Source organism: Spinacia oleracea, chromosome 2 (assembly GCF_020520425.1).
Source record: "Spinacia oleracea cultivar Varoflay chromosome 2, BTI_SOV_V1, whole genome shotgun sequence".
In the NCBI taxonomy this organism is placed as follows: Eukaryota; Viridiplantae; Streptophyta; class Magnoliopsida; order Caryophyllales; family Amaranthaceae; genus Spinacia; species Spinacia oleracea.
Window position 1 is genome coordinate 70,292,687 of NC_079488.1, and position 72,089 is coordinate 70,364,775.

Below are 72,089 nucleotides of genomic sequence, written 5' to 3' on the forward strand. Positions count from 1 at the left end.
AATAGTAAATGTTCATTCCAAATAAATAAATAAATGTTCATTTCCGAAATAGTAAATGTTCATTTTTGTAGTTTATTTCCAAATAAATAAATAAATGTTCATTTCCAAAATAGTAAATGTTCATTCCAAATAAATAAATAAATGTTCATTTCCGAAATAGTAAATGTTCATTTTTGTACTAGTGTTTGTTCTTTCTTGTTGTATTGTTTGTTCTTTCATGTTGGCTTTAAAATTCATCATAAAATTGTTCATAATTGTTGTATTGTTTGTTCTTTTTTCTGGAATTTTATGTTCTTTTTTATATTGTTTGTTCTTTTTTGTTGAATTATTTGTTCTTTCTTGTCTATTTGTTTGTTCACAATAAATATATGGTTAATGTTCATAATGAAATTGTTCACTTCATTGGTCTTTTATGTTTTTACAAGCGCCTATATTGTTTATTTCCAAATAAATAAATAAATGTTCATTTCCAAAATAGAAAATATTCATTCCAAATAAATAAATAAATGTTCATTTCCGAAATAGTAAATGTTCATTTTTGTAGTTTATTTCCAAACAAATAAATAAATGTTCATTTCCAAAATAGTAAATGTTCATTCCAAATAAATAAATAAATGTTCATTTCCGAAATAGTAAATGTTCATTTTTGTACCAGTATATTAATGTTCATTTTAAACAACACAAAACGACATCGATCGTTTTGGATGGGGGTACAGCCAGCTTTGGCTGTACCCGGGTATAGCCAAAAATTTGCGCTCCGTACTATACAAGTAACTAGCTTTTGGCCCGTTCTACGCACCGGCTATATTTTAGGAAACTCAATTAATAAAAATGGTAAATTGACATACCAAAATGATAATGGTATAAATGTATAATACTTCACTAAAACTTTCACTAATAATTTTGATAGTACATAGACAAACTAAAATTTTCAAGATATATTGGGCGGAAAGCATTACGTTTATGGAATATATTATAAGCTTCCACAAGACCACAAATACATTCTTAGTTTAGGAGTATATCTTTTTATCCAAGGGGTTTTAAAAAAAATGAGAATAAGAGAAATATGCTAACACGGAGTAACTACGTTAAACATATGTATTCAGATTAAACCAAAGAAATCCACAAATCTTCAATATGCTAAGAAATTCAACATTGTTGTTTGTTGGATTATAAACCATGTTTCAGTTGCCAAGTATACATGAAGCTTCGCACTCTATCATTTGCATCACAATCAAGAAAACTACCAAATAGGAAAATGACCTAAGAATTAAGAGTTGTTGAGCAAGCTAACTTAACGTGATATGTCAAAATTCTGGAAAATATCAAAGGGTTAAACCATTTTTTTAAAGCTCGAAATTATGCTTATAGAGTCAGGGGTGTGATAGTAGTAAATGTCATACAGATTTCAAACAAAAATGCATCCGTGTTTGTCGATTTTTTAAGTTGTTTGTAAAAGAACTTGAAATATAATGACGATTGAGGCAAGTCAGGCAACGGGATGCAAAGAAGATGCACTGTTGATTTAAATGGGTTAAAAAAATGAATATAATGATAACATTAACTAATACCAACCTCATTAGAAGAAATATTTTTCTAGAAAACAATGGGGTGGGTATGAATCAGAAGTTCATAACATATATATTCACCCACCTGGCCACCTATAGGAAAATAGTAAAATTCTTCAGAATGAAGAAAGTTAGCAAAATAAGTTAGGGAGGAATGTCGGCCTATAAAAAATTGTAAACATGTAGGTTTAATAAATAGTCAAATTCATTAACCTGAGAATTATAACCATCTGAAACGTTTCTCATTCTTGATTCGCCATAACCACCAATGTATTAATCTATGTCTCAAATTAAAATTTTCTTAACGGTTTAACTAAAATTGGAAAGGGAATGTTGAAATGTTGAGGCGACTTATTATGCATTAAATAAAGAATTGATTATGTATTCTTGACCACGTGTCTTCTAAGTGGTGATGATTATGTGTTCGCCACGTGTCTTCAAATTAGTGTTGCTTACGTGTTCTTAAAAAGAAGTTGGTTTTCCTTTTTAAATACTAGGTATTGATTGATGTAACCTATCCTTACCTCCGTAACCTCAAATGAGAATCGAATCCCTCATAACGTAAGAGCCAAAAGTAGAGATGGCCAAAGGGGTTGGTTTGGATGAGTCATGGATGGGTCTGGTGGGTCGTGAGTAGGGCGTAGTTGACACATGATCCGCCTCAGTGAAGTCAGGATGGGTTAGGTCGTGTGTTGTGTCGGAAAAAATGAATACGATACATGATGAGTATTGGGTTACGTGGGTCGTGGTGGATTGTGCGGGTTGAGTGGGTCCGGTGAGTTTGATGGGTTACGATAGGTTTTGTAGCTTGATGTGACTATGATAGGTTAGGTTGGTTTGGTAAGTTTTAGGAGCTGATGTGGGTTAGGCGAATTCGGACGATGCTTCAGCGTTAAAAATTATATATTTTATATGAATTTAAATTGATTAGTTTTATGTTACTAACATACCCACATAAATGTACTTAATGTATATTTAAACAATAAAATTCAAAATTATTAGCATTTTAAACATACAAAATAGTTTAAATTAGGATGGCGGATGTGGTGGGTCACATGGTTCGTGTGTCGGGTGAGTTGTATTTTGTGAGTCGGGTGTGTCGTGCTGGGTTGCGTCGAGTCCGATAGAATGGGTTGAAATGAATTGTGTTGGAAAATTCGACCCACGACATATCAGATAAATATCATGATTGAGCGGGTTGTGTCATGGATCATAACTGGTTCTAACCCACATGATCATTAATAGCTAAGTCAGGATAGGCTGAGTCAGACCAGACCTACTGGCCATCTCTAGTCAGAAGCATCAACAACTCGAGAAATGCTTTACTCTGTGATTCTCATGTTCAGAATACCATAACATGGGTAGAAATGTCATCAATTAAAAATCCGGCAAATCTAATATATATATATATATATAAAGGATGCATATTTGCTGAATTATCCTTAACTGACAAACTGATTTTCGATATTCCTTTTTTTTTTAAAGAATGCACGAGGCCAACAGCAAGGGTGCCACCCCCTGCCTCACCTGAGAAAAGAACGAAGCAAAATAACAGTAGCATTTCAAAACAGCTTCCCTGTAGACTTCACCAAGCATCGCCGGCCAACAGCCACCAGGGCCGCCGACCAGCTTCCACGGAATTACCCAGCCACGCCGGTCGACCCAACTACCAGCAACTGCCGGCAGCAAGACCAGCATCGTGGCCAGCACATCAACAACCGAACAACAGCGATGTTGGCTGCTCTTCCGCCGCGACGATAACCGATCGCCGCCCTGATAACCGTCGGAACACGACCCTAATTCACCCTCCACCGTGGCTCCACCGTCGCAGGTGGGGCCACCCAGTCATGATGCGCAACTTTTCATTTAAATTGTGCAACATTTAGCAATTTAAATTAATCTTTATCCAACCTTTGTTTAAAGATTAATAATTTTAATTAGGGTTTAATAATCCAAAAATTATGCTAGAAATTCTGAATAAATAAACAAAATCTAAACTGAATTTTAGGTTTGTTGAGGTTTAGATTTCAATATTAAACTTTATTAAAATTAAATCTAACAAGAATTCAAAATTTAGTTCTCGGTAGCATTTATAGTGTTATGAGAACACTTGTACGTCAAGACGGATGAGCAATTCCTAAAATCAACAATTTCCTTTACAATGCACAACAACCAATTTGATTTTGTATCTTCTACCTCATTTCTCACTTAAGGAACGTAGCAATATATGCTAGTGTCTAGCTAACTGGAGCCCTAGAAATCAACTAATAGCTAACTCATGTCTCCTCCATAACTCATGTTGCTACAACATCAGAGGTAAACTTGTTGGACTAAAGAATCTCTGTAGTTTCTAAATCATCTTAACTTAAGTGGTTTCAACAAACAAACATCAGTTTACGAGTTTGATGTCCATGACTTCATAATCAGACGGATGGAGTAAGTCATAGAACCATGTTCAACGCTACAAATTAAATGGCTAAGGGTATACTACCACCATCTGTATGGATTGTTTTTATCAGACTGCAAAATCGTAAAAAATAGAGCATCCAAACCCCAGTCTACGACAGAGCATGCGGTTATCTACTTCATCCGTCTTTTAATACTCGCAACGTTTGTTAGTATCACGCATGCCAATGTACAACTTTAATCATTTATATCTTAAATTCTCTTTATGCAAAAATTATAAAAAGTTGATATTTTGAAAATACACATTGAGACGAATCCAACAAGATCCCACATGACTATATTTTATCTTATATAAAAAGCACTAAGAATAGTCAAAGTAGATTATATGAATAGTGGCAAAAGTCCAAACGTTGCGAGTATGAAAAGACGGAGGAAGTATTAATAAGACCATCAAGTTAGATTATATTGAAAATTATTAAATGCACTCGGGTGCACCTTACACCCATATGTGTTTTCTATCATATTTTCCATTTGAAAGGGAGGGAACCACTTTTCCTTCTTTCTTCCTTACATTCCTCTCCTTTCTTCCCTCAATCTTCACCATCTTCTCCCAATTTATTTCAAGGTACCAAACAAAATAAAACTATTTTGGAATTGTATCTTCCCTTGAAAAATATTTTCTATGGAAAATCATTTTACAATGAAAACATTTTACGCCCTACCAAACGGAGCCAAAATCAAGCACATAAAAAGCAAAAATCTAATTACAAAAATCTAATTACTTGTCCAGGGTTGTTCTTTAACTTTTTCGGGGTTGGGAAGAATCGAACTCTGGTCTATGATACAACACTTATGAGTCATTACCAACTGGGACAAAGATTACATAATGCTTAATAAAGCAACTTTAAATATATAATATGGATTACTGGGGTTTAACCAACAAAATTTCTTTTTGGGCCCCAAACTTTTGTGGCCCAGTGCTGTAGGTCCGGTTAGACCGCCCTTTAGCCGACCCTGTGTTTTAGCTTTGTTCCAAGTCTAGAGCAACTGTATATTATAAATGTTTCCGCAGATCGAGTTGGAAAGTTATATCACCTTGATAAGATGCACACCCTTCGTTCTTAGTTTAATGATTAATCGTTTGACCTTGGTATTAAAAGATTGAGGATAACATATAATAATAATTCAATAAAAGGCCAAGAATACACTAAATATATGCAAAAATTCTAACATAGTCACCAACTATGGTAGATTATGTTAAGAAAGTAATTTTACCGATGATATTTTGCATGATTACTCCCTCGATCGGAGTAAAACAACAATAGCAGCATAATTTTAGGGTTAGTAGACCATATTTTTAAAATTTTATGAAAAAAAACAAATTACCTTATCAAGAAATGTAATTTCTGCTACTCTTAGCAAGAAAAGCATTGCTTACAGAGTTACAGCAAAAGTTCGACAGAACCATGTTAGGAAAAGCAGTAAAGCTTAATTCATCAAAGCATTCATGAGATCCACGGAAATGTCGATTTCCCAAAATGTAAATGCCAAAAGTTTGCAACATGCTACAAAAGAAACCTGCCATATCATTACTTTCGATGGCTCTTATAGAGTTAGAGTCCTATGTTTCTTCATGTTGAAATCATAAAACCAGTGCTCCGAGCCTCCGATGACCGCCTCAACCACGGCTCACTACTAGGGAAGTAGTATACAAACATATATTTCAGCTTTTGATTTTTCGAACTAAAAAATAGCCATCGTAGAATTTAAAAAAAAGACCAAAAAAAAAAACTATCAAACATGTAAAATGTAAGAATGCAAAAACCTCAATGTTGTGGAGACAAGCAATCATCAACAAGAGCAAGTGCAAGATATACCCATACCCAGACGAATAAGAAATCAGAAAACTTAGGTTTAGCCACTACGAAATGTGTGGAGTAAGAAAATCAAAACTCCAAACTACCTCGGAATTAACACGCAAAATCAAATCTAAGTTTTCATAGTTTTGATTTTCTTACCCCCCTGCCTGCTTTCGTCAATTCTAAGTTTTGATTTTCTTAACAGGCTGTTGTTCTAAGCGAACGAAAGCAGGCAGGGGGGTAAGAAAATCAAAACTCCAAACTACCTCGGAATTAACACGCAAAATCAAATCTTCTCACCTTCTTACTTCTGTCAATATTAGTCCATCCTGTCCTGTCCCAAAACGGTGTCTCAAATTGATTTTCCAAGGGGAGGGGCGCACAGAAGGTTCGTTGGAGCTCAAAATCATTGAAAATTGCAAAACTAATATAAAAAACAGCAATGAAACAATCAATCACATGCGAAGTATTACATAACAAAGCGGCACCCTGGAATTTGTAAAGTGCCATACTTGTACAAGCAGAAGTTCATGAAATCTTTTATAGAACTAGGCATAATCGTAGATTACCATTGAGAATTTCAATGTCATGCATACAAAGGTCTGTGTTTGGTCTATATTTTTGGGATTAGCACGATACTGTTTATCAAATTTGAAGGCCCCTTCTTTATTTATCATATTCAAATAAGGTACACTATTCTATTTTTCTGTCAAATTTTCTGTTCAACATTCAGCGAACATCAGTATATAAGGTACACTACAGTACGGTCCATTAAATCGTAGCAACAAAATATGTAGTAAAAGGATGAAGCAAAAATGGCTATGTGGACTGAAAACACAAATCAAGGAAAGATGACTGCATACTTACATTATAAAGATCGGACATGGTTCCAGCAGACAGCAGAAACATCTTAAATTAAGTCATAGCCTCAGCTTGAACCCAGTAGAAAGAAATTGATCCAAATCATTATTTCTGAAGAAAAGAAGTGACAGCGTCAGAACTTTCACTACCGCCGTTACATACAAAATGGTCCATCCAAGTCACATACACTTAGAGGAACATTCTCACATTTCATTTAATGAACCAGTTGAAGCTACTAAGCATTGTTTAAACAAGATTTAATACGGAGTACCAAATCCCTTATCATTAGTCAACGGATAGGATTCTATGAACTCTTCTAAAGTACGCTCCTAAATCATGGATAAAACAGCTAATCACATTACTTCATAACATAGCAAAATGGCAGTATGGATTTTTTTGTTAAGTGTCATGCACGAATCTCTCAACTAAAAAGTCAGCAAAGGACAATAAAAAGAGGTAAAAAAAAGACAACTACATAGTTGAACAAACAAAGTCAATGTAATCTCATACGTAGTATACTCTATATTTCATAGTACTGACTAGCTTGAGGGTTTTAATATCATGCTTGGTTTTATACTCTATATTCTTTGGATTTAGCCATACTGTTTGTCAAATTTAAATGCATTTTCTTGGTTTATAGATTATTCAAATAAGGATTTAACGTATTCAGATACAGAGTATTCTGTTAACGTTCAGACAACATCACGCCAAGAGATACTACATGAATTTTTTCCAAAGCAAACTGAGGGTCAATTTATATGTGAGCAATAAAATATGTGTAAAAGGATGAACCACAAATGGTCATGTTACTCATGTGAACAAGAAAATTCATATGAATGCAATATTCTGAGTTTCCCCTGTATAGCACTCATGAATCCAAGAAATTCATAAAAACACAAAGTATCATAACATCTAAGATGATTTGGATTTGACATAAGGGAAATAAATGCAAGGAAAATAGCATAAGAAATCGGTTTACTTCTTTTTGTTCTTCCTTGGCAAGATTTCCCTTACAAGACGCGGCTCATGTTCGAGTAAAACAAGGCTGCCCACGTACTTTGTCATGTTGATAGCTCCATCAGAAAGCCCAAGAGCTGTGCATCTATCAAATACATTGGACTTCAAATCATACCAACCAAAATTTAAACTGTCTATCTCCAACAAAATTTTACGCCCATCTTTGGAGTAAACAACAGGCTTAATATCCATATAAGCTTCAATACTCTCTGGCTGGCAAATACTAAACAATCTAACCCAAGACTCTTTGTTTCCATACTCTTTCATTACCCACATTTCAAAACACTCCACTATAAAATCATCATTTTGATAATCCACCATCACACACAAACATCCATCCCATTCCATCAAAAGCATAGACAAATTACTCCACTTATCACTACAATTGGGACAATCCATATACGAGAAAATCTCAGTCTCAAGATCGAAACTAGCGATGAGCTTACATGACTTCAATTCAACAGGCTTAATCACAATGTAATTTATAGTCTCATTAACAACAATACCATGACATCCATAACTATAGAGATGGTACGGGATACCTTGAGCAGATTTCCATGAATTGTTGCTCAGACTATACATTTTCGCTTCACTGTGGAAAACCTTGTTGTTGTACCCATAAACCATCATCAACACCTTATGATCATCGTTCTTGCTGTCGTATCCAAATCCAAAAACCAAAGTAGCTTTGTTAATGTTAGGAGGAATTGGATTGGCAGGGAGCTTACGATGAGATTTGGTGAGAGGATTGTAGAGGAAGACATTGTTTTTGGAGGAGTCGGAGATGCAAACGATGCCGTTGCAGGAACCAAGCAGGTGGACAACTTGGGTTTCGAGAGGGTGGTTAAAGTCCGAGAATTGGAGGTTGTTGCGGTGGATGTCGAGGTCGGCGTACTGAGGAGAGGTGTGTTTTGACCATTTGAGGAGATAACGATCGGAACTGGAAATTAGGGTTTGATTGAGGTGGAGTTTGATGAAATTGGGGGTTTTGATTAAGGAATTCCAGGATTTGCAGACGCATAGAAAGCGGAGAAGTGTTTTAACTGGCAATTTTGAGAGAATTACGGAGATTATTTCAGTTGGTAGTACCGGCGCCATTGATGCTGTGCTCAAGCTGTGGGGCACCGGAGGGTTTTCCACTTTTCCTTGTAAGGAAGTATTTTCACGAGAAATTCCAAAGCAATCTAATGGATTAACCAGAGACGTTAATCTTTGGGCATGTATGTAGTTTCGTAAAAAGATAAGGGCAGTAATGTCATTATCTGATAACTGATGTGAACTTGCCGTTTAGTAACGGTAACTGGGATGGAGGAAACGGACGTTAACGTTGTGTAATAGTAACTGAATAATAACTTGTTCATTTGGGCGGTTAAATCGAAATAAAGGCTGAATCCCAAATTTTTTTCACCAACAATATTCTCCTTCTCTCCTATTACCGTCTTTCTCCTCTAGTTTCTCTTTCCACAACCTCCATTTCCAGTTGAATTGCTTGGGCGATAATTGCATGCAATCTGGTAAGTCCTCAAGTACTTGAATTTTGTTGATTTGAAGAACAAGTATTGAAAGTAGTCGAATTGGAATTGTTTAGGAAAAACAGGCGAATTTATTAGAAATCAGTTGAGGAAATTGGTAATTGAAAATTGATATCTTACCTTGATTCATCTCATATGTATTAGTACAAATTCAGGTATAGGTTTTGAGTAATGTAGTGTAATTCCCATAATAATAGTGAAAAAAATTGGTCCGCATTATAGTAAATAATTTCACTAAACATGGTTAGTCATATGTGGGTTGAATACTTGAATGGTCCATGTCGAATAAAATGAAACAATAAATTTTGGATTTGTCCCAAATTGCGATAGTAGTATTGTGCTGATGAAATGTTAGTCGTTGAATGTCATGTTTCCATTAATTAGGTGATTCAGGGTGTTGGTGTTAGGTGAAAGAATGGGCAGAAAGATTTCTAGATCTAGAAAACGTGGGAAATTGAAATTAAGTTCTGAAGAAGAAGGTAATAGTGTAGTTGATAGCAGTTCGAGAAGTGAGCAAGATGACAGTGAAGATGAGGATTTTAAGGCATATGGATTTGAAGACTTAGATGATGATGAGGAGGAGGTTGCACAGTCGGATGCTGGTAGTACTGTGAAACGGAAGCGGGGGCTATCTAAGGTTTGTTTTTCCCGGGAGCAGTCTTATAAATATTAGTATATCAAAAGTAGTTCATAATGAAATTTTGATTTTGGCAGGGAATGGCAACCAAAACAAAGGTGACCACCAAAGAACCGATGAAAACCGAAAAGAGAGGTGTCGTGGAGAAAGTCACTCTACACACACGAGTATTCACGGTGCTTGATTTTAAACTAAGTAGTTGTTGAGTTACTTTGATATGGTGTTACATAGAAACAACTTGCCTACTAATGATTGTGTATAATTGTGTAGGACAATAGTTTGACAAAGGGCGGTGAAGTGAAGGAAGCCCGGGGGGTGTTGAAAGTCCTACATCGTGAATTTAAAGGACGGGTATGAATTCTCAATCTTTATATGGATGTTGCTTGTTGTGAAATGTCTGATGTATGTTGTGAAATATGGATTATTTGTGTGAAATATTATTTTTGTGGCAAATTGGTTTGTATTTGGGAGACACGTAGTGATTATAGAATTCGATGAATTCTAATATCTAATTGTTAATATATGCCTTATGTAGTTTGGTACCTTTTGTAGCTAGTATAGTTGTTCCTTTTCTAGTTTATAATTGAGTAATGAAGAGGAGGATTGTATGTCTGTTGGAGTAATAGTACTATCTGAATTATGAGGAATTGGATTGTATGTCTGTTGGAGTAATAGTACTATCTGAATGTAATATTTATTATAAAGAAAATGTTTATACAGATAGTATGTCTGTTGGAGTAATAGTACTATCTGAATGTAATATTTATTATAAAGAAAATGTTTAAGCAGATAAATTTGTTAAAATAGTAAATAGTAGTAAGTTATTTATGTATAGTTATGAAAAAATGAGAATGGAAAATTTGTTTTTACAGACGGCAACCATAAACTGCAAAGTTGAAGCGTTTGGCAGAATATTACATAGGTTTGATAATCGTAGGAAGCAGTGGGTTTGTGAATTGGGATTCGGAGGCTTGTATCACTTGTGCGGGAAGAACTTACCCCGCAACTTTGTGTATTGGTTGATGACACGTGTGGACCCCGTAAACCAACTTTTTAGAGGGACGAATGGAGTAGATGTCCCCATGAACAAAAACCAGGTTAGGTGGATATTAGGTCTTCCAAAAGGGGAGAAGGTAATCCCCACGAATGAAGGTGATGCTGATGAACAAATGAAAATCGCGGCCCAAAATGTTTTAAGGTTATACGGGCGTAAATGGCAGAGTGTAAACCCTAGGAAGCGGTCTGATATGATTTATACAGATGCAATTCCGGTGAATCCAAAATTTCTTGAAAGGTTAGAGGGTGAGTGGGGGGAAAATGACGAGCAGGAGTTTAAGACGATGTTCTTGATAGCCGCACTTGCGATGGTCCTATGTCCGACACAATGTGGAAGATTAAGTGCCGGTACGATATATGCGTGCACACTTGGAATGCAGTCAAGTCAATATGATTGGTGCAAGCTAGTTTATGATTTCTTCATTGAGATGGCCAAAGTGTTCTGTAGGGACTTCTACACATACGGGTGGACCAAAGGTGTAGGTGGTTGCACCATGTATTTAGTGGTGAGTGTCCTAGTAAAAGCACATTGTGAATGTTTGTTTTAGAATGATTATGAACTGTTTGTGTGATTTCAGATTTTGTATCTCGATCGACTCGGTAGAATTCCCGTCCAGTGGGGCGTATTCCCTAGGCTGAAGGCATGGGACATGAAGGAGATTCTTGAAGCTAAGAGAGCTGATCGAGAATCTGGAAAAAAAGGAGACTACGGTGTTCTCGAGGTAAGTAAAACTGTTTAAATTATAGTAAAGATTTGTATAAATAGGTTCATAAGGAAGATGTGTTTACGACGTTAATCCAACGATGTGAAAAAATTTAGAAATAATCTAGTTGTGAATATTGTACCTAGAATAGTAATATTAATAAGAATATGTGTATTTCTATGTTGCAGTGTGTTGTAGTTGCTTACGGGGAAACACAACACCCGAGGGCCACCAAGGACAGTCATGGTCCAGTTGAAGAGGTGAATGTTTGTCCAATTTACTTCAATAATCGTTAACAATTTTAATTTCAACTAAAGTATTGTTGTTTGTCGATTTTTAGGTATATATTCCGGTAATGGACAATGAAATATTGACGTTAAAACCAAGGAAAAAAGGAAATAGTGAGAGGAATCCAATGAAGATGAGACAGATGGCTAAGGAGCGGGCAAAAGAAAACAGTATCGAGTTAGAACGAATAGAACTCGATATGGAAACCGTGAATGAGGAGCCAATTATAACACCTCCACCACCCCGGACCTAATCTCGAAGTGAACGATGCCAACAGGTTACATCCTCCCCACCACCAAAGGTTCCCCCACCCCCACCAAAGGTTTCGCCACCCCCACCAAAGGTTCCGCCACCTCCACCCTCAACAAAGGTTACTTCTCCACTCCCTTCCCCATCCCCACCAAAGGATACATCTCCACTCCCTTCCCCATCCCCACCAAAGGATACATCTCCACTCCCTTCCCCATCCCCACCAAAGGATACATCTCCACTCCCTTCCCCATCCCCACCAAAGGATACATCTCCACTCCCTTCCCCATCCCCACCAAAGGATACATCTCCACTCCCTTCCCCATCCCCACCAAAGGATACATCTCCACTCCCTTACCCATCCCCACCAAAGGATACATCTCCTCTTAATCCCCAACTTTGTGTTAATCCTATTGGAGTTGCAAATATGGAAGCGGAGGTTAGTGAAGTAATAGCATCACCACTACCCGGGAGGTTGGACAGGGAGAAAGGCAAAGATATCGTGTGCGGTTTGGCATCAGCCGGTCCACCAGGAGTTGATATTGATTGTGACAACAAGATGGGTGGACTCATTGCTTCTAGCGCCCTACTTTTTCAGAGGACTCGTCCGCGTCGTTGTAGGAAAAAGATGATTTCCCTATCTGATAGAGGTCGTGGATGGTTTACAAGTGAAATAAAAAAATTCAGTTATAACCTGATTGAGTTTGTCAACCACAATGGCGGTTTACTTTCGGGTCGCGGTGATTTGAAAGGATTGAGGTACGTAAATTACGGTGTTGAGAAGATGAAAATGTGTAAGTTATATAGTTTGATTCAATGACTGGTTATGATTGTGGTTTTATAGCCTTACTGTGATGATTAAATGTGGAGACGGGAGCAATTGTAACATGCACCAGTGCAAAGGAGTGGCACAGCTGAATGGTTGTGTTCATAAGCAGGTAAGGTAACTGGTGATGACAAAGTTGTAGTAGGTTGATCTAATATCTGTACTTCTAAAATATACTATCTAACGTGAATATGAGATTATTTTTATTTGTGAACTATTAGCTTTGTTTTAATTGTAGTATGTGGACACAGTTGCAAGACTATACAATTCTACGTGGGCCGGCAAATATTTAGGGAGGAGTTTGCGGTACATGTTGAGCTCCACGTTTTCGGTAAAACGATTTGAAAATACAGTAAATATATAATGATACCAAGTTATCTGTTGGTTACAATTTAATCACTCAAAGCAATGTAGGAAAAGGTAATGAAGTTTGTTGCGGACTGCCATGATGATGGTGTGCGTAATAGCGCGGTAGATCGGAGTAGATTAGCAAATTGGATGTCAAAGGAGAGGGAAAAAATGAAGGTTGCATCCCATTTAGGAGAAGAAGAACAGCACACCAAAACTGGTACAGTGTTTTCGCGAATATCGGAGGTAAAATTGTTTGGCTACTTATACAATAAGTTAATAGATTGGATTAGTTGTACTTGTAATTATAACGGTCTAAGGTTACGCTATGCAGTTGTTCATCCCAGTACTAGAAAACTTGGGACCCCATACAAACCATTGGTGGTGTCTTGTTGTATCTGCTGACCCACCAACCATATACGTGATTGACTCCTTGATTACCAATCCCGTGGAAGAGCGTAAAAATGAAATCGATGATCTGGTAACAACGAAATTGGAATGCATTCTACTTACTGACATCATTAAACGTCCAAGTGTGTTAATTGTGGTAATGCATTGTTTTGAATTTTTTCAGCTTATTGGGGTTGACAAGCTGCTTTTCAGTGGTGAAAATGGAGATAGTTGGGGCCAGTTGCTGTCGTGGGAAAGGCGGCGAATGGATATAGACATCCAGAAAGACACGTGCGTATTATTTAAATGTTTATGTTGGGTTTTATTCATATGTTGTGTAATTCTCAAAGTTTAGATATTTCCGCAGCCATAGTTGCGGTGTCCGGATGCTGCTAGCTATTAAGGACTTCGCTGAAGGTTATGAGTCGCTCCGGATAAAGGACTTGGAAGAAGCGCGACGGTTGTTGTTGACGCAGGATATTCTTTCTCCGTTCAATTTGGAGCGGGATCGTATAAAAGCGATGGTGGACGATGCCAACAAGAAAAAAATTTAACGTCATATGTTGATTATGTTGTAATAATATTCAGACTTGAGTTTAGCAGAAATTCCGTTGTATTTGGCAAGGCCCAAAAGATCAAAATATAATTTAGTATAACGTTGGACCAATTGTACTATGCGTGTTGGACCAGTGTGTTGGACCAGCGTGTTGGACCAGCGTGTTGGACCAGCGTGGAGCCCAATGGCAAGGCCCAAAACAACTAAAGCATATTTTTTTTTATTATAATCAATAATAATTTTCCATCATTGGCTGGTTGGTCCTATATAAGCCCAAAAACAGGTCGGTATCCGTTTTACATATCCGGGAAAATTCGTTGTATTCCTTTGTGAATCGGTCCGATCAGAACCCGTAAATAGCCCGGTTAATAATCCGATCAGAACCCGGTTAATAATCCGATCAGAACCCGTAAATTGCCCGTGTTTGTAGTCTCATCCTTATTATAGTGTATGTTAGACCCGTTTTGAATCTTGAACGACTCGTTAGTTCTTACTGGCTTCCTATTTTAAATATTTTTTCTTGTGTAATGGTCCCTTTAATATAATCCAAATAATTAATATTATAAAAATATTGAAATTTTATTTAGGAATTTAAATTAAGGGGAGTAAATTGAGGGGAGCCTACCCCACCCCAAAGCCTGCCCCACCAAAGGCCAAAATAATACGACAGTTAACAAAGCCCAATAGCAAAATAATGGATCATTTTATATATTCTTTAACTGTTTGGCCTGCTATCATATGTCCCAAAATCAAAGTTGAATTGTTGACCCACAGACCACAGCCCCACTACTTCTCTTGACTTTTGTTTTATCTCGCATGCATTTTCAAACTACATTTGTCTTTGGTTGTCCAAAATTCACCCGATCCGATAATCCGACCGACATTCGAACCGAATATATCCGAGAATTAGAGGGTATCGAAACCGAACCGAACGGATCCGACATTGATCCGAAATCCGAAGTGGCCCGTTACCCAAAGACCCGAACCCGATACCCGTGACCCGATTAGTATACTAACCCGATACCGAACCGAACGGATCCGACATTGATCCGAAATCCGAAGTGGCCCGTTACCCAAAGACCTGAACCCGATACCCGTGACCCGATTAGTATACTAATTTTAACTAGACCAAACCCGTATCCGACCCGAATGCAATCAGAAATCCAATGTTAACCGATAACTAGCGAAATCACCCGAAACATCATATTAACCGACTTCATCCGAAACCAAAGTTATCCAAACTGATCCGAATTGTCCCGGATAGAAACATTAAACCGACATTATCCGAATTCGACAAGACCCGAACTGTTTAGAACCGATCCGAAACCGATCCGATGACCCGAGTTGACACCCCTACTTGTGTCATGCAGTTATTTGAACACGTAATTAACTACAGAGTCTTTTAATTAGTATTTATAAATTAAAATAAAAATAATATGGTATTATTAGCAAATTGTTTAAATAAAATGTATTATAAAAATAATGGGGTAGCTATACAAAAGATATAGTCTAGATTTCATTTAATAGATTTTTTATTTATATTGAAATCGATAATTTGATAATAGATAAAATTATTTGAAATAAAAAATTCTAGGTCGATAGTAGATAATATTTAAATATATAAAAAAGAGGGTTATCTAGACATGAAATAGATGTAATGATGAAATAGTTGTTGAATTTTGTCATTGATATGACTACACCATGCAACCATTCTGCACCACCCTTCCAAATCTACATAATATCTAGACTACTAGGGGCCAATATTTAAATCTTAGAATATCTAGTTTTGCTTATGTGTAATCAATAAAAACAAATCATCAATGAAAAATATTATATTTTATCATCCGTTTGGAAAGAAATATGGTAACATTTTCCTATAAAGCGCATCTTCAATCCAATGTCCCTCAAACACCAAGAAATAGCTAAAATCCTAGTGTAAACCTTTCTGATCATGGTTGATCCATTTAACCATGTCTTTTTTAGATTACCCTCCCCAATTTCCATTACATACAACACACCTCCTAACAGAGACATACCTGAATCAAATATCAACAATCTAAATTTTTATCTGAATGAATCTAAGGTGGAGATCTTTGAAGCCATTCCGGTTGACGTCATTCGTAATATAATACGAAACGAAAATACGTCAATTGAAGAGTATAAGGAGATGAAAACACTAAATGATGATTTCCAAGTACGTCCTGCGCACCTCCCCGTCTTGTCCGACCTTTTTGGTCTTAATGAAGCGTTCAAGTTTTACATCCTGGGTGTCTTAGATAAACTAGATGAAACAAACTCCAGCAAATACATTCCTGACCATGTCTTGAATATGGTTGATCCGCGACCAGTAATTAATTGGGCTGGCCCATTGTACTTGTTAGCTGGGCCAACTACGATCCGTATGGCATCGTACTCGGATGCAGTCCATGTCATGGAAATGCATCTTGATAATAGTATAAGTTTTTTCGAATTATTTCGACTAGACCATAATGTAAGGTCGCATGACGTATTCGTCAGGTGCGAGAATTATGCGCGGTGGCCTGGTTATTACCATGTACCAAATTGGTCAAGGTATGTGTGTTGGAACGTTAGGGGAATGGCAAGGGAATCTTTTATTGAAAATTTCCAGCTTATGTACGCCTTACATCGACCAGTCGTAGTTGTTATACTCGAGTCGAGATTGTCTTTTGAAAACATTGAACTAATTGTTCAAAGATTACCCGCTAGGTATGTTTATTTCACTTTTGGGCCAGTTGGGTTTGGTGGTGGGGTGGTAGTATTATGGATGGATGTATCTGTTAGCATTGTTATCGGATACCATAATAGGATGGAGACCATGGTAGCGGAATTTTCTTTCGAGGTAACACTCTTATAGATTAATTTATACTTTAAAACATTTGGGAATTAAAAGTAAACTTATTTATGTTTTAATTTATTTTACAGGGCATTGCACCGAGACCATCGGCCAGGCGTAGATTATTCATAGGCGAGGATGCTGGAAGTTCATCCACAAACTCACGTGATATTCTAGATTAATAAGAACGTAGATTAATATATATTCGGCCGTTTAACTAAGTAATGTATTCTATGTAATGTATTGAATTAATGAATAAAATTTAATCATTATAAAATAAATATAGTGTTTATAAATAATAATTAATAACTACTAAATAGTTGCTTTTAAAAAATGTAATCAATAAATACTACAAATAAATGTAACAAGGCAAATAAAGGACTAAAAACATATAATTAATTATATATTGGGCCGAATAGTCAGTGACCATAAGTCCATAACATACAAAAAGGAAAGTGTGCCATTATATCTTAATTAACACCAATTGTCACACGACACTATTTTAATAGGAACCATGGTTTTACCCATACTAGTTAACAAACAAGTCCTAACAAATAAAGGCATATAAAATCGAACCATTGACAATATTGGCACCTTGAACAGTATGTAAATGAGTTAACTTTTCCCCTTGATGCATAAATTCAATAGTGTTAGGCTGCACACACATTGCCTCAGCATAAGCAGCAAAAACCTTTTCCATTGTGTCTATAACTTTAGCCTCAACCGGAAAATCTATCGGTTTGTTATACACTGGACGGATTAAAAACCTCTTAACATAAGTATTTACGTTCATTCCCTCGACCTGTAATAATGCGAAATATCGAGGATTAGCATAGATTTAGCATAAAAATATATACATGTTAAAGTGATGAAAAAATAGTTTGTCCTTACGTGGCCTTTGACAGAAAAAACTTCTCCGTGCTTAATGTTTAGCTCTTTAACAGTGACTTTGATTTTTGGGAAACCTTTATGTCCCGCCCTAGTGATTGAAAATTCTTGGGCTGGATAACCAATGCGACGCGCGTAATCATTGGTTATTCTGATCATAGTTTCATCTGGGTGGAGTTCGTATTTAACACCTGGATCGTCTTCTGACTCACTCCTAACCAAGATTGCGACCATGCCTAGGGGTAGGACAGGAGGGGAAAAGGGCACTGGAGGGTATGGAAAATTTGGTGTTGGTGCTAATTTTAGTCCCCAATAATTAACTTTAGGTGACGGACTCGAACAAGTGGATGAGTTCGCGTCAGATGATGTGCTAAAGGGGTTTGACGTGGCTGAGAATGTCATGGAAGTGCATGTGGAGTTGTTTGAGGAAAATGAGACGTATGGCTCGACGGAGTCCGACGCGCCAGACGACGAGTATGCAGGCAAAACTAAAGGTGGGTTAGATGATAAACTATGACCATACGAAACAGACATTCTCTATGATGATAAGTTGACAAATAAAATGATTTTGACAAAGACACAAGAACAAGTGGGATTTCGTAGTAACAATAGTTGTTGTATTTATAGTGTTGTTTCTAAAACCCTAGGAAAGGAAATGGATGTGTAGTTGTTAACGTGTCACTACTCACTAGTGGTAACCATTTGTTTGGCGCCAATATAGACACCACTTGGACCAATTTGGCGCCATAATATATGTATTGATGCATAATGCATGTGTCATACTAATTATGTAAAGAGGAATTACATTGAGTGATTATGTTTGTAAGAAGGACTTATATAGAGTGATCGGTTATTATTGAGAAACCTTAAATGCATGTGATGTCTTGCGCCCACAGGATCGGTTATTAATGAAAAACCTTAAATGCATGTGATGTCTTGCGCCCAACGGATTAATTTCATTATATTAAAACCTTGAAATTACATTTAGATATATAACAGAATGTCTTGCGCCCACAGGATGTAAAATAAGTTGATAGTATATACATTTATGTCGTTAGTTATTTATAAATGGGTGGTTTAAAGAAATACTGGATCAAGATGAATTTTCTTATAATTGTCTGTTATTTTTTTATCTCCCTTGTACATCGGATTTATGGCAAAAAAAAATTTCACAACATTGATGTACCTACCAAAGGGGATATTAATAAATTCGGGCTTTGCATAATAATATAATTGCAAATTTGTCAAAAACTATCTTATAAATTTGATTTTTTGTGTAAAATTACCTTATAAAAAATTGTTGTAATTAACTACCTTATAAAATAATTATGTTGTAAGATACTACCTTATTCCGAATTTTGAACACTGAATCATAATTTCGGGAATGACTTTATCATATGTATCTCACGTGTCATTTAATTACCCATTTCCCATGACATGCCACATGAGATGCACCTAGTAATATCGACCCCAAAATGTGCAATCAATGCTTATAATCCGACCAAAGGTAGTATCTTGCAACATTTTTTTATAAGGTAGTTAACTACAACATTTTTTTTATAAGTAGTTTTTAGCAAAAATCCAAATTTATAAGGTAGTTTTTGACAAATTTGTCTAATATAATATTGGCTCGCACAATACTTTGGTTGATTGAGACTTTTGTAGGACAACTCTTATTTTCCCACTCTTAATCTCTTTCCTTGTCCACCTCATCACCATCTCTTATTAAGAGTTATCAATACTAAGACAATTCTTATTTTCCCACTATTAATCTCTTTCCTTGTCCACCTCATCACCATCTCTTATTAAGAGTTATCTACCAATAAACCCAAGAAATAAGCTAACTCTTATACACTAACTCTTATACACTAACTCTTATACACTAACTATAAAATATGTTTTTAGGTGTTATATCCTTTTTTTTTTAGAATAATAGCCTAAAAATAAGCATAAATATACACCTAACCCCCCTCTTATTTTTAAGAGTTGCCTCTTATTTAGAGGATGTCTTAGTCAACCTCTGAATAAGAGGGAGTTAAGAGTTAGCTCTTATTTATTAAGAGTTATCTCTTATATTTTCTTTCCCCTTAAGAGGGGGCTAAGAGCTCCCTATAATTGATGTTCTAATGTCAAGTGGCAATACCTTGATGTTCAAGTGTCCTTAAGTCCTCATGAATATGGGGAAATTTTGGCGCCAATTGCTTGGTCGATAGTAGCAGAGTTGGCGCCTAATGATTACACATGTGTACAGAGTTCTAGCATTTAAATTATTAATGTATGCAAAACATACCAACTTCATCGTGCAAGTAGGAATGACAATGGATCGGATTCGGGTCGGATGTAATAAACTCCATATCCGATCCATTTAAAACTCGGACTCCATAATTGCATCCATATCCAAATTCATTTACAATTCGGACTCTAAAATTGCATCCATATCCATATTCACATCCATATCCATATCAATATCCATTTAAAATCCGGACTCCAAAATTGCATCCATATCTAAATCTGAATCATGCATTAACTTTTTACTTACATAGAACTTGTATTCTTTTAACCCTAAACTATGTTAGAAATCCTATTTCTCATTTACCAAAGTCTAATGAGTTGAGTTTATAATAATTTAATAAATTATAAATATATGCGCTTTAGTCAAATATATTATATTAAATTTGGAACTTCCTTATCCAAAAAGTTATCTACGAAAAATAATACACTTTGAACTAATTTCAGGTCGGATTTTCACTCGGACTCGGGTCGGATTCGGAATCGGGTCGGATTCTCTGCAGACTCCATATCCGATCCATATCCATTAGAATTCGGATGTTTTTAATCGGATTCGGATTCGGACTTTTTCTTCTCGGATTCAGATCGGATTTTATCCTTTGGATCGGGTCGGACTCGGTTCGGATTCTGATGTGATTGTCATCCCTACGTACAAGTGTGCAACTCATTCCCAATTTGTTACTAAAATGCAGACTAATATTGTTTTTGATGGCACGGAACTACTAAAGATGGAAAGGATGCAAAAAATAAATACAGCGAGTAGTAAAATTCCATACATTACAGCGAGTAGTAAAATTCCATACATTGAGCCGCACACATTACTGACATTGATTAAGACATTTGTGTGGGAGTAGAGTTGTGCAACTGTTCACATGTCATCATAGCAATTAACAAAAAGTCTACAACACATGGTAAAAAAGGTCACGTCAAGGTAAATCTTGATCTCCTTATCTTTATTATCATAACCGAGAAAACTCCTTATCTGTACACAAAATAAGTTTTTGCATTTTCCACCATGTTGAATGTGAAATTTTAAAATAATATTTTTTTTGTACCTTTCAAAGGTACGATTACGATTACGGATAAGTATCTGTTAGATTTCGAGTATCCTTTATAATGCATACGGAGTATTGATTTGGGATATATAGTACATTATATAATTGGTATTACAATAAACTTTTCCCTTCGTTGCATATTAATTTGTATATAATTCGAGCATAAAGTACGTGACATTACATAATTTGTAAATGCATTATACCATAGAGGCATAGATTGTCCTAATCAAATACTTAACATAGACCTTACACTGATAGACGACATAATTTGTAACTAAGTAGGGAATTAGATCAACCAACCACAGGTAGATTTGGTATCCTAGACACTACCTCTACCTCAGCAACAAGGCTAACACAGCAAACATAATCCACGAGATCACCAACACCGAGGAAAGATTTTTCTCAGAACGGGCGCAATTCATTAACCAATTCTCGTATGACAAAGCTCGTTCTTGATCTCCTGCAACTCTTCTTCTGCACTTTCTTTCTTCATATGGAGTTTTTTTTTATTTTGTCCTCCAAGTAACGGTTCTTCATCTCCAACTCAGCTATCTCAATGTCCTGCTCCAGAATCTTAACTTCAAGATCATTATACACTGGGATTTTTTTAATGCAACCTCCTTCCATTACCCACTCAAAAAATTTGCATGCACTTGGACCCTGAAATATAATCAACGCACTTAAATTTTTATACCATTTGAAAACAATACATTAGTCAAGTTATTGGAAACTCACAGGCCAATTCGGACACCCAAAGAATTGCTTGCCAGCATTGACCCCATTTTTAGCTGTCCGAATAACGGCAACTTCCTTGCAATAGCAAACTAGATTCGTGTTTTTTCCCTCGGATTCGGTTGACGATTTTTGAGAAAGTTTAGAACCACTAGCCATTTTTTTGTAAATGAAGAACCCAAGTTTATGAACTAAGTCTTTGGAGATTTGGTTCAAAGATTGATGCAAATAATGTTAATATATACTTCATTTTCATGTTCTCCAACGGTCGAAAATATCTTCACAATGATTATTTAAAATTCAAATTTGATCCGATGGATTGATGAGTTGTGCAAATAACATGTCCACTTTTTGCAATCAACTGTTTGTTTAGCTTATAAGTTGTACTCCGTATTCTGTTTGTTGAAACAACTCCAAATTCAAAGCAGCACACAATGACCAGGTTAACAAGTTACAATTCGCAAACACAACTTTTGTATTCGCGGTCCGATTTAACGTGCAGTGTTCGAAAATAACGTCTTTGTAAACACCTGTAAAATAAAGTTAACCCATATTATATATAGTTTAATCAATTAATTATTCGTATAATGATTCTTTTGTGGTCAACATGACATTATGCTATTACTTTTCGATTACATTCCTAAAGGAGTTCTATCTCTCAAAATGTTGTTATTTTGGCGCCAAAGTTTGTGGGGAAATGGGCGGGAAAGGTGATGTTATTTGGCGCTAAACTAAGTCCCATATGAGTATATAAACACTCCTGCATAACCTAAGAATTTAATTGTGTAATTGGTTTCCACTCATTATTCTCAATAACCAATCTTAGACCAACCATGTCTCTATCCCATGGTAACACTTTGCCTACGTACTCCTTGTCTGACTCGTCGGACTCCAACATTCCTTTATTTGCAATAGCATGTAATGGCTCTAACAACACCTCGACCCCCTTTAGCCCATCTAGCTCAAATGAACTCTATTCCAATTCTGCCAACTCTTCCACGTCTTCCTTTAGGGCTCTATATGGTGCACATGAACCTGAATTTCTGTCCCTAAGATCATCACCAGGTCCTTTTTGTCAATGTCAACCCATTCAATTTTCACCACCATCACTTCCTTTTAACATGGTGACTATTTTGGTTAGAAGCACGTCAGAACATGACCAAGGTGTTCAATATGTACTCCATCCAGAGGAAACTATGATTCGTGTGTACAACGATTATGCAAACCGCATAGGTTATGCTGTACACAATATATCTATCCGAAGGCGCTTTACACAGTTTCCGATTATGGAAATAACCGTAAAAGAACTTAATATTGAGCATGGGGAGGTGTTTACCGTCGTAGGCCTCGTATGTTATACATTGAATTATTTGTCCCAAATCTTTAGTCTCTTTAGAAATAAAATTGGTATTTATAATTATTTATGTCCTAACATTAACAAATTTGCAGGTGGAAGGCATGAACGTAAACACCTACTTAAAGAGGTTTATTGTGCGTCCCGTTTTTAATGAGCCGATAGATTTTCCAGTCGAGGCTATGGTAACGGACAGACTGAAGAAGGTGTATGCGGATTACGCTGAGGCTATGGGTGCGCGCACCAAGGATGTTCAATTTATGCATCAAGGGAAAATGTTAACTGATTTGCACACTATCAAGAGTGCAAACATAAAAAACAAGTCTATTTTGTATGCTTTTATCCATTAAAAGTTTAAAAATATATGCGCTTAAGATGTTAACTTTTGCCACAAAGATCTGTAATGTCACTTTATTATGATTATTACTGTTTCATGCAACTCGAGTAGTTAGTTCAGTATATCCCATAAATTGGGGGCCTCCATACTACTTTAAGTGTGGTCAAAACTCAAAACTAAAATGTAACCACACAACTGGGTTATGGTTATTAAAAAATGGTTGGAAGTTTCGCTAAATCTCGCACAAAAGTTTCCCAGACCCATTTGTTCACCTTTTCCCCTATGAGCATACAACAATAAAGTTCTAAAATATCCTAATTACAGTAAGAGTATAATTTAAGCTTAATAAAAATAAAAATAAAAATTAAACCCAAAATAAAATTACATAAACACCTTAATATATCAAAGACATATATATCTAGAGATGTAACCAGAATAATAATGGTGTACCAACTAATTGACATCCCTAAATGTGCCGTTTAGTTTACCAAAGTAATCTAAAGGTATGATGTTAAAGTTGTGGCTATATAGAACAAGACGGACTATTTACTATTACGTGGTCTATAAAATAATTTTGATACGAGTTACTAATACTCGGTCCCTGAAATAATATAGAGACGAAATTGTACATAGTGTATAGACGGGTGACATGTAAATATTTCCTGACTATTTGATCAAAATAGAAATAAATAGTCTGATTATATCAATAAATAGTCTGATTATATCATCTAAACTAAATATGAAGGGGTTATAAATCTATAATGGTTATATCCATATGAAACAAATATTAGGGGGCTATAATGGTACATCATCTTGTACGTAAAGCTTGGCTGCTACCCTATTGCGTCTAAAATCAAAAAACAAAATAAACACCTAACATTGTTTACAAAAAGATGTGTGCAGATAATATAAAAATTTGATTTGACATTCCATTGGCACAAATGTCAACAATCATAAAATTTGAAAAATACACCTCATGATGGCTAGTCTCCTACTTTGAGTGTACCTAGTGTCTAGGGAAGGAGAACAATTCTAATGTGCTGTTTAAAAGTCTGCCTCCACTCATAATGAGCTTGTAAAGCTCAGCAGTGGGGAAATGGCACCGAAGAGGAAACAATTAAAAAAGGACTTATAACGAATAGCATAGTTTTTCGATTAGTTCTTAGGTTACAATTAAGCTTATAAGTTTATAAGGTATTGAATTAGATCAATTTAGTTTAATGATCGATTAGACGATTAGTTAGTTGAATACGAGTCAATAAAAAAAGTGCACATTCAATTCTGCAAGACTATAACTATACAGTACTATAGCTAAATTGGAAATACATCTAATAAAGAACAATATGTTAAATGATAACATGTTTAGTTACTTAGTTGGTTGATAAACAACAGTTCGAATACTCGGTTGAACAACGCACATTGAATTATATCTTTGGTTTATAAAGGTTTAAGAAGTACACTTACTTACGAATTATTTCATTTGATTTCTTAGCATGTCGGCTCTGTTTGGTTTGAACGTTTTGAGGCTACACTAGTGGAAAAAATACCTGTTGAGGGGGGCATTTTGGGTTTATTGAGGCGAACAAGGCCCGCTGCGACAGACGTAGCTTCAACAGCTCAGTGATCTGTTGAGGCGGGCTTTGTTCGCCTCAACAGGTGATCTGTTGTGGGGGGCTTTCAAAAGCCCGCCTCAACAACCTCTACAAAAACGCGAAAAATAAGGACCTGTTGAGGGGGGCATTTAAGAAGCCCGCCTCAACAGCCTCCTCTGTTGAGGCTCACTTCTTAAATGCCCCCCTCAACAGGTCCTTATTTTTGCGCCATAAATTCATATGTTGTTGAGGCGTACATTAAAAGCCCCCTTCAACAACATTAATTTTTTTTTCCAAATTCTTTTAAAATATAAAATAGGCGGCAATAACCACAACTAGATATATACTCCATTGAGTATTGAAACCTGTACCCAATCAACACCAAAATAGCAAAGGTATGAATCTGCTTATCTTTGATAAATAAATCATTACATTAACTTCATTTATATTAACCCAAGAGAGCAAAGCGTATATATAGTACGTATGTTTACAATTTTTAAACACCTAGCTAGTCTAACAAATTACAACTAATATTAACAACTAAAGACAAAAGGCTAGAGAGCTAATCTAACAAATGTCTCTAATCCAGCCACTTAGGTGCCTTTAGATCATGCATTACAAACCTTAAGTAAGGTCGTGTTGACTTTCTTCCAATCGACTCGATCCCTAGCCTGCAAGTTGCATGGAAGGAAAATATATATGAGTACCAAAGTTTACACTCACGATATTGTCTTTACATTCCATTGAAGCATAAAATTAAAAGATATAGTTGCAGACTATAGAGATAATTAAGTACGTTGTTGACCTATAACGACCTGATGAGCCTTAAATGTGTATAAATAGATTTGAATGAGTTTTAGAAAGTTAAAACTATGCATATTAGTCATGTAATAAGAATCAAATGAGTCCTTAGGTTCTTTAGTTCAAAGTTGGGAGCGGAAATGTCATTTTAGCTCTAAATATGACCTATAACGACCCAATGAGCCTTAAATGTGCATACGTAGATTAGAATGAGTTTTAGAAAGTTAACAATATGCATATTAGTCATGTAATAAGAATCAAATGAGTCCTTAGGTTCTTTAGTTCAAAGTTGGGAGCGGAAATGTCATTTTAGCTCTAAATATGACCTATAACGACCCAATGAGCCTTAAATGTGCATAAATAGATTAGAATGAGTTTTAGAAAGTTAAAACTATGCATATTAGTCATGTAATAAGAATCAAATGAATCCTTAGGTTCTTTAGTTCAAAGTTGGGAGCGGAAATGTCATTTTAGCTCTAAATATGACCTATAACGACCCAATGAGCCTTAAATGTGCATAAATAGATTCGAATGAGTTTTAGAAAGTTAAAATAATGCATATTAGTCATGTAATAAGAATCAAATGAATCCTTAGGTTGTTTAGTTCAAAGTTGGGAGCGGAAATACCATTTTAGCTCTAAATTGTGTTCTTTCACTTAGTTCTTAATGCTAAAATCAGAATAAGTGTCTATATTTTTAGATGCACGGATGTATGCTTGGATTTCATGGAAATTCCTGATAATCATCCATGTCTCAGGAACTAACACCGCCAGGTTAAATAAACATATTGTACAATTCTGGTAATGCATAGCATTCTATTTACCATTTCATGTTCTAGGAACCGAACCACAGAAATCAGAAATAAAAACAGGATGCTAATTATGCTATTATTCAAAATATGCTCATGCAAGAACAAACACCTGAAAACCCTTGTATTTGATGAGCTCTTTCAGCCTGTCAACCACATAAAGCTGCCCTTCATCATCGAAGTACCCAAGATCTCCTGTATGTACCCAGCCTTGATTATCAATAGTCGACTTGGTGGCTTGTGGATTATTAAAGTAACCTGCAAATGACACAATAATGAGTACTACGTTGGGAAACTATAACCAAAACAGAAAACAGAACAACATTGTGCTTCACCTTATCTCATCGCAACAATTATCTAAGGCCATTAATATTAATGCATTTGCAAATAAATGCGATTAAACTTGTAAAACTATTATTTGTCCACAACTTCACTTTTTCTTCTGTGTAAACGCTGGTTCTATCCATCTCAAAGCTTCATTTTTTGACCTAAAGTATACACTACTGTATAACCAAATATTAGTTGCATGTACAGCTTTCCAAGAACAAGAGCTAGACTGTAAACATATTATTTTTCGGAAACTGCCTAGCTTCTAAACATAGTTTTATTTATAGCTTCCCGGCATAAATCACACAATTCTGTAAACCTACCATTTAAGGTTTCAGATCATAAACATGATAGTAACTTTCCTAGGATCAAAGCAGCTCAGAGTAAAATGCTTACTGATAATCTTCAGTCTACGCAAACGAATATGATAAGGAAAATGTGTATAAAGTCCTTTTTCAATGGGAAAAACAGTAAAACTAATCATTACCTTTCATCATATTACGCGGACCCATATTTCACCCAGTTGCTTAGGATGTATCTACTTTAATTATCTGAGCTCAATACCTGCAACCAACATTCCAGTTGAGCCAGAATGTCGACCACCTAGTCTTGGGTGTTCTATAGAGATGACTCCACATGTTCCTGTCATACCGTACCCCTGAAAGGCACAATGTGAGTCGTATCAGAGAACAGTTTACCAAATAAACCCGCAAGCGCTAACCAAGACGCGAAAGTACATCCGTAAAGTAATACTAGTCAGTTCCATTAATAAGTAACAAGCTGCGGTAGATACTCTACTTCCAATTATCAAATCTTAAGAGTATTATCATCCACGAATTCATGATCATTCACCGTCATAAAAAGCCTAGACGTCTATAATTTCAATATTTCATCAACAGGACAACGTCAGGTGCTAAGTTGCTAACTGCGAAAGTTATACGGGGATTAAGTCAAATATCTATTCTACAAGGGAACACTTGACCTGTTAAAAAAATAAAAAAAACAAGGGAACACTTGACTACTTGAGATCCCTTGTGAAATTGAAAAAGATAATGTCTAAACAAAAATATTGAATCTTTTTATTTATCAAAGCAATCACATACTTCGTTGACCTTTGTTTTATAGAATTACACTATTCATGAAGAATCTTGACGTGTGCAACTAGTATGCATAGATTCAGAGTTGTTAATATTCTTGTAGGAAAAAGAATCATAAAATATAACAAAATCAAGTGAAGTCAAAGAATAACAAGAATTACTCTACTAAATAAACAATAAATAATGTATCATGGGAATATTCAAAGGAAATTTCCTCTTTTTCAGGCCATTAAAAGATAGAGAATTGTTAGAAACCATTTCATACTCATTAAGAATGTGACAGAAAACATCATAAACAATTCTTTAAAAATGATGAAAGAGAAATGTAGTTCAATATACCTGAACTATCATAGCCTGAGGCATAGTGTTAGAACACTCTGCATCATCTCCTTCCCCAAAGGCGCAGCCCCAGAACCAATCCGCTTCAAAGATGAAATATCATATTTCTTGACAGCACCATGCTTAGCCAATGCAAGCATAATTGGAGGAACAACCCACAATCTAGTAATCTTATACTTCTCAATAGCTTTTAACATCAACTCGAAATCAAACTTAGCCATACTAACAACTGTATATCCTTTCTGCAATTGAGCATACAAAATCAAAGCCAGTCCAAACACATGAAACATAGGAACCACACACAAGAACACATCATCGGTTTCGCCCTTGAATTCTTGATCACTTGTCATCATCAAAGACGCAGCAATGAAATTCTCATGAGTTAGTATAACACCTTTACTGATACCAGTTGTACCAGATGAATAGAACAATGCAGCAGTATCACTTTGTTTTATCAAAACCTTTTGAAATTCCACAGTAGACCCATTAACCAAATCATTGAAATATACAACTTTAGAACTCGAATTTAAAACCCCTTTTCCCTTAGACCCTAGAATCAAAGCAGACATATTAAGACCCTTAACTTGTCCCAAAGTTCTGGAACTGTGACAACTAATTTGGGCTTACAATCATCAACTTGTTTCTTAATCTCTGAAACTCTATATATTGGATTCACAGTAGTTGCAATTGCACCAACTGCAATAACACCCAGAAAAATTACAAGGTATTGGATAGAATTTGGGGCTAATAATACTAATTATTCGATCACTCAGTTAGAAAATACCTAACTTCTAATCAAGTTGAACCCTACAAAAATTTATCTGAACTAGAAAAACCACAAAAAATTAACCTAACTTCTATTTTGTAACTGAACTAGAAAAACCACAAATATCAAACCCTAATTTGTAAATTCATCAAATATTGGAACATTAGCCTAAATTCTCTGCATAATCAACTCATTATGCTCAACTAATTGAAGAGAAACTGAATTTTAAGAACAAGCAAAACAAGAATCAATTATAAACTAACCTTGACAGATATATTGCGTCACTGTGTGAAACAGAGTCAACCGAGATAGCTAGAAAGACGACGGTCGGCGGCGACTGTTATGGAAGAGGAGTCGAGGAAGGTGGTGGTGGAGCCGCGCGGTGAGGAGCCGGCAGAAGCGTTGGAAGGTTCTTGCAATTGATTTGTTCGAATAGAGATTTGAAGAGATTTGTACGTGTTATTGGTGAGAGTAACTTAATTGTTTTAAATTTTGTTTTGTGAATATCTATTGAAGCGAACAAAACGAAGCCCCCTTCAACAGGATGCTACCTATTGAGGCGGGCAACATAAAGCCCCCTTCAACAGGGTCTATAGAAGCGAACATAACAAAAGCCCGCCCCAACCTGTTAGTTAAACTTTTGACCCGCGTTGACTAAGTGGTTATTGAGGCTCACTTATATACGCCCCCCTCAACAAGGGGGCTACAACAGGGGTTTTTTCCACTAGTGCTAGTTATGAATGGTTTGAATTAAACGGGATGTAAACGGGATCGGGTTGAAATAAATGGGGTCATTAACAGTTTTCGGGTCCATTCGGTTCGGGTAGAAACGGTTTCGGGTTGACGCATGACGGTTTGCTATCGGGTATCGGGTCTTAATCGGTTCAATATTTTCGAGACGGTTCGGGTTCGGGTTGAATGTTATCGGTTCGGTTAGTTTTCGGGTTCCAACTAAGGGATTATTAACGGTTCGGGTTCTTAACGAAACGGATTAACCCAGCGGGTTCAACAGTTCGGGTTGAGATTTGACAGCTATAAACAAAACATAACCTCGCAATTATATAGTAAAGTCAATTGACACTAAACAGTTGAAAATAAACAAAACGGGTCAACCCAATTCCGACCAATTGACAAACATCGATATAGTTGCTAAATTTTAATCAATATACAAAATTTGAAAAACATCACCCTTTTTTTCCTATGATTCTTCTATTATAATCATTTTAATAAAAAATAAATTAAATCTAAAATCTAAAAAAATAAAGAGGAGTAAAAAAACAAAGAGGATGACACAAAATCATCAATTAAACGAAGTCACTTACCAACTGATATAAAATATGTTACGACATTATTAGAGCATGACATTTTGATCTTAGACATCTAACAACAATTTAATTATCTAATATTGAGAAAACATTATTTATCGTATAGTCCGTAAATGTTTATGTCCTTGATTAATTTCATAACTACTTGATGTTTATTTGCATTCCCATTACACATAATACTTTGTAATGGTTTTATCTAATGCGCTCTTTGCATTCTTTTAATGTCATTTTAATTTTATAGAAGTCCCGTGCATTAGCACGGGCACAAACTAATAAACAAATAATCCTTAAGGAGAACATTCAAGACTATAAATAAGTGGGACTGACACACTCTTATTGTCAGATTGGAAGAAACTTCCAAACATTATTTAAGTCAAGAAACTAATTTTTTTTTAAAATAATTTTCCCTATTAAATCAATATATGACGTTAAATCTATGTAACATGTTATAATGGTTAATTGATGATAATAAGCTAGATAATCAAAAATATTGATTACAAGTCTACCAATCTCATAATATTGTAACAATATTTAGGCATAAATTATGATTAATGTGATTGGTAATAGGATACGTATTATAATCCGGTTTTTATAATAATGAACAATCCGGTTATCTGGATAGTATGTTGGAGATTTTATCGAGTAAGTTCAGCTAAAATCACTTAATTATGAGCACGGAGTCCAACCAACTCCAAGTCTCCATGCACGATTGTCCCAATGAGGCAATGAACCATTCGGACCCGAAAAAATGACCAATTAACCCCCCACAATTGCTTATCATGGACGCAATTGATTTTTTGTCTATCTGCAAAAACAAACATACTATTATTTGGTGCATTTATGGGAGCACGTGTACCCAATCCCACACCCCCCCATTCAAATTCCACTTTAAATGTCAATCCTTTTTCACTTCATCTTCTCTCTCTCCCTTTCTTAATCACTCACAACTCCAAATTCAAACCAAAAAATGGCCGGTAGAAACGCCGCCTTGATGTCCTCCTCTATTGGCGTAATTGGGCCGTCGAACCACCCAATCCAAACACCAAGTAACCAAGCTTTCAGCCTAGGGTTAGGCTTCGACCTCAACTTCCCACCTACTGTGGTTGGTCCACCCACCTACAACACCCAATTCACTCACCAAAACCACTTGCATGTCCCTGATCTAGGGTCTTCCACCCTACCACCGGTGTTTCAAGGCGGTCTAACCGATTTGCCGCCGCTTACTGAGTCCTTGATGTCACCCGTTCCACCATCAATCCTTCCGGCCATGCAATCCGCCATACCATCATACATGATTCCGACGCCAATGATGATCAAAATTAGGAGTGAGGAAGTGGGAGATAATGGCGTCTCGTACTTGCTTTTCCCCAATGATCTTTTTGGGCTTGTCTACGGTGAGTACAGTTCTCGTTTGGGATGTTCCCCAAACAACATTCAAATTATGAGACCAAATGGGGTGGTGGTTGAAGCGCACCGGACGGCGGGTGAACTCCAAATTCAAGACGAGGAGACACTAATAGTTCGAGGCCTCGTAAGTACAATTTCTTTATTTAATTAAAAATTATTTTAATTAATTAATTGTTGACCTTTTATAAATCGAAACCCGTTTGCTTTAATATATTACTTTAAGTTCACAATTCTTTATACCTTTAAGTTTAATTAATTGTTTGCATTTTATATATGATGTTTGAATTTGGGCACAATTTTATTTTGTGATTATGTAATAATTTACAAGTTAATTTGCTTAATTATAAATTGCCTTTAAATGTGAATTTGTGGTGCTTAATTTAAATGTGCTTTATGTATTATTTTATAAATTGTGTTGACTATTTGTAACACACTAAAGGCCATGATATAGGATTTGGTATTAGTTGCTTTATAGTTAAACATTCAAAGTTAAAGTGATGTAATCAACATTAAAAATATTGAGTTTCTTCAATTGAAATGTTGGTGGTGGTAGTTGACATTTTGTTACATTTTTTTTTCAATTTTTATATATTTTAATCACGTAAAAAATTAATATATTGGTTCTAAATAATTGATTACTAAACTTTTAATCGAATGGGTAGATAAAAACGTAATTAGTATGATCTAGTGTGCATGCAAATTCAAGACTATATTTGCTACTAGATAAAGTGCAAAAAACGTTTAGACTATAGTTAAGGTACGTGTGAAAAAGGTATTGAATTAAAGAGGCGTAAATAGGAACCATGATCCCGAATTTTGTTATAACTAAATTATGTCCGCTATTTAAACTTCTATTTTCTTTGTAATACTTTGGACCGCTGTTATGTTTGTCGAAAATGCATCCTTTAAATTGTTAGAAATATGGCCACTAAAATATAATCTAATACCACGTAAGTTGTAATATCAGTTGCAGGGTTTAAATGTCAACACGAACTACTGTTGTTTTAGTATCCGACCCACGGTGGACCGGCCGATGGGGTGGACTGCTAGAGCATCTTTTGATGCGCTAGTGTCCAATGTTATAGCTGATTGGGCTATACTTCTTGGAGTCGACCCATCAGCAAGGATCACTTTGAGGCGTAACTTCGCCGTGCTTCAAAGCAATCACACACTAAGACAGGCTGGTGTTGAGAATGGGTGCACCTTGTATGCATGCATCGACCTCAACTGAAGAAGGGATCAAGGAGAGATCTTTAAATGGGTACGTAAGTTGAAGACTTATGCGCATTATGGTGTAGTGCGTGCCCATTTTTTTTGGCAATATAATGTGTAAATTGGTAATATTAAAATCTTTCAGTTGACAAGTTATTGGACACGAGGTCCTTTTTTTGTATAGAACATCTACATTTTCGGGTCTAGGCTAGTGCCACTTTTGGGGATGTGTGTTATGTAAACACTTGATTATGCCTTATGATGATTGCCCATAATCTATGTTTTGTATTGAACAATATGATTGACCCTATAAGGATAATGTAGTTTAAAAATATAAACTATTTGTTAACGTTTATTAGTGTTGGTGGATGATACAGTGTATTGATAACCATTCAATCAATCCAAGTATATTGATCCAGTTATCCAACATATGTTTTTATGATTACCTTAGAATTTTTTTTTAATGATTCAATTACAGGAATTTGTAATTGGACAACTAAGAATCACGCTCTTAACAGTTCAATTGTTGGACAATAAGAAATCGACATAATAGGGACATAACTATCAAACAAGGGACAATTAGTATTTCCGTTATTATCTTATCCCGGTATGATTTAGGGAATAAATTAAAGCTCCATTCAAAAATGTAGAAGCACGTCAATCATATCCGAATTTGTCAACTAATAGATTAATACATACGAGGACCCCTATCATATTGCCTAATGGCGCAATTACAAATGCAGATCTAAACAAGCATAGCCGATTCTGTCGCAACTACTAGTTTAATAATTTTCTGGACATATCATATTGCCTAAAGCACAATTAAAAACACGGTTTAGGGGGTTAAGACATACCGAATAAACATAAAACCGGAGTCCGTCAAACCCTAAACCCTAAACCCTAAACCCTAAACCCTAAACCCTAAACCCTAAACCCAACGTATGACGTGGCATTACCATTTATATCTTATGTTTATTCTCCCATGCAGAAACGAGGAGTACGTACATATTTGCAACAAAAGTGGTCCATTTGCATGATTTTGCATAAAAACAAAAGTGGTCCATGTGCATGATTTTCCAAATAAACAAATGTGGTCCATGTGCCTTGATTTGGAAATGTTTGTCATGCCAATCATTCCATTTGTTCGTAAGTCAAGGAACATTAAAATATACCAATCATTCCTTGTGTAAACTTCAACGAAGAGAATATATGAATGGGCTTTTATTAGGGGAGAGGACCCAATTTGTAGGGTCCGTGTTGTTGGTGGAATTGAGTAACCAATCTCATTTATTCTCGTTGCTAACCCCATTAAAATGATAGTTATTTGTTTTAAAAAAATACTCCCTCCGTCCCGGAATACTTGACCTGTTTCCTTATCGGGCCGTCCCTTAATACTTGACCTCTGTTTCTAAAAATTGAAATATTCTAACAATATTATATTATTTCTCACTCCCACCCCTATTAATATTATACCCCCTACTCCATACAAAAAATAATTAAAAATTCAACCCCTCCGCTCATTTCCCACTAACTACATTAAAATAATACCCCATTATCAACTACTAAATTAAATTAAATAAGTCATTAAATAACTACATTAAATAACTATTAAATTAAATAAGTCAAATCAAATCCATTAAACTCTAGGACAAACCGGGTCGAGTATTCCGGGACGGAGGGAGTAGGTATTAATAATTAGATACTAAATCATGCACATGTGGTCCATGTGGTTGTTTTTTAGAATATTATGTCAAACCAATCATTCCTAATGTTTTCATTTTCGTCATAAAACATTCTTTGTGTGTGTACTTTTATATACACACAACAACCATTTGTAAAGGAAAGGGCCCAATAGTAGAATATTAAGCTAGATTTATTATTTGCTAGAATATATCAATAAAAATTTATCAATAAAAATTTATCACTAAAGTAATCCATACGTGTACTTTTTTTAGGAAACTATAATACCAAGTTGGGAACAAGTGTTGGTATGTTTTGACAACTTACAACCACCAACCACCACCATAACTCAGACTTTACTTCCTTTATGACATCAAACAACAATAACCTACTTTTCCTACTTATAAATAACATCCAAGCATATTCAACTAATTCCCTACTACAACACATCCTTAACACCGTAATCCCTAAACCATATTTTTTTCCTTGTAATGGTCGGCCCCTCAAGCTCGGATCCGAACTCGTCCAACGTGGTTGATTTACGAGTTCGGTTGCCGGTACCTCCAGAAAATAGCCTAATGACCATCAAGCTCGCGAGTGTGGATCGTGCAGACCCTGGTGTGCAATATGTTCTTCTGCCATCCCAGACCCTAGTTTCGATAAGGGAGGACTACCAGGCCCGACTAGGATACGGACCATACGAGCTCGCAATTTGTTTGTTTCAAGAATATGCAAAAAGTCTCGACGAGGAAATATCCGTGGCAGAAAACGAGATCAAGGACGGAGAGCTTATATATGTTCTTCCAATGGTAGGTAAACGATGCCCTCTTTTTTGTTACAAAATTTGCATGTCTAAAATCTAAGTACACAATCCTTAATGACACGTTCATTGCATGTCTATTTTAAAAAATTAGAAATAATTATTTATATTTATAAAAAAACATTCACCTCCTAACAATGGCGGATCTTCGTTAGGTCGGAAAGGGGCGATCCATCCATAAAACAAATTAATGTTAACAAATTAGTATAGGCAGAGGCGGACCCAGCTAAGGGCCAGGTGGGGCACGTAGCACCCCCGGAAAAAAAAAATGGAATTTTAAAGATTTTGTCAATGTTATTACTAGTTATATAATATGTACATGATGGTAACAAATAGTGTGCTTGCTCCAGTGGTCTGTGAAGGAAATGCAACTGGCCATGTAGTGGTGGTCAGGGGTTCGATTATTGGAACCAACAAATTTGCTTTACTTTTTTCTTCCTTGAACTTTTTTTCTTTATTTTCTATCCCTTCCACTTATTTGTTTCTTTTTCCTTCATTCAACTTATTTGTTTCTTTTTTTCTTCCTTCAACTTATTTGGTGTTTTTTCAAATCATTTTATCTAATTAGTCAATAAATTTTTATTTTCACTAACTATCATTAGTGAAAATCATAAATCCAAATATTTTGCACCTCATTTAATTGGACTATATTACTTTTTCTTCAAAAATGTCCTCTCTTTTTTTGGCAAATTACCAAAATGGAAAGAGTAATAAGAATAAAATAACTTCCTTTAACTACAACTTTATTCCCAACTTTATTTTATAGCATTTTAGTGATACATTTAAAAAAAAATCGCAAACAATTTTAACTTTGCGATGTCTAGAATCAACTACACGAATTTGACATTATAAAAAAACCTTAAAAGTTACCCACTTTTAATTTTTTATATAAAAAATTATAATAATGTATAAATGTTTAAATAAATAGGTCCAAAGATGTTTTCCATTTTATTTTTTTATTTTACCCTACGATAGTACATATACTCCCACAGATTAGTTAATTTTGTTACTTAATTTAATTTCTAAGTCCTCCTACAGTATATCTACTGCCACAGAGTAGTCTATTTCCTCCCTAATATTATTTTTCTAATTATTAGAATATTATACGATTGATTCTAATGATATTGTGGAAAGTTATCATGCTACTTGGTGTTAGTACCAAGTACCAAGGCCCAAACACCATTTGGCCCACCTTGAAAACTAGCACCATTGTGTGGGCAGTCCCATTTGGCCTTTATGCATATGTCTCTTCTTTATGGCCTTTGGCCCATATGGCATTTTAAGTTTACTCAAGAATACTTTACAATATGTCTCTTATTTGTAGTATGATGATATAAACGCGGACACTTCCAAGGTTAGATTCGACATTTTACAAGAGGATATGTTTGGGTCACGACTGTATGCAATGCGCCACAGAGTTACAACCAAGATGCAAACTGTGTACCAGGAATGGGCCAACCACATTAGGGTTCCGGAGGGTAGGGTTATGTTGTTTAGCCTTGATGAATTCGGTAACCGCAAGCAGATTTCACGTTCATCGACAATCCAAGCGGCACGTATAACCAACCACTCTGTTATTACAGCAATGACATTATAAATATGCGGTGTTAACTTGATTTCGGAACCATGTAATATGTCTACAAATTATGCTTTATGTTTTCCGTGTTGTGTTGACGGTTTATGTTTTTCGTGCTTTGTTAGTAGGAATGAACGATGTTAATTTTTTTTTCCGGAATCATGTATTATGTATTGTCAATTATGCAATACGTGTTATTCGTTCTTTGTTGATTAGTTTGATTTATGAGATTCGGATTCGAATTCCATTTATTGGACAATATATGTATATTACTTCCACATATATTAAGGCCCAACTTTTTAGGCCCAAGATCTGGGTTTTATCTAATTCCCAAACATTATCAATTCTAAATAACTAATGTTGGTTGCCCCACAAACTATAGGGCCCAATAAAACTTAATTTCACATGGACATCTTGCCCAATATTCAATGGCTTTGAACTAACATCCAAAACAACGGCAAAACATCACGAAATTGTCCAAAAACCACGGCCTTGAATATCATTTAGGAATGAATGCAAAACATTTTGATAATTGTAATCAATATTGGCTCAATAAGTTGAACGTGAATATCTAACAGTGGTATCTGGCTTCAGACCATCCAATGTAATTGCATATCTAACTGTGACTACTGCCTTCACACCATCCAATGTTATTGCGGCTCAATAGAAGATCATCATCAGAAACCACAGATATAGTCGCCGTATTTGGTGTATTCCCAAGCACTTCATTGGATGGGTGTCTAAACACCTGAACAAAGTATCCAGATTAGTACTAATAATGAATAAACTTTTAACATTTTTATCTTATTATCAATTTCCCGAACAATGATAAAATACCTTTAACTTCCCGACGCTAGCTTCTGTTGAAGGTCCATCTACTCCGTCATCGACCGAACCCAACGCATCCTTATTCATCACCTAAATTATAGATAGGTTACATCATTATTGATCACCTAAATTATAGATAGGTGTGTATATTCCTTTTTCAGTTACTTCATACTTCAAATGGTTGTATAAAATATTTAACACATATATCAATACAGTGGTACTAGAATAGAAACAAACCTTGGTGGCTTCCTTTCTTTTTGGCTTCCAATTGTTATTCTCACCTAGAGCCTTGTGTCTTAAGATAATAGGCCTCCCGCGTTTCTTCTTGCTCCTACTCGTGGGATTCTTAATATTTCCCTCTGCCGTGTCCACTTCATATTGGTATTGCATTGATTCCAATGGCAATAACATATGATTTTTTTTCACAATCTTCACCCGTTCCCTAACCGCGATTTCTAGCACTCGCAATTCATTCACAACAAACTGCATAGTTTGTTCATCGACACTTGCTTCCTCACAAATAGGTTCAAATTCAAGCATTATCTTATCAAACCTTTTAGCAACTTCCGTCTTTGTCGGATCATAGGAACCAACCGTAACATGCATATGCTTCCGATACACATCCTTCCGCCATCGCCGAAGGATGTATTTGTCAGGAATATTAACCACAGAGTTTGTTTCAAAGACCCGAATACAGTGCCTACACAGAATACCCCTAGTCTCGAACAACTTACATACACAAGATATTTCCATTGGACTCGTTCCAAACTTCACTACGTAGAATTTCTTGTATTTCGTCAATACCTCTTCACTTTTGCCTTTAACAATGATCCACACACGGTCTTCCATCAAGTATTCAAAGTGTTTATCCGAAATCTGTTTCTCCTCCTTCACAACACAATAGAGAAGCCTCTCACATTCTCTCTGCACATCTCTAAACTTGTTGTCCGTGTATATCTTCTGGAATACACTCTCAATGTGGAATCCAGTAACCAGTTTACGAATATACTTCGCACAATTTGCGTCCGCATTTTTCTCATCACTACACCTTTTATTCATAGCAGCACAATATTTTTTGGGAAACTCAAACAAATTTGTGCCTCTCTCCAAAAAACCATCGAAAAACGAATTTATTGACTCTACCCGCTGCGTTGTCTTCATGCCGGCCCAGAAATAATTGTTTAAAAACGCAGGCACCCACATCTTCCTGTCCTTAAACATGTCACCCAGCCAATCCTTACTCTTAGTATGCTCTTCAACATTAAATTCAACTAACATATCATCCCACCTACTCTCAAACTCCTCTACGGATAGGCTCTCATACACCACCTCTTTCATCACCTCTTTTAACTCTGCATACCTAAACAAATCCATAAAATAGTCAGCATCAAAGAAGTACATTAGAATTTATAACACATTCTATTATTAGTATAACATATTTTCCTAACACTTTGTTTTGTTCTCAAGTATTATCTTACTTTCATTAACATCTCCCTAAGAAAACTTTTTAAAACGTTTATTATTTCATCCTTACTACTATCATAAGGTAAAAAATTACTATCTGCCAACTTGTTTTACAATTTTTGTTTTGCTATTAAGTACTATCTTTCACTATTTACTGTCTACCTGCACTACATATTTGCCTGCATTACATATTTACGATAAATGATATCGATATTTTAAAACTAAACTTTAACAAAAATGACGTACGGGAAGGTTAAGCTTACCTAGTATGAGTACCGAGCTTGGCTGGGATTTTGTTCATTATATGCCATAGACACCAACGATGTCGAGTTTCAGGCATTACTACTTCCAAAGGACGTCTCATAGCCGGTGCCTGGTCAGTTAGGATAGCAACAGGACATCTACCCCCCATGCATATGCGCCACTGCCTAAACAACCATGTAAAACTTTCAGCATCTTCATGGGACATCAATGCACAACCAAGCAACAATGACTGGCCGTGATGATTCACTCCGACAAAATTAGCAAAAGGGAGCTCATATGAGTTGGTTAGGTATGTACCATCAAAGCATACTACCCCCCCAAAGTCATCAAAGGCAACACGACTCCTTGCATCAACCCACATAATGTCCTTTAGACGACCTTCCTTGTCAAGTCTGTGGGCATGGAAGAATTTATCGTTGTCCTTTTGCAACCCCTCAAAATAGGCCATCATGGCATTCGCATCCCCACCTTCCATTTTCAACCTTCGTTCAGTGTGTACTATGTGTGACATGTCTTTTTCAGTTAGGATTACGTTTTCAATGCCACCAAACCGTTCAGCAAGATTAGCCCTTACCTGTGAGATCGGGGCACCACAATCATAACTTGTTATTAATCTTCCCCTAAAATGGTCTGTCACATTGGCCATTCTGTACTCTTTCACTCCCTTCCACTTGCTGGGAGTTGGCTGGTGGTTAACATGTTCTAATACGACTTTTCTAACTACCCACTCACCATCCCCATTTACACTAGCTCTCAACATTGCAAGACAATCGCACTTCTTTGACTTCCTTGTCCTCTTTGACGGTGGCTCAGGTATTGCACTACTCCCCAACTCCATATTATTTGCTCTCTTCTTCGCCTCCCTCCTCTCTCTCATATCTGGGGGACCATAGCACTCACACCTCCATGTGGCAGCAGTCAGTTGTTTGTTTTTATTCGTCGTACCTTGTGGCCTACACACACCAAATCCCTGCTGTTTACCATATCTCTTATAGTAATCCTCAACATCCGCCCAAGTTCCAAAAATTAGGCCTACTGTGAGGGGGGGGGGGGGTACAAGTTCCTCGTTTGTGATTTTAGAAAGGATACCACCGCTCTTCACATGCTTAGGAGTGAAACATATTCCATCTTCCTCTGTAATAGTGGTATTATTCCTCCTTGGAGGAGTCACGTTGGAGGATTGTATAGAAGAACCACCAATTAACGTGGTGGAACAACTCTGAGGGCTAAGACAAAATAAATTAACGTCTAGGTTGCTATTATGTGTATTACGGAGTGGAGTGACAAAGGATGAATTTTGGTCTACGTTGCCATTGTGTGTACTAAGGTTTGGGGTGACAAAGGACAGGTCAGAACTACCAACACAAGATCCAAGTGGAGATTGAAGACCATAACTTTCAATAACACCCTTTCCACACCGCGATCCATGAATAACACCAATATGCTCCTGGGAGGCTACAACAACATCACCCGATTCAAGAGGCATTTGTTGAAGATCATGTACATGATCATTATTATTGTTCACATACTTATCCACCCCGATTACAACCTGTAATAAGTGAATTACACAGGTTTAAATCAAAGCAATATGCTTTACTACCATCATATTACCGTAATTATTCACATCAATTCCTTAATTCATTACAAAATCTTAAAATTTTTTTTTTAGATAACAACATTTTTTTATTATGGATTTTACAGCTTTCCATTCATTGGCATTATACAGCTTTCCATTCAAGGCTAAACAACATGATATCATTTTATTATTCTTATTTTAAATAAAATGATTAATATAATCCTTATTTTAACATTTCCTTTAATTTTTAAATTTTCCTGATTTTATATTAAATTCCTTAATTCATTCATGGCCTTTAATTTTATTATTACTTTATCTTTTATTTTTTATTATTTATAATTATATATAAGAATTAAGCTTATTTCAAATAAAGTGATTATATAACCCTAAGTTTGACATTTCCTTTAATTTTAACATTAACACACAATGAAATTTCTTACATTAGTCCTATTGTTAAAAAATTTCTCACCGATTCATTTTATAATAAATAAACTTCTTCATCTTTAATGTTATTATTACTTTATTTTTATTTATTCATCATTTTAATTTTTATTAACTTTTATGGATAATTCCAAAATTAATAAGGGTCCCTTTCCTTTACTATTCATCATCTCCTACTCCAACCCAACCCCACACACAGCTTTACAAGGGGCTTTACATAGGATTCCAAAGTTAATAAGGGTCCCTTTACAAATGCTATAAAATTAAACAAACAACACAGAATCACCACAAAACAAGGGTACAACATAACAAGCAACAATCATCAAAGATACCATGAACATCTAATTCTCGAAATATATAACATTTTTACCTCTTCTGAAACAAGATCCGCCATTTTCATACAATCCACCTTCAATATCCACTTCTAATTAGGAGAAATAGCAGGGGGGCGGCGCAAAAATATAAATTTTCAGATTGATTTTTGCTGCTACAGGAACCCTAATTTTTTTGGGGTACATAATTTCAGAAGTTTCCCCAATTCAATTTTGGAATGAAGGTAAAAAACATTTGAAATTCAAATGGAGACGGTAGATGAAACTCTGACAAACGAGGATGAACAGCAACAAAACGGCGGTTAATTCACTTAACTTCCGTCTACAAACGCCCGTCAAATCATTTTTTTCCTTTGTCTTTTATTTTTCAGCATTATCCTACCTGTCTCCCTTTTCTTTCCAATTATACCCCCGGATTAACGCTGCTGGTTAATCTTTAAGTTTGATTGGGGGGGGCCTCGTATTTTCACCTATAAGATAGGGGATTTTTATTCCACACCCGTATTGGTTAAAATCGGCCATATTTATTATGTAAAAGTACATGTTTACCCTTAGTTCCTCCCCTCCTCACCTCTGCCCAACCACTCCCAACTTTCGGCCACCAACTTATTTTCCACCACCCACGGATTCTCTCCGACCACCTTCCACTTCCCACCCTGACTGCTCTGTTACTCTACCAAATCCATCGGAAAATGATCTCGCCCTCACTGCTATGTTTTTCTGAAATAAAGTAAAAAAGCAAAAAAAAAAAATTTGCACAGTGGCGCACACAATTCGTGCCAGCGTCGCGGAGACGGCACAAATCTTGTGCGCGACCACCATGTTTCCGGCGCACAGGTTTTGCGCGACCACCATGTTTCCGACGCACAGGCTGTGCGCGACAGCCGTGTCGCCGATGCGAACTGTGTGCACCACCGTGAATTAAAAAAAATCACCATTATTTATTGCCCCCGATGACCCATTCAGTGACAGTTGTTCATTGATGCGGTTGTCAAAATATGTTATTTATGTAAAATATTGTGTAAACATTCTCTAGAATATATTAACCTATACCTAGCAAAATAGTTATCAATTAGTCAAATGACCTCCATAATTGTAGGAGTGCATTTAGGCAATTAACCTTGTATATAACGTTGATAGGTCTTCTCTATCTTCAACCTAGCAGCAATGTATCTGCCCGATGCGTGGAGTGATTGGGGATGGTGGTGGCTATGACCTTCTTTTCCCTTCCCCTTATTTTCCGGCAGCTAATGAGGGCGGTGGGAGAGAAAATGCAGTGAGGTCGGGAAGTGTAGGTTATCGGAATATTGGTCGGAATAGCTGTCGTAGTGGAAGTTTGTAAAAGAGGCCTTATTTTTTAAAAGGGCAAAATTGTACTTTCATTCAATTAATACGAGCGATTTTAGCTAACGCGGGCGTCGAATAACGATACCCATAAGATATGTGCGCCCAATACATATTTAAAAAAAAGGAAAATGAAAAAGTAAAATATTTTTTGGGGGAAAATGAAATTGAATAGTGAAACATACATGGCCAGAATGCCATGTTGGACCTAGCGATGTGGAAAGATTGAGCTGCTCTCAATTCCTCCTGTTCTTCCCCAAATCGACTTTTTCTTCCCCAATTCTCATCCCAGGTTCTTCAATTCAAACAAACTACTGATGAACCTCAAACACAAACAAACAAATTGAGTGCAATCACAAACACATTCAACTTATCTTCTTTATTTTAGACGGATTAATGTTATCGCGATGACTTCGAGGGAAATAGATCCAGAAACTGGGCGTTTACTAAACGACGAAGAGAGGCCGTATGAATGGAGGTGGGAATCTCAGTGTTCCGATGATGAACAAGATCCGATCAGGGTAAATGGAGCCTTTGTTTGATTGTTTTTCTCAACTCGGAAAATTAGGGTTTTTTAGGTATATAATTTCGTGTATTTCGTGTTTAATATGTTAGTTATGAATGCTTTGATTTCTATGCTATAGTTATGAGGTTGGAATTCCTTCCTTAATATGTTAGTTATGATGTTAGAATTTAAGAAATTTATGAAATTAGGAACAAATTAATGAAAGTTATTGAATAATACTTATGTTTATTGAATAATAAGTATGTCTATTGAATATTCATTATGTAATATGTGTTAATAATTACTCTTATGTGTATTTAGTATTAATGAATAATAGTTAGGTATGAGTAGTTAGGATTATAGTTGATGGTAGTTAGGATTATAGTTGATGGTAGTTACTAGTTAGGATTATAGTATGTGGATGGTAGTGGAATTATTTCACAATGTAATTGAACCTGTTATTTCTTTAGATAGATATTAATGCAAGTTAATTCAAATCTGACATATATTGTGAATGAAAATGATAAGGAAATCAAATTAAAGCTAAAATGATAATATGCATTGGCAATAGGTGTTTTTCAATATGAAAAAGATTGTAAGGATTGAAAATATGTGTATGTTGTTAATTTTAGGATGGGGGTGATGGTTTCAAAACTCCCTCCAAGAAAGTGGTATTAATTGCCTATGGGGAGGAAGAGGAAGTTCCTAAAGTGAAGGAGTGTAGGAGGTATTTTCGTTGCTTTTTCCCTTCCAACAGGGGCGGTTTAGAACCTTTGTATCTTTGTATTTTGAAGGAGTCGCCACCAAATGTTGTTTGGAAAGACCAAAAAGTGACTCTATTAGGATAAGGCTTTGAATCTTAGAAACGGATGGGTGAGATCCGGGCAAGGGAACGAGATGCTTATTCCGCGAGCTTTAAAAATAATTCAAATGCGTGGCACACCATTTTCGAAAATACCCTAGTTTAGACTATGTGGGTTTGAATTTAGAACAAATAGAATTTCTACTTTGTATTGTGACCACTTTGCTTTAAAGTTAATTTAAGGGAACCTAAGATCGGTTTGTCCAAGAAATTATTTTTATTAAGCGTGGTGTAACCTTGTATTTTGTTGTATTTAGCATGTTAGGTGATGAAATCAATAAACAAGAAAAGCAACATCACAATGGAAAATAGGTGCAAAATTAGTAAAGTACAAGACCATCTAGAAGGACTAGGCAAGTAAAGTTGCGGAATTGAAATTGCATAATTGAAAGTGCGGAATTGAAATTGCATAATTGAAAGTGCAGAATTGAAATTGCATAATTGAAAGTGCGGTATTGTTCTTCAATAATTGAAAGTGCGGTATTGAACTTGCATAATTGAAAGTGCGGTATTGAACTTGAATTTTAGCACATGAGATCCGAACGCCAAGCGACTCCTTAAGAATAAGTGCGCCCGACACGGATTCAAAGCAAAAATCTCTACTTTAGGTCAAGTTGCTCGACCTAAAGTGTCTTGGATTTTGAACATAGAACTTGAACTTGAAAAGTTTAAATCTTGAAATATTGGACTTGAAATATTGAACTTGAAATGTTGAACTTTGAAATATTGAACTTGAACTTGAAATATTGAACTTAAGAGTCTTGAATCTCAAAGATTGGACCTTTTAATGTTGAAAAGGTTTGATCTTTGATATGTTCTTATTTTGAAATGATCATAGTTTAGGGAAGTGATTACAAACAACCCTAAACATCATTGGATCTTGAAACTTGAACTTGAAATTTGAAAAGTGGAGTCTTGAATCTCAAAGATTAAACCTTTAAATATTAGAAAGGCATCATCTTTGATTACTCCATGTTTTGAAGATGATTCTAGTTCAAGGAAGTGATTACAAACAACCTTGAACATCATTGAATCTTGAAAGTTTGCATTTTTGTATCACATAAAGTTTGGATTTTGTAAGAAATGTATGATTGTTGTAAGTGACACTTTTAAGATTAAAAGTGCCAACTTACTAATCATTTTTTAAAGAGAAAATCAAGAAAACATGATTGATTAGGGTGGGGATTCGGAATTACCTAGTTAGGTTTAGGCAAGAATTCCTTTTAGAGCTCCCAATTGCTTAGAACTTGGAAATTGTATGAGATTTTGGAGGATTTTTGTATTTTGATTTAAGTGGCAATTTTTGTATTACGACGTTGTGTTTTCGATTTTTCCCTCCCCATAATGCTCAGAATTAGGGGTTTAAATAGGAAAATTTGCTGCTAAACGCCAGCTCACGCCAGCGTATCGGCTCATTTTCACCTTCATTTTCACCTTCATTTTCACCTTTCTCTGCCTTACTTCTCTCTCTCGTCTTAGAAATCCAACCACTCACCAACTTGGATTTGAAATTTTTAAATCTGATACGTAGATCAGATTCAAAAACGTCCTTCTTAGCTTGGGAAGGTTCAATATGAAATTGATTCTACACAAACAAATAAACATGGAAATGTTAGTTAACATGTATAGTCCCGAGCATATAGGCCCGAGTGCAACACATCTGGTTTTTGATCTATTCAGCAGCTGATCTGCAGCTGAACATATCAGCTTCTAATCTGTTGTTGCTGATCTGCTTAGTTAGAGGTTTCCAAGATTCATTTCAAGTTATTTATGCACATCTTCGGGTCATTTGGCTCAATATAAGTCAAATTTGCCCCAAAATGAGATTTTCGATCCCAAATATCAACAAATGAACCTTAGTGAAAATTCTAAACCTGTTTTATGTTTCATATGCTTAGTTAGAGGTTACTAAGATTCATTTCGAGTTGCTATGCACACATAAGGCTCATTTGGGACGATATAGGTCATATATGCCTCAAAATGGGATTTTTGTTCCCAAATGTCAACAAATGAACCTAAGGACACATTCTAAACATTTTTTATATTTCATATGATTTTTTAGAGGTTACTAAGATTCATTTCAAGTTCTATATGCACATATAAGGCTCATTTGGGACGATATAGGTCATATTTGACCCAAAATGGCATTTTCGATCCCAAATATCAACAAATGAACCTTAGTGTAAATTCTAAACACTTTTAATGTTTCATATGCTTAGTTAGAGGTTTCCAAGATTCATTTCAAGTTCTTTATGCACACATAAGGCTGATATGGGACGATATAGGTCATATATATGCCCCAAAATGGCATTTTCGATCCCAAATATCAACAAATGAACCTAAGTCCGAATTCTAAACCCTTTTAATGTTTCATATGCTTAGTTAGAGGTTTCTAAGATTCATTTCAAAATATTTATGCACACATAAGGCTTATTTGGGACGATATAGGTCATATATGCCCCAAAATGGCATTTTCGTTCCCAAATATCAACAAATGAACCTAAGGACTCACTCTAAACATTTTTTATGTTTCATATGCTTAGTTAGAGGTTACTAAGCTAAGATTCGTTTCAAGTTCTATATGCATACATAAGGCTCATATGAGACGATATAGGTCATATTTGGCCCAAAATGGGATTTTCGATCCCAAATATTAACAAATGAACCTAAGTCCGAATTCTAAACATTTTTTATGTTTCATATGCTTACTTAGAGGTTACTAAGATTCATTTCAAGTTATTTATGAACACATAAGGATCATTTGGGACGATATAGGTCATATTTGGCCCAAAATGGCATTTTCGATCCCAAACATCAACAAATGAACCTAAGTCCAAATTCTAAACATTTTTTATGTTTCATGTGCTTATTTAGAGATTACTAAGATTCATTTCAATTATTTATGCATACATAAGGCTCATTTGGCTCGTTATACGGAGAAAATAGTCAAACTTATATTAAAAGAAATGAACCTAAAAACAGAGCAAGACTACAAGGTCGAAGCCCAAATAGCCAAGCTCAAAATATGTACAATACAAAATACCAAAATACCAAATACGTACAATACAAGAGTCCAATAGCTAAAATGTGACTATTCTCCAATATAGTAACTTTTATTACAAATCTCAATACAACATAATACACAAGTACTTTGCATTAATATAGTTTTTTGTCCTTTTCTTGTTGCTCACAGTCTTGCACCACCAACTGCTCCTTGTTCTGGTCTGAAGTCGACTCTTGTGTTTTCTTGATTCATGTACTGTAGACCAATTGAACATGTGGCCTGTTAGTACGGTCCAACACACAGTGACAAGACCTAAATTAAAAAGCTAGATGTTGTGCCAATTAAACTTGTTTAGTTCATACCTCTAACCATTGCTATATTTCTTCTTCAACAAGTATTCCTTCCGTGTGATCTGAACGCATGTAATTTGTGTCATTATGCACATTGTCTGTCACTTCAGTTTCTGGATTGGTAAAAGGAGGTGTATCATCAAAATCATCATACTCGTCCTCATCCTCAACATCGCCGACACCGAGGATGTTTCTCTTTCCCGGTACAACAATTGACCACTTCTTATCGCCAGGGTCGGTAATGTAAAATATTTGCTTAGCTTGTGATACAAGTATAAATGGCTCTTCAGTCTCACGCAAACAAACCAGGTCTACAAGAGTGAACCCACAAGGATCATCCCTTTTTACACACCTCTTATTATTATCAGCCCACTTGCACCAAAACATACCAACAGTCAATTTTGTTCCGTACCTAAGCTCCCATATATCTTGGACTCGCCCATAGTAAGACAACTCAGCATCAACCAGAGATATATCCTTAGCACTAGCACACTCTCTTGATGACACAAAAAGGGAGACACCACTATTTTGCACTGACAAGGACTTCTAATCTTGGCCCTCGATCCAAAATGTGTATCCATTGACATCATAACCCTGATATGACTGCACGGCTTTCCGAGGACCAAGAGCTAGATACTGAACAGTTTCACAAACATTATTATAAGCTACATCTAGTTCACCCATCATTTTATCTTGGAACCATTTAATGAACTCTTTATTATGCAATTGCGTCAATTCTCTTACTGCTTATGCATCACCAAATACGGGTGGGGACGGCTAGAATATGATGCAACACATATAAGTGAGCTTGTAATAGCTTATGCGTAAGAGGTGAGATTAATTTTGACCCAATTGTACTCTTGCCTTCTAGTCTTCCTTCATGCCGGGATGTAAGAAGTCCAATAGGTTCAGGTTTGGCTTAATACTCGGCCACAAAATTTCCAACTTCTTCACCCACGTTGCCTTGAATCATACTACCTTCTAGTTGTGCAGGATTCCTCACTTTATCTTGTAAAATACCCATGTGTCACTTAAAAGGATATAACACCACCTCAAGAACACTGGACCCCACAATTTAATTTCTCGAACAAGATGGAAAATTAAATGAACCATTATGTCAAAGAACGAAGGTGGAAAATACATCTCAAATTCACATAATGTTTGGATTACTTTGTTCTGAAGTTCATCGAGTGTTGACGAATCAAGCACTTTGCTACATATCGTATTGAAAAATGAACAAAGACTAGTAATAGTATGTCTCACATGCTTTGGCAATATCCCACGAATTGCAATGGGTAAGAAGGTTTGCATCATGACATGACAATCGTGAGATTTCATACTAGATAACTTCAACTCGCCATTTAATGACACAAATATTTTCATGTTCGATGAGTACCCCGAGGGAGCCTTAATTCCATACAAGCACTCACAAATTAACCGCTTTTCTTCTTTGGACAATGTGTAACAAGCCGGAGGCAAGTAATCGGTTATCTTCTTCCCTTTGTCGTTGCCCTTTTATTTGCCTTTGACTTTGCCTTGGATTTTTTTCTTGGCACCCCCTGTTTCCATTTCCTTCCTTCGATTATTCCCCGAAGTCTGAGGCCACAACTTTGAACGAAGCCCCTTACTTTTAAAGTATTCCCGCACTCCCTTTGTATCCTTTGTCTTGCCCGGAATATTCATAAGTGTCCCAAGAATTGCTTCACAAACATTTTTCTCAATATGCATGACGTCAAGACAATGTCTAACCGGTAGATCTTTCCAATATGGAAGTTTCCAAAACACGGACTCTTTCTTCCATAATCAAGTTGTACCCCTGTCTTTCACTGACTTGCCGAAGACCGTTTCAACACCCTTGAACCGCTCATAAACTTCCTTACCAATCAACGCTCTAAGAGCAACATCCATCTCAACATCCCCATCGAATGCTGTCTTCATCTTACGATAGGGATGATCACGGAAGCCTTCGCGCTTGCAAGAACACATATTTGTGACATTCAGAAATATATTTGGAGTGTGTATCATCTTTACAAGTAGGGCATGCTTTCATTCCTTTGTTCTTGTACCGGGATAAGTTACCATAAGTAGGGAAGTCATTGATGATGTAGAAAAGCATTGCACGCAATCTAAACGTCTCATTTGCATGTGCATCAAATACGGAAACCCCTTCATCCACATCTTTCTCAAATCATCAACGAGAGGTTCAAGGTAGACATCTATGTCATTTCCCGGTTGTTAAGGCCCCGATATAAGAAGTGACAACATGATGTACTTGAAGGAAATAATGCCCTTGGTCCAAGTATGCATTCAATGCTAAGTTTAATAAATGAAGTTCAGTATTACTCCCTCCGTCCCAGATTAGTTGTTACACTTTCTTTTTTCGTCCGTCCCAAATTAGTTGTTACACTTCTAAATTAGGAATGACCCCACAATTATAATATTGTCTCTCTCTTCCCACTAAATTTGTTTTTGTCCCCACCCCCTCTCTCATTGAATTATAAAAACACCCCACTAACTCCTATCACATCTACTTTTTCAATAAAATAACGATTGATAACCACACTACTACTTATCGCATTAAACTGTGTGCCCAGGAGAGTGTAACAACTATACTGGGACAGAGGGAGTAATTAATTATACAAGTTAATAATTCAGTGAGATCAAGTGAGCTGAATGCCTAGCTAGAGGCCGCTTCAAATCGAGTGGAATTAATAATATTAATCCACAACTTACACTTGACTAAACCCGTAGGGTCACACAAATAGTACGTGAACGGATCAAGTATTTAAGTGAATTAAATACTCTATTTATGGATATTCGGAATCGACAGATCTCGGTTCTAGTGGGAGCTGAAATCGTCAAAAGGCAAAATATGAATACTCTGGAAATGATGATATTGCCGGAAACGGAAATATGGATCATAACGGAAATATAAATATTATCCAAGTCGTAGATGTTTCCGGAAAAGGAAACATGGTACATATCGGAAAATATTATTGGAAATAGAAATATTGCCGGAATCGGAAATAATGCCGGAAACGGAATTATTACCGGAATCGGAAATATTGTCGGAATCGGAAATATTGTCGGAATCGGAAATAAATTCTGGAATCAAAAATATTAAATATTTGTTCGAATCGGAAATAAATTCCGGAATCGGAAATATTAAATATTGTTCGAATCGGAAATGAATTCCGGAATCTGAAAACGAATCGGAAGCGCGACGTACGAAATGATTGTCGGACGAGCTTGCTAGACGCAAGGCCCAACACGAAGCCAGGCCCGCGCCTAGCGTAGCACGCGCGCACAGCAAGCAACGAGCAGCCCAACGCCTAAGCAGCGAGCTAGGCAGGCCCAGCTGTAAGCACGCCAGGCAAGGCCCAGCAGCAGCGCCCACGGATGGGCCGCGTGCTGCCAGCAGCTAGCTTGGGCCGATCTGCGCACCACGCCCATGCGGGCTGCGTGTGTGTGTGTGCAATGCTACGAATCCTTGGTCGTTTAAGATTACTTAATTAATTGTTTTCCTAATTCCACAAGAATTAAATGTTTTGTGTTTTTATTAAACATTAAATTCTAATGGATTAATTTAACTAGAATTCTGATAGAATTAGTTATTTGAATCCTAGTGGAAATCTAAGTCCGGTATTTCCTCCCTATAAATAGGTGATTCATAATCACAATTTATATACAACAATTCAATAAGTATTCACATAGATTAAGTTCAAGTAAGAATTTAATAATTTGCCCAAATTAATAATTAAGCTTTCCGAATAAACATAATACCTTAGAGAATATCCTAGTTGGTTGAATCTAAGGCGAAACCGAACGTGTTGTGGACTATCTACGGAGGAGCTACATTTGGAGCTCTAAACTTGTTATTGTTCGGTTCGGGAGCAGCTAGGGAAGGCACGCATCACATTGTGTGTATCCTAATTATGCTAATTGACTATGTGGCAATTAATTTGGATTCCTGGCTTTATGGTTTTTCCGCATGAAATATATTGTTTATATTTGTCATAACCTAACAGTGGTATCACGCGTCTCTAATTAATTCCATAATCAATTATAGTTAACATGGTTGAATTTTATAAATTTGCAATGAATTAAAGGGGTGATTAATTTCGTTGTATGTAATTAATTGCAAATTCGTGCGATTATTTGATTATATGTTCGTAGGATTTTTCGGCAGGTTTGTCAATAATGGTCGGAATCACATAATTTTATAGTGAATTTCGCATGTAAACGACGTTTTAAAATTTTGACAAAAATCATAGATTTGTCGCCGAACCCAGAATTCACAAATTCGAAGCCTAACTATGACTTTTCGGAGGTTTTAGTTTTTAGAACGCAAAATTTATAATTTTTATGATGTTAAATTAAATATTTGTGAATCTTGTATGTAAATCTTGAATCTATGATTGTCCCACTGTATATGTTTAACAATTTTAAATCCTTATCTTGTTAATTATACAACCTAATTTGTAATTGTAATTAATTTGTTGAAATTCGAATAATTTAGAATTTGTTTTGATTTTCATAATTAATTAGCAGTTTAATTAGGATCCTATGATTAAAAACCACCATAAAATTTGTTAAAACTTAAAAGTTTTAAAATTTTATGACCTAGATTTGAATCCATGAAAAAATATATAATCGGAAATTAATTTGAATAATAAATTTTCGATATTTCGCCTAAATTTATGAAATTAATATGAGCTATTAATTTGTCAATAAATTTAATTATAAAAGTTTTAATTTTTATGTAAATCGTTCACGAATCTTGCACGCACGAAGCAATGGAAGCTAAGTGTTACCCTTAAGGGGTGTTGCATAGTGCGGGCATGCGATGACGAGCAAGGGAGCTCGTCGCCCATGCGGTACTAGGCAGCGAGCAAGGCACGGGCACACGCGCGCGGGGGCCTGCCCTGTTGTGCGGTGTGTGTGGTGTGCATGTAAGCGAGTGGCGAGACGAAGGCAACAAGCACACATGCCGTGCGCGCAAGCGACGAGCGCTGGTACGCTCTAGCAAGCACTGGTCCGCCCAGTGCACGCTGGCTCGTCCCAGCTAGCGATGCTTGCTGCGTGTAGTGCGTGGCTTGCTCGGCTTGCTGCGTGCTACGTGTGGCCTGCTCGGTGCTTGTGCTACGACCAACGCAGTGGCAGACCATGGGCGCTGCACTCGTGCACGCGGCCCATGGGCGCTGCTACTACAAGGCCTCGACGAGGCATGGGCGCAAGCCTGTGGCTTTGTCTTAGCCCGTTGGTTCGTTTTAATTTTTCGGTTGAAAACGATTTTAATTAAACTTAAATTAGTAATTTAATTTTTTCTTGGAATTTAATTTTGATTAATTTAATTATTATAAATTTATTTTACTAAAATTAAAACCTTGATAAAATTTAAATTAACTAATAGATCAACTGAAAATAAAAATAAAAATAAAGGATTTAAATAATATTTTATATGAGCTTTAAATTTAATTAAATTTGTAAGTTTCCGGTTGGACTAGGAAATACAATTTTATGTTAAAAATTCGTAAAGCATGTAAATTTCTTGGTTTTAGTGGGAGCTTTTAGTCATAAACTCTTGATTAGGTCTACATTCCTTTAAGGTTCAAACAACTCGATTAGAATTAATAAGGATTGAATAATTTGTAGATTATTGGAACCCTTGATTAATTGTTGCAAATATTTATGTGATGCATAATATGTTCTACTAACTTGCTATGTGGGTCATTCATTGATAAATGAATGGGTGAATGGTATATTGTAAATGTACTGTTTTGCAGGTTATGGAAAGTGACTAGTATGGCCCAAATAGGATAGAAAATATGGTCTGTGTACCATTAATTTGAATGTAAAATTGGTCAAATGCACCAAAGTTTTTAATTTTAAATATGGTATGCGTACCATCAAATAGTTGTAATTAGTTTCAATTATAGCTTATCCTATTTGAAGAAAATGGCGCCTCCCATGGTGAAATTCAAGACGGAGTTTCCCATCCATTTTCAAGACGGAGTTTGAAGTTGAAGCTTCAAGATGAAGTCGGGCCATACTATATCACATTTATATATCTTATGCATGCTTTAAGTTATTTATTGCTTTAAATACGTCTTAATTATGCATGAGATTGTGGCTTGATTATGTTGCATGATTAAGGATTTTAGTTCACTTAAAATCTAACCAACATAGTAAGAGCCTTAAGTGCCAAACTTTAAAATTTGAGTTAAAAGGTGCCATGCCAAAATAACACTTACTTGGATAACCTTTACATCAATCTTAGTAATAGTTTTCCGCCATAGCGAGGTGTTACTTATTGATCCTAAAGGGGTAAGGTACACAAATAATTGTGAGTACATGTTAGTTTTGGTGAAACTCAACGATATAAATAAGGAGTCCTTTTATATCGTGGCAAATGAGATAGGTTTACCTAATAAGTTCTTAGACATACCTATCAACCAAGAGTAGTTTCTAGACTATTAGCAAAGGATTTGCTTACCTAAAATATTTTAGAATTAAGTCTAAATACATAATATGCTTAATTCTTCAATGATTTAAGGATCTTCGATTCATTTTATTCACACCTGCCGGAACAATAAATTCGAATAAAGTGCCAATGACTTGTTTAAATTGCATGATTGCTTTAATTTTCAAGTTATTACTCATGATAAATGTTTAGACTTTGCATGCTTCAATGTATGTTTTAATTATTGTTTATAATTAAATATCTTTTAATGCAATAAATCCTTTTAGAAGGGTAACAGTAAATTTCCCCGATTGGTAGTGAATCCAAGAACGATTCACAGAAATGAGAGAAAGTGAGCAATTTAAAATGTATATTTCTTATAACGACTTTTATGGTTGTTTTCGAGTATCAAAGTCGAATGGCAAACCGATTGGTGCTTGTGAATTCAAAATACAATGTAGTTTTGAGATCATAAAGCATTGAGTTTAAACGCTCAACTTTACCAATGGTTAACAACCTAATATCTTTGTCCATTTAATTCTCGAATGAGTCTAGTCCCTAGACATTTGATTAGATCGATGCTTAGAGACCTTTATAAGCTTCTGGTAAGATCATCTAGTTGAAACAGAATATTAAACATAAATAAAATGGTAAGAACTTGTTGGAGTGACATTGGACATGTCTAACAAAGTATAAACGTCAACACTAGATAAGTCAATTCTTAAGACTATAAGAAAGGGTACAAGAAACAGGAAAACAAGGAACAAATGAAAAGAATCTATGATTCCGTTTCTACCTATAAGTTTATGTTTAAAAAAAAGTGACCTAGCAATCAAACTTCCTTGGTATCATATACCGCTTGAGGTCCTTACTTCAGTAATAACTCAAACAATGGAAGCTAGGCTACACTAATGACCTACAAGTGGGAAATGAAGCATGGCATTGCTACATTAGTTGTAGGGTCATCTAGTTTGTTTTAAGTCCTTTCAAGGCTGGAACTTAATGGCTATTTTGTTCCATAATCTGCATACCTAAATTTCTGCTTCAAACACAGAAAGACTCACATTCAAGAAAAACAAAAACAATGTTTGTTTGTTTATTTGAATGAAATGGTCATTTACGGGTTGAGTCAATATGCTTGATTAAAACAAACAACTCTTTAACAATAAGAACTTTACTAGGTTCAAATCAATCTCTTGATTTGAGTTCCACAAACCTTTAGCATTGTTACTTAGACCATATCAACAAGTTAACATTCCAAAGCTCTATTTTGATGGACTTTTGAAAGTTGATTGATTTCTAGATCATTCAAGACAAGCTAGTCTTACTTGTTGAAAGTAACAAAAGATATGAACTATTGTTAGAACTCCTAGACAATAGAGTTCAATGCTAAAAAGAGATTTTATGACTTTATTATTTCACATGGATTTGAGTGAATATAGGTTTATTTACTCAATGTGATACAAGTTTGAATATGTTTGGCTAAGTTCAAAGATTCAGAAGTATAAAATCCACTTGGCAAGAAATCATAAAGATCTAGGTTAGATCATGTTGATGATTACTTATACCAAGAATGATCATCAATGATTGTGTGTTGTAATTTCACAATCTAGCTCCATAAGATAAGGTTTATCTAAATTGTAATGATCGAAGTCAATTAGTACTTGATTCGATCAATGATGAATCATAAAGATTTTTCCTATAATTTCTAAACAAAATGCTCAACTACCACCAAACTAAACCAAATTCGTCAAAGCTTTTGAAAAGTAATTTCAGAATATCTTTTCAATAATAAATATATCTAAAGAGTTCTAAACTCAGTGGGAGCTTAGTGTTTGTTATTCGACAAACTAAGGCCCAAGTATAGATATATGTTTCATTGTGATTTATTCAAATGAGACACAAGGGTATTGTTTCTACCACGAATTTTTGAGAACATAATGTTTGTTTGCTCGAAATAATGTCCTTTTGGAGATTCATTTCCAAAAGGACAAGTGGGAGAAAATAAACCTCGAAGGTCTTCGAGGCGAACAACAAACATAAATGGACATTCTGGAGGCTTTTCAAAGTTCTTTAGAAAATCCGAACCCTTTTTCTTTAAGGACTTTAGAAGTGGCTTTAAAGAATGGACATCTCTTAGAAGACTTTACAAGTGCTTCAAGGAGAAAAGAATATTCAAATGACTTTCAAGTGTCTGTTGATATTCAGTAGGAACACTTGACAAGAGAGGGGGTGAATTGTTTCTTGGGAACTTGGGCAAGTTTCTTGCGGAATTTAAACAATAAAGAGACTGAGAATAATGAGCGAAGAAAGATATAAAACGGAGGGACCTTCTTGACCTTAATCAAGAAGAACCTCACTACTCTTTTGTATTAATGCGATAACTCTATTACAAATACACTCTTTAACTCGAGTTCCTCTCGAACACGAGTTCCCCACAGCAATCCCCTTTGATTACTGTGCTCCTCTTTCTCTCTCTGACTTAACTCTAAGTCGCTCATTTTCTCTTTGACTTAACTCTAAGTCGCTCTGTTTCTCTTTGACTTAACTCTAAGTCAGTTAAGGATCACTCAACCCTCAAACCCAAAATACAATTTGATATAAAACTCTAGTACGTAATAAAGCTCAAAGTAATAAGGAACTCAAGGGACACTCTTTTGAAAATTGATTCTCTTTTAAAACGTTTAAGCTCTTAAGATATATTTTGCAAAGATCAGTTGTGTGTTTTGAAAAGCAAAAACTCTTCTCCTTTTATAGGAGAGTTTTACCTAGGGTTGGGTACCCATGTTCTCCTCAACTACCCACTAACAGTTACTGCTCAGTAACATGGGCATAATTGGAGAGAAACAGGGGAGACCAAATCAAAACACTAAATGCACGTTTAACCAGAAATACGTGGGAGAGTTTTAAGGAACATGGAAAGATCTTTTACTTGAGAAACAAGGAGAATAAATCAGAATCCTATGTTAATATTTATTAATTAAATTCATTTTATTAATTAAAAAAGATTTTCCAAGTTAAAACTCTTTTATAATTACAGTTAATATATTTCATTTAAAACGTACCAAAATACTATGTCCCTTTCATTCCAAATTACGTTTAAACTTTATTAAATACTTACATAAATCCTAAAACATAAACTCATATGTTGTAGTCTTCACGTTGCACCTTTAGAAGCTTCACTCGAATACTTCTCAATTTGTTCCTTCTCTGGAACGTCGAGGATCCACATAATATATGAGGATCTCGCCTTAGGAACTCGCCTAAGGATCTCGCCTTTGTAAACTTGCTTAATGATTATTTCTTCAATGTAGTGTCTGACATGGATCAATTACTTGCTTATATTCCACGTTGCTTAGTTTATCCAACTCAGGATCTCCTTAACTTAGCATTATCCCCCTAAGGATCTCGGAACCTATTATGCAACATAACTTAACCAATTGTCAGGAGTTTGCTTTGTCATCATCAAAACTTTAGGGTCAACAATATTCCCCCTTTTTGGCGATGACAACAAAAGCAAACTTTCACTAAATGCAATAATAATCAATTAGCATAAATATTAAGGAATAAAATAAATAAAGTATTTTTATAAAAATTAATCTAAACTTCCTAAATGAAATTAAGGAAAATTGAAATTAATTTTAATAAACGAAAATAAAATTAAAAACTAGAAATAAAATTTTATAAACTTACATCGAGAAGGGAGTAGTGAGATGGTTTCAAGTGAACAATTTAAGTTAAGTTTGCATTCATTTCCCCCTGTTGGCATTAACAAAAAGTAGAAAAATACAGTACCAATATATACCGATTATAGCACCCTCCGATCAACGGTTGGCAAACTAAGTTAGCCTCAAAGTTAAGTTCCAACGTATTAAATTCGAATATAAAACATAATAATTAACAAGTCAAGTTTTTAGAGATACGATCTTTTAGTAGTTCCACGGAAATAAAAGAATAAAAAAGCGTACGTTTCCGAACAGAGAGTTGCATACCAAAAAGAATAAAATAAAATAAAATAAAAAGTTCCAAAAAAAATCAAAAGTATAATGGAACACACAAGCTAGGATCAGGGAAGATGGTTTGGGATGTAGCAAGTTTAGGTTGGTCCTTTCTCAACTGCATATCGATCCACATTCTGTCTCAATTTCTACTGCTTCCTTTAATTTTCCCACTTTCACATCATTATTCTCATTAGCATAAGATATATCAACAAACAAAAGAGAACTATTCGCCTTAGGAACCACGTTGTTGACCCCCTTTTTTTTTTTTTTTAATAACAACGTCATCCTTGTAATATAATACATAACCCATAAATCCTTAATATTAATTGCAATTTGTCACCATATTTGCATCATCAACCGAAGGAACACGGAATGAGGTAATTTCCCCCTTAGAACAATCCGTATTTTTTTTTTCTTTTTTTTTTCTTTTTTTTTTCGGTTGTACAATAACTAACCACCCGACCGCCGCTGACTCTTCGCGGGTCGGTGGTGGGCCTCCTCATCCTCTTGGCGAGCTGATCAGAACCAGAGGGGGGTGTGGGTGTGAGCTGGGCGGGTGTGCGGTAGGTGTGCAGGCGGGTCTGATGCGGGATCTGGTGTGGGTGTTCGCGGAAAGGGTGGGGGTGGGTGTTTTGGTCGTGAACGGGTTGGGACTGGTGTGGGTGTTCGCGGACATGTGGGGGTGGAAGGGAACAATGGCTGGCGGTTCGTCGGAAGCAGGGGTGAGGGTGGTGGAGTCGAATGGCTGGTCGTCGTCGGTGGTTTTGGAGTGGAGAAGTGGAGGGTCGTGGGTGTTTATACGGGTGAGGAGGGTCGTGGCTGGTCGTGGATGTTGGGCGGACGGCTGGGTGTCGGCGGGCGGTCGGTGCGCCGGGTTGGGTCCGGTCGCCGAGCCGCTGTCGTTGTTGGCTGCTGGAGGCTGGCCGCCGCTCATGGTGGCTAGGGTTTCAGAATTTGAATTTTGAATTTCTAGGGTTTTTGGTGATGGAATTTGGGGGTTTTTATATTTTGGGTTCCTTGTGTTTTGAAGTGGTGAAATTTGAATTTGTGGTGGCCTTGAGTATGAGAGATCCATAGGTGTGATCCATTAGCTTTTAATTTTGGAAAAAATAAAATTCAATGGAATAAATGAAAATTTTGGATATATAAAAGAAAATAAAAAATAAAAATAATTTGTGGAAAAATAAAAGATAGGAAAAAAAAATTGTAACATAAAAAATATATCCATGATCCTTATATTTTAGTGGAACTGTTTGAATTACGTATCTCATATTGCTGACTAATTAAATACACATTTTAATTCTAAATTTTTGGTTGTTCCTTAACGATGGTAAACTTCAGTTATGCTTTACGCACATGTATTTATAATGGTATACAGTAGTAATGCATAAATCTAAAAAAGTCATACCTCATGAGGAACTGTCAGCTTACTTATCTTATTTTGATCATCCCGAGTTCCATTCTCATTTTCTCATGCTTCTCTCTGCTTAAAGGTTTAGTCAAAATATCTGCAATTTGATTCTCAGTTTGACAAAAGTCCAACTTGATTAAACCTTTTTCAACATTATCCTTAAGAAAGTGATGCCTAATATGAATATGCTTAACCCGGGAATGATGTACCGGATCCTTAGAAATGCAGATTGCACTAGTGTTGTCACAATAAATAGGAACACAATCATATATGATGCCAAAATCCCTTAACTGTTGCTTTATCCAGAGTATTTGAGAGCAACATGCAGCAGCTGCTACATATTCAGCTTCTGCTGTGGATAAGGCAACGGTATTTTGTTTCTTGGAACCCCAAGAAACCATGCAAGATCCTAGGAATTGAACCATACCTGATGTGCTCTTTCGGTTGACTAAATCACCTGCATAATCTGCATCCGCATATCCTTTTAAATCGAAAGTTCCACTTCTTGGATAAAACAGACATAGATCGTCTGTTCCTTTGAGGTATCTGAATATCCTCTTCACTGCAGTCATGTGGGACTCCTTTGGGTTTGATTGAAATCTTGCACACAACCCAACACTGAATGATATGTCTGGTCTGCTTGCAGTTAGGTATAGCAGAGATCCAATCATTCCCCTGTACGTCGTTTGATTCACACTTTTTCCCGTGGGATCCTCATCTAGTCTTGTGGCTGTTCCCATGGGAGTGTGATTTGTTTTCACTGAATCTAGCTCGTACTTTTTGAGGAGTTCCTTCACATAATTTTGTTGGTGGATCATAATTCCTTCCTTAGTTTGTTTGATTTTCAAACCAAGAAAGAAATTGAGTTCCCCCATCATACTCATTTCAAACTCACTGCACATTAAATTAGCAAAATCCTTGCACAAATTTTCGTTAGTAGCACCAAATAATATATCATCGACATAAATTTGTACAACTAATAAGTCATATCCTTTTGATTTTAAAAATAGAGTTTTATCAATTCTTCCTCGTTTAAAGTCATTTTGTAAAAGAAACTTTGATAATCTCTCGTACCACGATCTAGGAGCTTGCTTTAACCCATAAAGAGCTTTGTCAAGCTTATAGATGTGGTTCGGAAATTTTGGATTCTCAAAACCAGGGGGTTGTTCCACATAGACGTCTTCTTCAAGAAAGCCATTTAAGAAAGCACATTTGACGTCCATCTGATACAACTTGAATCCCATAAAGGCTGCAAAAGCAATTAGAATACGAATAGCCTCTAATCTAGCAACAGGAGCAAAGGTTTCTTCGAAATCAATACCTTCCTGTTGATTGTAGCCCTTGAATACTAACCTTGCCTTGTTCCTGATGATTGTTGTATGTTCATCGAGCTTGTTCCTGAACACCCACTTTAATCCAATGACCTTTTGATTCTTTGGTCTGGGTTCCAGATGCCATACCTTGTTCCTTTGGAACTCATTTAACTCATCTTGCATGGCAGTGATCCAATCAGCATCTTCCAAAGCTTCGGTGTGGTTCCTTGGCTCGATTGTGGAGAGGAACACATGAAAAGCACAGAAGTTCCTTAGTTGAGACCTTGTTTGAGTTCATTTCCTAATATCACTGATAATCAGATCCATTGGGTGAGAACTTTGATGTTTCCAGGGCTTAGGTTGAAATTGTGCCACTGGAACATCTAAGGTCTCCTCAGTTCCTTCTGTTTCCTAAGATCCTTGTTCCTCTGCATCAGAGGTTTCTTGATCTTCTTCCGGTTCCTCAGAATCATCATTTTCTGGTTCCTCAGGATTAGCATTTTCTGGTTCCTCATGATCAACATTTTCTGGTTCCTCGGGATCAGGGGCTCTTCTTCTAGGAACTTCTTGGTTAGTAGCAGTTTCTTGTGTTTGTGGATCTGCTATTCCATTTTGCTGTCTTCCAGGAGAGATTTCCTCATCATAATCTGTAAAACGAGTTAATCCAATTTCGAAATCTTCCTGTTCCTGAATTTCATCAACATTGTTAGCTTCATCAAATATTATATGTACACTCTCTTCAATACACATCGACCTTTTATTATAAACTCTGTATGCTTTACTATTTAAGACGTATCCTAGGAACACGGCCTCATCACTTCTTTCATCGAATTTCCCTAAGTTCCTTTTTCCATTGTTGTGAACAAAACATTTACACCCAAAGGCTCTAAAGTAAGAGATATTGGGTTTGATTCCTTTTAATAACTCATAGGGAGTCTTGTTTAAAATGGCCCTGATCATTACTCTATTAACAATATAACAAGCCGTGTTTACTGCTTCAGCCCAGAATTTCCTTGGTAAGGAACTGGCAATTAACATGGTTCTAGCCATGTCTTCCAAGGTTCTGTTTTTTCTTTCAACGACTCCATTTTGTTGTGGAGTCCTAGGTGCAGAAAAGTTGTGATCCATACCTTGTTCCTTGCAATATTCATCAAACTTGAGATTCTCAAATTCAGTTCCATGATCTGACCTTATATGTATTAGCTGACGTCCTGTGGATCTTTGTATTCTCTTAGCAAAAGCAACAAATTCATTAAACGTTTCATCTTTACTTGCTAAGAAAATGACCCAGGTAAAACGAGAATAATAGTCAACAATAACCAAGACATAACGTTTTCCACTTCTACTTTGAATTCTCATAGGTCGACACAAATCCATATGGATGAGTTCCAATGGTTTGGTTGTGCTGACCATTTTCTTAGGTTTGAAAGAGCTCCTGACATGCTTTCCTTTGGCACATGCTTCACAAACTTTGTCTTTAAGGAACTTGATGGAAGGCAAACCTCTCACTAGTTCCTTTGATCTCAGTTTGTCAAGCAATGAAAAGCTAGCATGTCCGAATCTCTTGTGCCATAGAAGTGGATCCTCCTCAATAACACTAAGACAAGTTAAGTTGTTCCTTGGAACTTTGTTGAGATCCACAGTATATGTGTTCCCTTTGCGAGTTCCTTCCAAAATAACTTCCTTACTGTTATTGTTAATAATTTGACAACTTTCTGACGTAAAGCTTACCGAGTTTCCTTTGTCACAGAATTGTGAAATACTACGCAGACTGTGCATTAAACCTTCTACCAGGAACACATTATCAATTGAATGGGAACTTGACCTTCCTACTTTTCCAATGGCGATGATTTCACCTTTCTTGTTGTCTCTAAAGGTCACAGTTCCTCCGTTGTAGGCCTCTAGTGGGAGAAATTTGGTTTTATCTCCTGTCATGTGCTTGGAAACCCGCTATCAAGATACCACGAGTTGTTCCCCCTTACTAGGACCTGCAATATTATCAATTGTTAGATACAGGAACTCGGGTTTCCTCGAGTTCCTTTTCTACTAAAGGATCAGCTTTCTTAATCCATATCTTCTTGACAATGTTCTGGTTTTTATTAAACAGTTCCTTCTTTTTGGAACACTCAGTCACAACATGATCACCAGTACCACAAAAGGAACAAACTTTGACACTAGGCAGTTCCACATAATTTTTCTTTTTACCATTGTTCCTTTTATAGTAAAAACCACTACTACGAAATAGGCTTATAGCAACGCCCTTTTATGCAACAGTTTTACTGGCGTTGCTATATCATAACTATGGCAACCGTTAAATAATTATTAATTTGAGTAGACTTTCACTTTGAAAAAGTGTTGCTATAGAAAAACTATGGTAACAATTGTATATTATCACTATTTTATTGCAACAGTTTTTACTTGTTTTTATATTTAGATGAAATATTGCAACGGTTTTTGTCAAGTATCTAAAATAAGTTAAAAATAAAAAAATAATTAATAAAAATATTGGATTAGGTTATTGAATTTTTTCATAGACCGCAGTTTTTTTAGGATTCCCTCCTTTCCCACTTTTCACTAATTTGTTTATCCCCAAACCCTCTTCGTTATCTTTCATCCACATCGTGGCTCTTGATCCTTTCATAATCATTTCTTCAAGCAAGGCAAAATGGAGATTGGCGTTTCTGAATTTGCAATTGGGTCACTGAATCGGAGATAACGACAAAATCGCGAATTACATTTCTTATTTGGCGAGAAGAACAGGTTAGACGGTATATATCTCTTCAAATTCGGTCTTAATTTTCACAATTTTACTGTTCAAGTTATCATGTGATTTTAATTGATTTTTGTTTTTGTGTGGTTTTGAGACCTAAATTAGGGTTCTATAAGGGAGTTAGGCTAATTGGGGAATTGGAGGTTTCTGAATTGGAGATTGGGACTCTGAGATTTGGAGATACAGACAAATTAGAAAATTGAGTTTCTGAATTAACGAGAAGAACAAGGTTAGTTGGTATGTGTTGATTCCTGAGTTTTGATGATGACAAGCTTACACTCTACTAATTGTCGAATTAAGGATTGACAGGAGCAAGTCACTATAAGCTAGGACAAGTACGCAACAAGACAAGAAGTGAAGCAGCATGAAGATTAAGGTCCAACCTCGTGGAGAATACAAGTCTAAAGAGTATGGACGAATTAAATCATGGGCCGAAAAGAATGAAGCCCAGAAAGTCAATTAGGGTCCAGAAAGGTATAAGATCAGTAGAAGCAAATATTGCTTAGTATGGGAACAAAGTATTTCAAAGAGTCCTAATTAAATCCCGAATCTAAAGAAAATCGGTTTTTGTTTTTCAAAAGATAAACATCAAAGATTAAACCTGATTTTACTATCCTACTTAAAGATATACTCTTAAAGGTTTTTAAGTTGATTTGCAACTCTCAGATTAATAACGCGTCTTTAGAAACTGTTTGCGAAAAACTATCTTTCGAAAAGAGTCCTAACTAGTGTAGGATTAGAATCTAGGGTAAAAGCCTGGATTCTTATAAATAGACCTTAAGATCTTTACGAAACTTTCATCAGACTTATTTACATCAACCGGAAGCTTTCAGGTATCACCCTAAAAGTTTTAATCTTTAAAAGAAGTCTGTTCCTGTTCCCATATAAGAGCAGTATTTGTTACGTGGTCTTGTATCTAGTATTTAGTGTTAAGTTTAATATTCTTTGATTTCAGTTAAGTGTTGAGTTTTTGTATGATAAGCTTGAGTCAGGCTTACTTGAGCAAGAGAGAAGATCTCATAAGAGATCGGTGAGGAGAAGCAGTTGAGGGACTGTTTCTGTAAGGGAAGGAACAACGAGGGGTTGTTCCTGGTCATCTGTAGTCAGAGGCGACTAACAGATTGTGGCCCGAGTAGATTAGGCTTGTAAAGAAACTGAGTTGTTTTGCCTAATTAGTGAATGTGTTTAAGTCCCCAAAAGGGGCCGTGGTTTTTTCCTCTCTATTGGGCCTAGAGAGTTTTCCACGCTAAATCTCGCTTGCATATTTTATTGTTTCTGTTCCTAGTAGTTTAATTTTTGTAAAACCATAAAATATCAATTCACCCCCCCTCTTGAGGATCTCTGTAAAACTAACAATTGGTATCAGAGCCAGAACCCTTTAACTGCAGGTAATTCTGTCGGGAAAAACGATTCTGAAGCTATGAACACAACTGAGAAACTCGAAGAGGGATACTCAACACAAAGACCTCCAATGTTTAGTGGCAAATACTATTCATACTGGAGAAACAGGATGGAGATCTTTATCAAAGCTGAGAACTATCAAGTATGGAGAGTCATTGAAGTTGGAGACTTCCAAGTCACCAAGCTAAACACCTCTGGTGAAACCGTTCCTAAACCGATTGCTGAATTTGACAAAGCCGACTATGAAAAGCTCGAACTTAATGCCATGGCTGTCAAAATTCTTCACTGTGGACTAGGACCTAATGAGCACAATAGAGTAATGGGATGCAAAAATGCGAAGCAAATATGGGATCTGATCCAAGTCACTCATGAAGGAACAAATGAAGTCAAAAGATCAAAGATTGATCTTTTAATGCACCAATATGAACTGTTCACCATGAAACCTTCTGAAACAATTCAAGACATGATCACCCGCTTCACTAACATCATCAATGAATTGAACTCTCTGGGCAAAATCATAACCCCTGAGGAACAAGTTAGAAAAGTTCTAAGAAGTCTTCCTCAAGATCCCTGGATGGCCAAGGTAACTGCCCTGCAGGAAACTAAAGACTTTACCAAGTTTAACCTGGAACAACTAGCTGGATCCCTCCTGACTCATGAACTACAACTAAATGCACGACCTTCAGAGAATAACAAAAATAGGGCTCTTGCTCTAAAAACTGAGAATGATGAAAACTCTGAAGAAGATGAGGAAACTGCTCTATTTGCTAGGAGATTCAGAAGAATGTTCAGGAACTATAAAGATGGAGATTACCGAGGGAAACCTAACCGGAAATTCTCCAAAACTGATACTGGATGCCATAAGTGTGGAAACTTGGAACATCGCATCAGGGAATGCCCTCTCTGGGATCAAGAACGAGGAAAAGGAAAGGAAACAACCAAAGACAGATTCAAAGAGAACAGAAACTCATTCTCCAAAACTGACGTAAGAAAGGCCATGATTGCCGCATGGGGAGACACTTCTTCGGATGAGGAACAGGAACAACCCAACGAAGAAACAGCTCACCTATGCCTTGTAGCTGAACATGAAGAAGATGGATCTGACTCAGAATCTAAAAAATTCCAGGCAAGTCTCACTCAAATTAAAAATAAACTTGAATCTCTTTCAAAATTAGAATTGTTTGATCTACTTTCCTATCTCACTAGTGATTATGAGGATCTACTGAAAGAAAAGTTAGACTCTGATAAAGAACACCAGACCACCATAAAAGAACTTAGGAATGAGCTAGAATGGACAAAAAATACTAACATAGATATAGACAAACGGTTCTTTAACCTCTTTGATCAGAACCTCCACATAAAAGAAATCTGTGAAGCCTTACGAAGTGAAAACATCTGGCTAAAACAAGAACTAATTGATCTAGAAGTGACCAAGACTAAAAACCTTTACAAAGATGAACTAGAAAGAACTCAACTGGAACTAGTTAAGATTCACCAAGAAAAGACCAAACTAGAAGATGAACTAGCTAGAAAGACTAGACACAAAATAGAAGGAACACCTAAATGGATAGAAGAAGCTAGAACCAAACGCACAGAAGGACTAGGTTTCAACCATAAGAAACGTCAATCTAGAAAGACTAGAGTAGATCTCTATAGTGACATAATATGCTCCTTCTGTGGCCTAATTGGTCATTACAGAAACACTTGTCCCAAAAACCAACGAAGCTTGGAAAAGAACATAGAACACACCAGGACTAAATGGGTAAAGAAAAGCGATTTGATTCCAAGCAAGGAACCCAAGCTATGCTGGGTTCCTAAAAAACTCTAACTAAAAATCGAATGCAGGTCGAAGTGAGGGGGAACAACACATGGTACCTAGACAGCGGTTGTTCCAAGCACATGACAGGAGACAGAAACAGATTTCTCTCACTCACGACCTATGAAGGTGGAACTGTGACTTTTGGCGATAACAAAAAAGGTAACATCATTGGGATTGGTAAGGTCGGTAAGTCAAAGTCTCACTCCATCGATAATGTATTTTTAGTTGAAGGTCTAGGACATAGCTTATTAAGCATTTCTCAATTTTGTGACAAAGGAAATTATGCTAAATTCTTCTCGAATAAATGTCTAATTATCAACAGTAACACTGATACAGTGATCTTAGAGGGACAGAGGAAAGGGAACACCTATGTGGTTAACCTTAACTCCGTTCCTCACTCCAATCTGACCTGTCTCAGTGTTATTGAAGATGATGCATTATTGTGGCATAAAAGACTTGGTCATGCTAGTTTCTCTCTAATGAACAAGTTAAATTCAAAAAATTTAGTCACAGGTCTTCCAAATACCAAGTTAGCAAAAATATCAGTATGTGACGCCTGTATCAAAGGAAAACAAGTGAGAACCTCTTTCAAGTCAAAGGGAATGATCAGTACAACAAGACCACTGGAGCTGATCCACATGGACTTATGTGGACCAATGAGAACTCAAAGCAGAAGTGGAAAAAGATATGTGCTTGTAATTGTAGATGATTTCTCAAGATACACATGGGTAATCTTCCTAACCAGCAAGGAAGAAACATTTGAAGAATTCATGGCATTTGCCTCTAGAGTCCAACGACAAAGCAATCACAAACTGGTCCACATCAGATCAGATCATGGTACTGAATTCCAAAATAAAAAATTTGATGACCTATGCAAAGAATCAGGAATAAGTCATAACTTCTCTGCACCTAGAACCCCTCAACAGAATGGTGTGGTAGAAAGAAAGAATCGAACTCTTGAAGATATGACAAGAACAATGCTGATTGCTAGTGGACTTCCAAAAAGTTTCTGGGCCGAAGCTCTAAACACAGCATGCTATGTACTAAATCGAGTGCTGGTTAGAGCAATCAAAAACAAAACCCCATATGAATTATATAGAGGAAGAAAACCCTCCATAACTCATCTCCGAATCTTTGGATGCAAGTGTTTCGTCCACAACAATGGAAAAGACCAACTGGGAAAATTTGATGCACGAAGTGATGAAGCTATATTCTTGGGATACGCTTCGAACAGCAAAGCATATCGAGTATTCAACAAAAGGACCATGTGCATGGAAGAAAGCATACATATTATATTTGATGAAACTGACTCCCAAAACTCTGTTGCAGGTATAGCTCCTGAAGGAAATTTCGAACTAGGACTCACAAGAAAAACTGAAGACGAGGAAGTAAAGAGGACTTCTCAAATAGAAGAACAGACACAGGTTGTTGAAACACCAGAAGGAGGAACAGTTGAAGTAGAACAAACGCAAAAAGAGGATCATACAGAACAAAATGCTCAAACAGAACAGCGTGCAGAAGAAGCCTCTACACCATTCCAACCCAGACCTTGGAAACATCAAAGCTCACATCCTCTTGACCAAATAATTAGTGATCTTGGACGAGGAACAACAACGAGATCACAACTTAAAAACTTTTGTGCTTTTTATGCTTATTTGTCAATGATTGAACCAAAAAATTATAAAGAAGCACTAACTGACTCTGATTGGATCATAGCCATGCAGGAAGAACTCAATGAATTCGAAAGAAACAAGGTATGACATCTTGAGCCCACACCTTTAGCCAACAGAGTAATAGGTCTAAAGTGGGTATTCAGAAACAAACAAGATGAGCATGCAACCATCACTAGGAACAAAGCCAGATTGGTGGTTAAAGGATACAATCAGCAAGAAGGGATAGATTTTGAAGAGACATGCGCTCCAGTTGCAAGAATGGAAGCAATACGTATACTTATAGCGTTCGCCTCATACATGGGATTCAAACTCTATCAAATGGATGTAAAATGTGCGTTCCTAAACGGACATCTGAAGGAAGAAGTCTACGTGGAACAACCACCAGGGTTTGAAGATCCAGAATATCCCTCACATGTATATAAACTGGACAAAGCACTATATGGATTAAAACAAGCTCCAAGAGCATGGTATGAACGACTTTTTCACTTCCTACTAGACAATAAATTCAATCGAGGTAAGGTTGATAGAACCCTGTTCCTTAAGTCAAGAAATACAGATATACTAATAGTTCAAATTTATGTTGATGATATTATATTCGGTGCTACTAACGAAGATCTTTGCAAGGAATTCTCTGACCTAATGCAGCAAGAATTTCAAATGAGCATGATGGGAGAACTTAACTTCTTCCTAGGTCTTCAAATCAAACAAACGGAACAAGGCATCATGATACATCAACAGAAATACATAAAGGACCTCATCAAGAAATATGGAATGGAGTCGGCTAAAAGCAACCACACACCAATTGGAACAACTACAAGACTAGATGAGGATCAAGAAGGTAAGAGTGTTGATCAAACAAGATACAGAGGTATGATAGGCTCTTTACTTTATCTTACAGCAAGCAGACCAGACATTGCATTTAGTGTAGGTGTCTGTGCCCGCTTCCAATCTAATCCAAAGGAATCCCATCTCACAACAGTCAAAAGAATTCTAAGATACCTAAAAGGAACAGATGACTTATGTCTATGGTACCCTAACTATGATCACTTTGATCTCAAAGGATATACAGATGCTGACTATGCAGGTGATTTAGTGAACAGAAAGAGTACATCGGGGACGGTGCAGTTCCTAGGAGCATGTGCAGTCTCCTGGGCTTCCAAGAAACAAAACACCGTGGCATTATCCACAACAGAAGCTGAATATGTAGCTGCAGCTTCATGTTGTTCCAAAATGCTGTGGATCAAGCAACAACTTAGAGACTTTGGTATGAAATTAAAATGCGTTCCTATCATGTGTGACAACACCAGTGCTATCTGCATATCAAAAGATCCAGTCCATCACTCAAGAGTCAAACACATTCACATTCGTCATCACTTTCTAAAAGACTATGTGGAAAAGGAACTGGTCAAACTTGAATTCTGTCCCACAGAAGATCAGATAGCTGACATCTTGACCAAACCGCTTAACAGGGACAGACACGACAAGCTAAGGTTAGAACTTGGTATGATACGAATACAATGATTACTGTTGCCCTCACTTACTTTCTAACTTCACTGGATATCAAAAAAAAAAAAAAATAAATAAATAAATAAATAAAAAAAAAAAAATTATTATTTATATTTTAGTTACGTTTTTTTTCTTCTTGTTTTTATTTAAAACCTTCTCTTCATGAATGGACTAACCATCATACTCAGATTGCAAAATCCAGCTGTGTGCATTACCACAGCCACGTCTGCACACTATTAAGGTAATCGCACTTGTTTCCAATACATGCTTTCAATTCGAGGTCTAAGTGGGAAAACTAAAAATGAATGGAAAGCATTTAATTTGATTCGGTGAATCTTACGAACACGGTGCATGCATTACTATTCATTTTTGTTCACTCAAACACGCTTCCCACAAATCAATTCCCAACAAAACCTTTTCAGCTCCCAAATCATTCTCCCTATAAACTTCGCCGATTATTCGCCAAACCCCAGAATTTAAAATTCAAAAACCCTCTCTCTCTCTCATTATCCACTCGTCACCCACCTCTCCTATAAATAATCATGACTCTCTACAAACTTCAATTCCCAAACCCTAGAAACTCTTCCTCTCCTTCGGAACCGATAATCACAATTATCCCTCTCCAAACAGTATACCCAGAATCCATGGCTCCAAAGCAACCCACACCAAAACCATCGGCCGCCAAGTCCACCGCCAAGCTGACCACAAAAAGGAAACTCGTTCTACATAAGGAGGTAGCTGCACCAACTCAGGGGGAACCAAACCTTCCAATGGAGAAAAAGGTAAAACTTGAATCCTCAAAATTTCATTATTTTCCCCCCGATCGCATGCTCCCTGGGTTGAGTATTGATTTTGGTTGGTGTCGTGAAGTTGGTTTTGTTGAGTTACTAGAATCTATTGAGTCACAGGGGTGGACATATCTGTTTGAGGTGTGCTCAAAAGCTTGCATGTACCCTGAGGCTATGGGAGAATTCTGTTCAAATTTTTCAAACAAAGGGGGGGTTTGTCAGTCGGAGGTAAATGGGAAGTCATTTAGTTTTGATGCTGAAAAATTGGGGAATTGGTTCAAGGTTCCTGTGCTGGGTGAGGAGGTTTTCCATAAGGGGAAAGGTCCAATTGAATTGGGGGGTGCTAACATGGAAGACGTCTACTCTTATTTTGGGGGACAGGGCAAACACCCAAAAGCCCTAAATCAATCTCTTCTCA

General features: G+C 36.2%; 5 protein-coding genes and 1 pseudogene across 9 annotated transcripts; 3 read left to right on the top strand and 3 right to left on the bottom strand.

The window, feature by feature from the left end:
• Nucleotides 1–5,356: 5,356 nt before the first annotated feature.
• On the bottom strand, nucleotides 5,357–8,995 carry LOC110791789 (F-box protein CPR1). Of its 3 annotated transcripts, none has more exons than XM_021996549.2 (3): nucleotides 7,674–8,995; nucleotides 6,701–6,805; nucleotides 5,357–5,669 (listed from the first exon to the last, which is right to left on the bottom strand). In XM_021996549.2, exons 1-2 carry the CDS (start codon nucleotides 8,807–8,809, stop codon nucleotides 6,754–6,756), a joined length of 1,188 nt encoding a protein of 395 aa, XP_021852241.1. In that variant the 5' UTR covers nucleotides 8,810–8,995; the 3' UTR covers nucleotides 5,357–5,669; nucleotides 6,701–6,753. The 3 variants fall into 3 exon arrangements, with proteins under 3 accessions (XP_021852241.1, XP_021852242.1, XP_056692941.1); XM_021996550.2 differs by having other exon boundaries at nucleotides 5,357–5,666; nucleotides 7,674–8,907; XM_056836963.1 differs by lacking the exon at nucleotides 5,357–5,669 and adding an exon at nucleotides 5,683–6,257 and having other exon boundaries at nucleotides 7,674–8,907.
• Nucleotides 8,996–9,024: 29 nt separating this feature from the next.
• LOC110791790 (uncharacterized) lies at nucleotides 9,025–12,552 on the top strand. 3 transcript variants are annotated; one of them, XM_056836961.1, is made up of 8 exons: nucleotides 9,025–9,225; nucleotides 9,628–9,880; nucleotides 9,958–10,056; nucleotides 10,151–10,231; nucleotides 10,753–11,442; nucleotides 11,515–11,658; nucleotides 11,829–11,900; nucleotides 11,981–12,552. In XM_056836961.1, the coding sequence occupies exons 2-8, from the start codon at nucleotides 9,659–9,661 to the stop codon at nucleotides 12,179–12,181; spliced, it is 1,509 nt and encodes a 502-aa protein (XP_056692939.1). In that variant the 5' UTR covers nucleotides 9,025–9,225; nucleotides 9,628–9,658; the 3' UTR covers nucleotides 12,182–12,552. The 3 variants fall into 3 exon arrangements, with proteins under 3 accessions (XP_056692939.1, XP_056692940.1, XP_056692938.1); XM_056836962.1 differs by having other exon boundaries at nucleotides 9,637–9,880; XM_056836960.1 differs by having other exon boundaries at nucleotides 9,651–9,880.
• A 14,322-nt stretch (nucleotides 12,553–26,874) lies between these two features.
• Nucleotides 26,875–30,901, bottom strand: LOC130467508 (probable CoA ligase CCL7; annotated as a pseudogene).
• Nucleotides 30,902–35,611: 4,710 nt separating this feature from the next.
• On the top strand, nucleotides 35,612–37,771 carry LOC110796376 (uncharacterized). The gene is made up of 2 exons (XM_022001437.2): nucleotides 35,612–35,969; nucleotides 37,305–37,771. Exons 1-2 carry the CDS (start codon nucleotides 35,652–35,654, stop codon nucleotides 37,575–37,577), a joined length of 591 nt encoding a protein of 196 aa, XP_021857129.1. The 5' UTR covers nucleotides 35,612–35,651; the 3' UTR covers nucleotides 37,578–37,771.
• Nucleotides 37,772–38,172: 401 nt separating this feature from the next.
• On the bottom strand, nucleotides 38,173–42,523 carry LOC110780461 (protein FAR1-RELATED SEQUENCE 6-like). Its single transcript, XM_056836032.1, has 5 exons — nucleotides 42,500–42,523; nucleotides 40,112–41,661; nucleotides 38,622–39,744; nucleotides 38,394–38,474; nucleotides 38,173–38,304 (listed from the first exon to the last, which is right to left on the bottom strand). The coding sequence occupies exons 1-5, from the start codon at nucleotides 42,521–42,523 to the stop codon at nucleotides 38,173–38,175; spliced, it is 2,910 nt and encodes a 969-aa protein (XP_056692010.1).
• A 23,381-nt stretch (nucleotides 42,524–65,904) lies between these two features.
• Nucleotides 65,905–67,713, top strand: LOC110796366 (uncharacterized). The gene has a single exon (XM_022001428.2). The coding sequence runs from the start codon at nucleotides 65,905–65,907 to the stop codon at nucleotides 67,711–67,713; it is 1,809 nt and encodes a 602-aa protein (XP_021857120.2).
• The last annotated feature ends 4,376 nt before the right edge of the window (nucleotides 67,714–72,089 follow it).

Bases quoted from the DNA above. Each gene is read 5' to 3' on its own strand.
- LOC110796376 (XM_022001437.2), top strand. From the start codon at position 35,652: ATGGTCGGCCCCTCAAGCTCGGATCCGAACTCGTCCAACGTGGTTGAT. The intron at 35,970-37,304 runs GTAGGTAAACGA...TCTTATTTGTAG, and splicing joins TTATATATGTTCTTCCAATG to TATGATGATATAAACGCGGA.
- LOC110791790 (XM_056836960.1), top strand. The intron at 10,057-10,150 runs GTGCTTGATTTT...ATAATTGTGTAG, and splicing joins TACACACACGAGTATTCACG to GACAATAGTTTGACAAAGGG. The intron at 10,232-10,752 runs GTATGAATTCTC...TTGTTTTTACAG, and splicing joins ATCGTGAATTTAAAGGACGG to ACGGCAACCATAAACTGCAA.
- LOC110780461 (XM_056836032.1), bottom strand. From the start codon at position 42,523: ATGGCGGATCTTGTTTCAGAAGAG. The intron at 39,745-40,111 runs GTAAGCTTAACC...GGATTTGTTTAG, and splicing joins AAGCTCGGTACTCATACTAG to GTATGCAGAGTTAAAAGAGG. The intron at 38,305-38,393 runs GTATTTTATCAT...TACTTTGTTCAG, and splicing joins CTAGCGTCGGGAAGTTAAAG to GTGTTTAGACACCCATCCAA.
- LOC110791789 (XM_021996549.2), bottom strand. From the start codon at position 8,809: ATGGCGCCGGTACTACCAACTGAAATAATCTCCGTAATTCTCTCAAAA. The intron at 6,806-7,673 runs GTAAACCGATTT...TCTTTTCTTCAG, and splicing joins CCAAGGAAGAACAAAAAGAA to AAATAATGATTTGGATCAAT.
- LOC110796366 (XM_022001428.2), top strand. From the start codon at position 65,905: ATGAACACAACTGAGAAACTCGAAGAGGGATACTCAACACAAAGACCT.